Source organism: Hordeum vulgare, chromosome 6H (genome assembly GCF_904849725.1).
Source record: "Hordeum vulgare subsp. vulgare chromosome 6H, MorexV3_pseudomolecules_assembly, whole genome shotgun sequence".
NCBI lineage: Eukaryota > Viridiplantae > Streptophyta > Magnoliopsida > Poales > Poaceae > Hordeum > Hordeum vulgare.
In genome coordinates, this window is record NC_058523.1 from 12,503,305 (window position 1) to 12,575,054 (window position 71,750).

The following is a 71,750-nucleotide window of genomic DNA, read 5'->3' on the forward strand; positions in this document are numbered from 1 at the left end:
TCAACAAAATGGTGTGGCGGAAAGGAAGAACCGGACACTGATGGATGATGCAAGAACAATGATGGCGGAATTCAAATCTCCATATAACTTTTGGGCCGAAGCCATCAACACAGCATGTCATGCGTCCAATCGGCTCTATATCCGCAAAGGCTTGAACAAGACCCCATATGAGATTCTCACCGGAAACAACCCCAATCTCAAGTACTTCCGGGTATTCGGGTGTAAGTGTTTCATTCTAAAGAAAGGTGTACGTTTATCTAAATTTGATTCTAGAGCACATGAGGGCATCTTTGTTTGTTATGCTACAAACTCTCATGCTTACCGTGTCCTCAACAAGTCCATCGGACTCATTGAGGAGACGTGTAACGTGGAGTTTGATGAAAATAATGGCTCCCAAGTGGAGCAAAGTGGTCTTTGTGATGTAGGTGATGAAATTCCTCCCCAAGCCATAAGAAGAATGGGGATTGGTCAAATACTCCCCATTGAGGAACCCCTTGTGGCCGAAGGAGAAGGACAATGCTCTACTCAAGTGGAGGCATCATCCTCACAAGTCCCACACGCTTCCGATGAACAAGGAGAAGACCCTCAACAAGTTGAACAAACTCAAGATCAAGACCAATTGCCTAAAGATGGTGACGTGTCCCATGAAGTACAAGCACTCACCCAAGGTTCCGAACCGGCTCAAGATCAAGATCAAGATCAAGTGCAACCACATGATCCAGACCAAATAGAAGCACAAGATCAAGATCAAGAGCAACCACAAGAACAAGGACAAACTAGTGAACCTGCTCAAGTCGAAGATCAAGTTGATCAAGATGCTGTCTCTCAATTCCCTTCTGCGGCGCCTAAACGGGGTACTGGTGCCAAGGGAGGATCAAAACGCAAGGGCAAGCAAATCCATCAAGTCGATGTTCCCCAGTTATCCAATGAAGAACTCTTGGAGCGTCGTGCAGCCAAGATTGCGAACAAGCTGAGAGTCAAGTCACATCTTATGAAGAATGTACTTGGTAGTTTGAAAAGGGGAGTATCCACTCGTCAACAAATTTGGAATTATTGTGAGCATCACGCGTTTGTTTCGTATTGTGAACCTCAACAGGTACAGGAAGCGCTCGATGATGAGGATTGGCTTATGTCCATGCATGAGGAACTCAACAACTTCGAGCGCAATCAAGTCTGGGATTTAGTGCCAAGGCCAAAGGAGGAACATAATGTCATCGGGACCAAATGGATCTTCAAAAACAAGCAAGATGCCAATGGGATTGTGATTCGAAACAAGGCAAGATTGGTGGCTCAAGGCTACTCCCAAGTCGAGGGTATCGACTACGGCGAAACCTTTGCCCCTATTGCTCGTCTAGAATCTATTCGCATGATGCTTGCATTTGCTTCTCATCATAATTTCAAATTACAACAAATGGATGTGAAAAGTGCCTTTCTTAATGGTCCTTTAAATGAGTTGGTCTATTTCAAACAACCCCCGGGGTTCGAACATCCCAAGCTCCCCAATCATGTGTACAAACTTAATAAGGCACTCTATGGCCTTAAACAAGCCCCGTGTGCGTGGTATGGGTATCTTACTGAGTTGTTACAAGATCGTGGGTTTGAAATTGGGAAGATTGATCCCACTCTTTTTACTAAGAGGGTCAAAGGGGATTTGTTCATATGCCAACTATATGTTGATGACATCATTTTTGGTTCTCCTAACGAATCTTTCAATGAAGAATTTGCTGCACTGATGACCGAGAAATTTGAGATGTCTATGATGTGTGAGTTGAAGTTCTTCCTCGGGTTCGAGATCAAACAAGGATTAGAAGGGACTTTCATCAAACAAGCCAAGTACACTCAAGACATGCTCAAGAGGTTTGAGCTAGAGGATGTCAAGCCGGTCAAGTTTCCCATGCCAACATGATGCAAGCTTGATAGTGATCCCAATGGTAAAGCAGTGGATCAAAAGGTATATCGCTCCATGATTGGATCCCTCCTTTACCTTTGTGCATCTAGACCATATATCATGTTGACTGTAGGGATTTGTGCACGGTTTCAATCCGCACCAAAGGAAAGCCATTACATGGCTGTCAAACAAATCTTTCGATATTTGGCTCATACCCCAAACTTTGGTCTGTGGTATCCCAAAGGAGAAAACTTTAACCTAGTGGGCTATTCTGACTCAGATTGGGCAGGAGACTGTGTGGAGAGGAAGTCAACCTCTCGAGGATGCCAATTCCTTGGTCGTTCACTGGTAAGTTGGTCTTCAAAGAAGTAGAATTGTGTCTCACTATCCTCCACCGAAGCTGAGTATGTAGCAGCTGCAAGTTGTTGTGCCCAATTGCTATGGATGAGGCAAACTCTAAAGGACTACGGTGTCTCTTGTGACAAAGTGCCTCTCCTATGTGACAATCAAAGTGCTATCAAGATTTCTCTCAATCCGGTTCAACACAGCAAGACCAAGCACATTGATATTCGCCATCACTTCATTCGTGAACATATCAAGCTAGGTGATATTGAGATTCACTTCATCAACACTGAAGAGCAACTTGCAGATATTTTCACTAAGCCCCTAGATGAAGCAAGGTTCCGGGAGTTAAGGCATGAGCTAAATATCATTGGTTCAAGTAATGTGGATTCAAACTAGGCACTTTGCACCTCACTCTACATTATATCTTGCTCTAGATGTAGGCATGGACATAGGGGGAGTGTTGTTCTCTCAATGAACTTTCCCTCCCCCCATTATGCATAAATCGATCAAGTCTTTCACTTTGGCCACCACCAAATGGCACTTGTGCTTCAAAGACGAGATATGGTCATGAACCCAAGGATAATTCTTCGCGGTGTCATACCATTTGTCTCAAACATAGGTGGCCTCGGCCAACATTGTCATCAATCCACCAAAAAGGGGGAGATTGTTAGGGCATATTTATCCTAAGTGGTTTTAGTGATTGATGACAATTGTTGTGCGGACTAATCTTGTGTCCTGAGCATTTCAGAATATTCTCTTTTAGGCACAAGATGACTCGACGCCCCTCGGAGGTTCTCAAAATGGATTTTCTTCAACATTTCTCTTCCAAGTTTGAGTCATAGGAAAGTCTTCTTACCAAGAGGGGGTCCGCGTCGGAAAGGTTTGGGTGGAATCCTCACGCACACACCTCATGCACCCACCCATATTTTAGCTTCAATGGAGCACCATTATGTTTTCCTTGCCTATGCAAAAAAGGGGTAAGCGGTAGTATCGTTGTACCAGCGGTAGTACCGCTCCAGGAGTGGTACTACTGTCCCAGGTGCGGTAGTAAACTTTTACTACCGCTCCAGGAGCGGTACTACCGCCCGAAGAACGGTAGTAGTTTTTTACTACCGCTCCAAGGGCGGTACTACCGCCCTCAGTGCGGTAGTATTATTTTACTACCGCACCGACGGGCTTTTTCTCGCATACTTTCCCACGGAGGTGGTGGCACGGTAGTACCCCAGTACTACTGTGGTTGGTGAGGAGCTGAGCAGTAGTACCGCTCCCACCAGCAGTAGTACCGCTCTGGGAAGCGGTAGTACCGCTCCAGGAGCGGTAGTACCGCTCGTGCATCTATGTGGTAGGTGGGTAACGGTTGGATCTGCCCCCCCCCCTACTATATAAAGGCATCTTCTTCTTCCTAGAGCCTACCTTTAACCTCTCTAAGATCCATTGTTGCTCCACAAGCTCATTTTAGCCCGATCTCTCTCCCTAGCCAATCAACCTTGTTGATTTTCTAGGGATTGCTTGAGAAGGCCTTGATCCACACTTCCACCAAAGGATATTTGATTCCCCCTACTAATCCCTTGCGGATCTTGTTACTCTTGGGTGTTTGAGCACCCTAGACGGTTGAGGTCACCTCGGAGCCACATTCCATTGTGGTGAAGCTCCGTGGTCTTGTTGGGAGCCTCCAAGCTTTGTGTGGAGATTGCCCCAACCTTGTTTGTAAAGGTTCGGTCGCCGCCTTCAAGAGCACCTATAGTGGAATCACGGTACCTTGCATTGTGCGAGGGCGTGAGGAGAATACGGTGGCCCTAGTGGCTTATTGGGGAGCATTGTGCCTCCACGCCGCTCCAACGGAGACGTACTTCCTGTCAAAGGGAAGGAACTTCGGTAACACATCCCCGTCTTCATCGGTTCCACTTGTGGTTATCTCTTACCTTTACTTTGTATTTTTTGGTGTTGTAGAGTATCTCCTATGTGCTTCTTTACTCGTTGCTAAGTAGCATCATATAGATTGTCCTCCTAGTGTCATTTTAGTGAACCTTTATGATTGCTACTCCGTATTTATTTAGAAAAGCTAAAAATTGGTAGTTGCATATTCACCCCCCGCCCCTCTAGTCAACCATATCGATGCTTTCAGCTACTAACTACGGACCCGTAGGTCTGAAGTGAACTACTCATGAGTCATTGGAGGGGCGATGATGTTGATGTAGAATCCCTCCAACTCCAAAGTCCCCTCCGACAGGGCACCGGGAAGGGTCTCCAGATGAGATCTCGCGGAAACGGAAGCTTGTGGCGGCGGAAAAGTGTTTTCATGGATTCCCCTATTTTTCTGTATTTTAGGGAATATATAGGCGAAGGAGCTAGGTCAGGGGGGCGCCAAGGAGGCCACAAGCCTGGTAGCCCCCCCCCCTTGGTGGCGGCTACAGGGCTTGTGGGCCCCCTGTGGCTCTCTTGCCTTGGCCCTCAAGTTCCGTGATCTTCTTCCGTTCTGGAAAAAATTATTTTGGGGATTTTATTCCGTTTGGACTCTGTTCCAAAATCAGATCTGAAAAGTGTCAAAAACACAGAAAAAACAGGAACTGGCACTTGGCACTGAATTAATAAGTTAGTCCCAAAAAATATATAAAAGGTACATAAAACATCCAAAGATGACAAGATAACAGCATGAAACCATCAAAAATTATAGATACGTTTGAGACGTATCAGCGTCGTTGCGGGACCCAGGGCCCAGGCCCGGTCCCGTCACCAGTAATCACCATCATTACGTCAGGCGGGGCCTGGCACGTGGCGCTCTCTGGGCGACCTACGACGAAGCCGAGGCGTCGCTTCAAAGCCAGCACGTTTCGGAGCCGGCGCTCCCCATCACGAATGGCGGCAGAAATACCAAGGCAAATCATCAAGCCGGTGAGGCTGCCCGCCCGCAGGCGGCAGGCCTATCCAGCTTCGGGGACTACTGTCGGGGGGATAACCTACTCCTTCATTTCCTGCCCAAAGGATATGAACAAACACAGTTTCCCAAGGCCCAAGTCTTCTGGCCGGCTAGGCCGCGCCTACCGGCTGAAGGACGAGGCAGCCATCTCTCTGCCGTCCAGGCAACCCCTGCCGGCTAGAGTCAAGACGGTTACCTCTTCCTGATCGGCTTGGTCAGTCCATCCGGCTAGGAACGAGGCGGCCGTGCCCAATCCGGCTAACCAAGCAGGCTAGCCAGACGAGGATCACAAGTCACATCAGATCGTAGGTCATGATGAGACCTTACGATTAAAGGTAGCTACGCGTCATCAAAGGTACTGGATCGGAGCGTCCGGCAGGTACGAGCGTCGGCGGCCATGCCGCTGACCTACCCATCAGCTAGCATAGTGTCGGACCATCACACTCACACTCCATTACTGCACTCGGCGTGGGGAACAGTGGAGGCGGTCGTACTACCTGCCCATGACGAATCTCGCTCGACGACGCTCGACGTACAGCGCGTGCTCGGTGTCAACCTTACGCGAGAGATCCATTGGCCAGCCGGCGGGTCCCACAGCCAATCGAGGCCATGCATCCAGCGGGCCCCTCATGAGACAAGACAAGACTCTTGTGGGCCCCTGGTCAGCCGGCGAGGCTGCCAGCCGGATCCCACTCTTGTACCCTTTATCCATATTGTAGGCCGGTGGGTTCGCCTATAAAACCCCCCGGTCGCCCTCCATGCAGGGGGATCAGATCATTCCACGGACGAACAACACTTCATACCCACCAACCGCATAGAGAGAGGCAGAGACGAGTCGGCTGCTCCCCTCTTCCTCCTCCCAACACAACTCCAGGAGCGACATTGTAATCCATTCATACACATCAAACACTCCGGCAGGACTAGGGGTCTTATCTCTACGGAGAGCCCTGAACCTGGGTACATCGTGTGTTCCATGCTTGTACCAACCTCGTTCCCAGCACCCTCCTTTGTCCCTTTGGTTCTCACCGACTTTAGCCTACCTATGGCATATGTTGTGAGTATTCACTGACATTTTTGACGCCTGGATAACCGTGCATAGGGTTGATGGAGCATAAAAAATCAACCTGGGAACCAACACAGTGTGAGCCCACGAGACTGGCCCGAAACGACAAAAACAACAAGTTTTGTGTGACATCTTTATTGTCGTGCACTGGTTTCATGGATCATCAAAAATCAAACCGGGACCGAAAAACAATGTGCTATAGCCCACGAAACTGGCCCGATACGACAAAAACAATGAGTTTTTCGGACGTCTTGATAGTCGTGCATAGGGTTCATGGAGCATAAAAAATCGACCCCGGACCCCAAAATAGTGCGATATAGCCCACGAAACTAGCTCGAAACGACAAAAACAACGAGTTTCTGCGACGTCTCAATGGTCGTTTATGGGGTTGATGGAGCATCAAAGATTGACCCGACACCCTAAAACAGTGCGCTATAGCCCACGAAACTCACCCGAAACGACAAAACAATGAGTTTTTGCGACGTCTTTATAGCCGTCTACACAGTTCATGGAGCATCAAAAATCGTTCCGGGACCCCAAAACAGTGTGCTATAGCCCATGAAACTGGCCCGAAACGAAAAAAACACTGACTTTTTGGGACATGTCTATAGTCGTGCACACGGTTGATGAAGCGTAAAAAATAAACCCGAGACCCCAAAACAGTGTGCTATAGTCCACGAAACTGGCGTGAAATGACAAAAACAACGAGTTTTTGTGACGTCTCGGTGGTCGTGCACAGTGTTCATGGAGCATCAAAAATCGACCCGGGACCCCAGAAGAATGCGCTATAGCCCACGAAACTCGCCCAAAATGACAAAAACAACGAGTTTTTGCGACGTCTCTATAACCGTGCACACGGTTGATGGAGCATCAAAAATCAACCCGGTAACCCAAAACAGCGCGCTATAGCCCACGAAACTTGCCGAAACGACAAAAACAATAAGTTTTTGCGATGTCTTTATAGTCATGCACTGGTTTCTTGGAGCATCAAAAATCGACCTTGGACCCCAGAATAGTGCGTTAGAGCCCACGAAACTGGTCTGAAATGACAAAAACAACGAGTTTTTGCGACATCTTGATAGTCGTGCACAGGTTCATGGAGCATCAAAAATGGACGTGAGACCCAAAATAGTGTGCTATTTTTTATTCCTTTTGAAAAATATAGTGCTATTTTGAAAATTTACAAAAATGTGGTCATGTCGGCCTAGCCAAGACCAATAAGTCCCAGTCGGCCTTGGCTAGGCCGATAGGCCTGTCGTCCTGGCATTTGGCAACCTATCGGCCTTGGCTAGGCCAATAAGTTCCTGTAGGCCTTGGCTAGCCCAATGAGTCCCTGACGGCCTTGGCTAGGCCAATAGGGACTAATTGGTGTTGGCTAGGCCAATAGGTGCATGAATTTTTTTTCATGGAATTTTTCCCGCCTCCATTTCCCGCCTAACTTTCGTGCCATTTCATTTGCCTCCCTGTTTCCGGCCAATTTATCCGCGATGAACCAACTGAGCATAGAAATAGATATGAATATGTCTCATACATAAAATAGACATATGTCTCATACATAATTAAATAGCCATGTATGTAGTGATAGATACAAAAGCAAGAGCTCTGCGTCACTCGCGACCTCTGCCTTGGCGCTCTGGTGGTGTGGGAGGCGTACTCCATCCAAACCTGGGGGGGTAATGTTACGAAGAGGAATCTCGGACCTGCCCTGGTCATTCTGTGTATCCTGTGTGGGCCATGGTGGAGGAGTCGAGAACATGTCCAACCACATGTTTTGCTCCGTAGGTGACTCTTCTTGTTCACTCGCGCACCCGGATCCGAACGCCAACGCCTCATGATATGCATAGGATCCTGCAGGAGGGACCATACCAGTTTGATGTGGCTAAAACATGAAACTCACGGTGGGACTGTGATCTTGCGGAGTTGGCTGAAACACGAAGCTCGATGAGGGAGCATGGTGATGTGGTTGATGCCACTCCAAACTGCCAGCCTGGTCAGGAGGTGGTGGATGGGGCATCGGTTGCTGTTCTAGACGTGGACGCGGTTGATGTCGATGCACGGAGGGACGCGTCTATTGCTGCTGGTGGTGTTGCTGTTGAACAACGTCTGAAGTGCGGGTGCACATGATAGATCTATAGACATCTCGTATCTTCTGCTCCAAGCGCTTGACCCATAGCTGAATCTGAGACCTCGGTACCAGAAGAGGTCCGGTGGACAATTGTCGATCAAAGTTCATCACCTCAGTATGAAGACTGTATGCCAACTCACCCTGAAATTTTCATGAGGATTAATAAGTACGGAAGAAAATTATGTAACAAGAAGGTGTATTAGGTAAAGATAATAAATATTACCGCATACTGCCTGGAGCCAGAAGTATCATAGGTTGGGTACGTATCAGATGTATGAGGGTCCGGTATCTCATCTGTATTGGAGTGTTGAACAATGCGTAATCGTGTCCCTCTCATGTACAGATCCAAATAGGCATTGTATTCAGCGAGATCAAATGCGACATGTTCATGCCATAGACGTTCAGTGGCAGTATCCCATTCTATAACGTACTGTTGAAGCCTGGTTAGCCACTGAGCCTGTATCCTGTTGGTTCCCTTCCTTGTCATCCTGTAATTGATGGTGGTGTTTAACCATAGAGCATAGTGAAAGAAAATGTAATATACGGTAAGTATATAATACATGTGGACTACTCCTTGCAGCAGGTTCTCTATACGGGGTGGATCCCTCAGCTGCCGAAGACCGAACTGTCTCATAACCCGTTGATGCGCCATCTCCTCAACGAAGACATCGAAGATAATCTTTGATTTCGTCATCCAGTAACCCCGATCTCTCGTGCATAGCTCAGAAATACCACCGGGATATGTCAAAGTTCTGGCTGCTTGCGTGTACGGTTGCCAAATAACTCCAGTGTACGTATCAAACTGCTCATTTAGTGTAGTGTAGGCTCGCCTAGTCTGTTCGCTAGCATAGCGTCTCTGCGCAAGACACAAGTGACTTTCAACCATAGTGTACACGAAGAAGGTGCATAACATTATACCACGAGACATACCTTGCGACGCGTCCAACACAGACCGAAAGTAGGCATGTCGATGTTTTGATCATCAAACATGTTGATCGCATCAAAACCATGGTCGACATCTATGTTTGGTCGTCCTATAGAGAACCTCTCCTAGGACCAAAGTTGTAGAAACAAAGGGCAACCAAGAATGGCCGACTTGGCCGTGGAAAGCTGGCAACCATTGCACATACGTCGGTATGTAGCTGCTAAAACCACAGAACCCCAACTCCTCGGTGTGATCTGTTATGGTGTCTTGGCGCTCGCGATTTCCAGTGCAATGGGGATGTAGCGCGCACTCAAAGTGGTGACATGGTTCTCTGTGAACATCACCTTCCTGAGAAGCCACATAAGGTACGCCTCCAGGCTACGAGTAATCTGTATTTCACTCAAAGGTACTTCTGGACACCGTGGAAAATTCTCGATCTGTAATCACGTAAGGAGAAAGTATTAGTTAATAACTTGAATCATGTGCATTGAAAGATATGTGTCTTAGGAACTAACCCTGAAAGGTTGTAACCAGTCATACTTAGGTCCGTGTGGCTCTGAAGCGAGACCCGGAGCCCGATGATATATATTCAAGAAACGTGTTGCCAAAGATTGTTGCCAATCTGGCGGGTCCTCCAACGATCCAATGGCATTTCCCACCAACGGTAGTCCGAGCAACATTGAGACATCTTCCAGAGTAGGAGCCATCTCACCCCAGCGGAAGTGGAACGTGTGGGTTTCAGGCCTCCATCGGTTCACTAAGCAAGTGAGCAAAGAAGAGTCAATGCTGAGGTGCCTCGATGTCTCAGTGGCCTCAACTAGACGTGCGAAAGGTAACAGCCCGGCCCATTTGAGTCCGCATATCCACCAACATGAAAATTATGTTACTTACAATGTATCTTTAATACAAATGCTTCAAGTTTACATTGTATCTTTAATAAAAATAAAACATTTACCTTTCAACCCAACGTGGATGTATACTCCAGTCCACCTTAGAAGTGCGAGTGACAAGTGGTACGAGCTTCTACTCACTTAATAGCGCCGCACGATGCTTACTATCAACGTCCGGATTAAGAAGAAACATCCCCTCCATTGCTATACTAATGAAATATAGTAAATATACAATACAAAACATAGTGCTAGTACAAACTTAGAACATAGTGCAACACATAGTACAAACTTAAACATAGTGCAACACTTAGTACAAACTTAAAACATGGTCCAACACTTAGTACAAACTTAAATCATAGTGCTTCACAAAAAACAAGATAGTGTCATCATTACATAAATCTTAAACTCTTCCTCCCCCTCTTGCCCTCCCTCTTCCTCCTCTTCTTTCCCGGCTTCCTCGTCCACGCCTAGTGACCCTTGCAGTGACGAAGGTGGGACAATCAAGATCCCTATGCCCAAATTCATTACATAGAATGCATTGCATGGTGCGCCTGCCGAATTCAGATTCATCCATGTCATTCTGTATGCGCTGACACTATCGTCTCCCTCTACTTGGACGCATATTCCCAGGGTGAGGAATGTATCGCCTTTCAGCCAGGTCAACAATGTTGAAGTTACCCATTGATCGGAAACCCGTCAACTCACCTGTCCAGGTAATGAGGAACGCCTCTTTCAAAAAATACGGAGACACAAACGAGATTGCGTCAAGGCCTATCAGCCCGCAAGCAGCAAGTACATGCGAGCAAGGTAGGTGAAGCAACTTTGGTTTGTTGCATGTGCACTCGCATGTTGGCCTCAATTCATTTCCAATTTTCACCTCATGCGTTCTAATCTCATTTGCACATCCGAATTTGTTGTAGCTAAGCGGACCTCGAACCTTCGCTCTAGATTTCCATTGGCGACAACACTATGTGACCGGGCTTTCTTCACCTTTTCATCCATGTACTTCATAACCCTTTCACAGTAACGTGTGTTCGGATTGTTTGTGATATGCAGCGCAGCACTTTGACGTCTTTCTCTGAAATAAGTCACTGTCCCATAGAAAATGCCCTCGACGATCGCTGTAGGAGGCAAAGCTTTGTTTCCTCTGAGGATGCAATTATATGTTTCAGTCAGATTGGTAGTCATGACACTGTACCTTGCTCCATGTGTGTCATGCAACAGAGACCACCTCTCCAACGACTCATGCTCTATCCACTGATCAAAGGTTTTAATCGTCCGCGCAAGCCTTCTCCTTGTACCAGGAGGGTCAAATCATGCCAAGTCACAAAGCCCAACCGGCTCTTCCTCCACGGTAGAAGATCCTGTTGCTAGTTGTGCAGCTACTGCTTCAACATCTGCCCTGACAGCAGCATCTCTTGCAGCTCTCCTGTCCCTAACATGTTTCTGTGTCCAAACATTTAGTCTGTTACGTATCAGCTCATACTTCCATTGTTGGTTCTGCTTGCAGAGTTTCTTGAATAGATTCATGAGGTTCTTATTTCTGAACTACGAGAAGAAATTTTTCCCTAGATGGTGCATGCACCAACGACTCTGAATGTCCTGCCATGGAGTTTGTTCATCGGGACCAGGGTTTGACAATGTCTTGATCACGTTGAGTATACCTGCATGTCTGTCATGAAGGATGCACACATTCTGCTTATCATGCACAACTGCTATTTTCAACTGCCTGAAGAACCATGTCCAACTCTCGATGTTCTCGCTCTCCACAAAAGCAAATGCAAGTGCGACGACTTGATTTTGGCCATCTTGACCTATGGTTGTGAGGATCTGACCCTTGTACTTGCCAGTGAGAAAAGTGCCATCTACACATATCACCGGTCGACGATGTCTGAAAGCTTCGATGCATACACCGAAAGAGAAAAACAACCGATGCAACACCCTAACAGTTGGGAACTCTGGCAGGTACAAGTCTTGGATGTCAATATAGGTGCCAGGATTCCAGTTCTGCAGTGTCTGGAGGAGCCGAACAATAGAGTCATATGCATCGAAATACGAACCGAATCTAGTCTCAAGTGCCTTCTGCTTAGCCCTCCAAGCCTTGCCATATGATATGTTGTACTTGAACCTCACGAAGACTTTTCTCTAGATAGCCTTCACTTCCATCGCCTTGCTCTCCACTATCTCGTTGTAAAGCAAGCGAGCAATCACCGTGGAAGTAAGGTTAGGATGCTCTTGAGGGATGCATGGAATAACACAAGTATGACTAGCTATGTCACTTATGACCCAGCTTGTGCCATACTTAGGGAGATAGCCATGCACCCTTGCAGGACAACCCTGATTTCTACATACCATTGTCAAGTTCTTCGGACTTGAAACTTCAGCTACAAAAACCCTTTGAGTGGACATTACCCAATCAATGATGGCATCCTTCAGAGCTTGTTTGTTTGGGTAGAGGGCACCTGTCGCAATGTTGTTCTGGTGATACTGCCAGGCGGAATCATGACCGCCGTTCACCAACATTGCAGATGAGAAGTCATGATTCCATGATGCGGGAACAGGCACTACATGTGCGTTCTCTTCTTCAGCTCACTCGGCGGAATCATCGGAAATATCACCTTCTATATCTTCTTCATGCATCTGGTTTTGCATGTTCCCATCTATCTCGTCAGCATCCGCCTCGCCGCTGACATAATCATCTGCTTCTCCTCCTTCTGCCTGACTACTCTGGTCTGCTTCATAAACATCATCTGCAACATGGGACGCATGAATTGACTGTGAATCATGCATCCCTTCACTGCTCTGACCATACTCGTAGCTATATTCGGCTTGAGGTTCACTCACCGGCTTTAGCACGGGGAGCAGTAAGGCCGCAGGATTACATCCCCTACGCTCGCAAGCTTTTAACCAGTGAACCCACTGGTCGTCTCGCTCTATATGCTTCAAATACCAGAAAATATTTGCACTGGAGTGGGTCCATAATGCATGAACACCGATGGTGTGTGTTTTAATATTGAACCCTAAACAACTGGCCAGCCATTCTGTCAACTGACTAACAGACCATGTTTCAGGGGAAGTCACTCGCACCTCAACGTACTGAAATTCACTAAGATCAGCTCCCATCTCATTTGTTTGAACAATACCAGGACCATAATGCAAACATAACTTCACTAAATCAGACATCTCTGCTGACCTAACAAATTATTCAACAAGGACAAATTTTAGACGAAGGACAAACCTAAATATATTTCCCAGAATGTACCGGAGATCCTAAAAATATTTAAACTACTTAATTGAGAGGCCTAAATATATTCGAATCTAACAAGAGAAACTAAAAATATTTAAACTATTATATCGACTGACCTAAATATATCCGATTGTACCGGACTACCTAAAAATATTTAAACTACTTAATTCACTAACCTAAATATATCCAAATCTACCGTAGCACCTAAAAATATTTAAACTACTTGATTCACTAACCTAAATATATCCAAATCTACCGGAGCACCTAAAATATTTAAACTACTTAATTCACTAACCTAAAAATATTTAAAGTACTTAATTCACTAAATTACTTAATATTTTACCCTTGAAGCGTGCGTAGAAACGACGAACGACGTTCGACGAATACCGAGAAAAATGATAAACGCAGCAACCACCACCACCACCTCCAACTGCACCACAACAACCACCTTCACCCACACCTCCACCACCACCACCACTACCACCACCTCCACCTGAACATACACCACCACCACCAAAAAAGATTGAACAACACCACCACGAACTACCCCATCGCGAGTGAGACGGATGGTTTGGCTGCTCTAACCCTATACAATAGAACTACGTTGAGAAATGTGGAAAAACGGCTAGGATTAAGTGTAGAGATGAGAGATTTTTTTGGTGGGGAGTGAAGTAAAGAGGATAAGGATATAAGGAGGAGGAAGAATAGGAGGAGGAGGAAGAATGAGAGGGGTGCGAGCAGCCATTGGCTGGCTGGCCAGCCACCTATTGGCCACGCCAAAGCCGACAGGCCTATCGGCCAGGGCGAGGCCGATTGGCCATCCTCCAGGCCGAGAGGGTGAGGGGCGACGTGGTCGGGCCAATAGTCGGCCTCCACGTGGCCGATTGGGCACTACTCGGCCACGCCAAAGCCGACAAGTTCCAATCGGCCCCGCCTGGGCCGACAGGATCCAATCTGCCACACCTGGGCCGACGCCACTATATTTTTGAAAATTTTCAAAAGAGCGCTATATTTTTAAAAAATAAAAAAAAACAATATTTTAAAAAAAATAGCGCAAGAAACTGGCCCGAAACCACAAAACGACGAGTTTTTGCATTGTCTCGATAGTCGTGCTTAGGGTTCATGGAGCATCAAAAATCGACCCGGGACAACAAAAACAACGAGTTTTTCGGACGTCTCAATAGCCGTTCACAGGGTTTATGTAGCATAAAAAATCGACCCGGGACCCCAAAATAGTGCGCTATAACGCACGAAACTGGCTCTAAACGACAAAAACAAGGAGTTTTTGCGACGTCTCGATGGTCGTGCCCAAGGTTCATGGAGCATCAAAAATTGACCCGGCACCCTAAAGCAGTGCGCTATAGATATAATGGTGAAAACATAAACGGTTCAGATCTGAAATCATGGCACTCGGGTCCTAGTGACAAGCATTAAGCATGGCAAAGTCATAGCAACATCGATATCCGAACATAGTGGATACTAGGGATCAAGCCCTAACGAAACTAACTTGATTACATGATGAATCTCATCCAACTCCACACTGATCAGCAAGCCTACGAAGGAATTAGTCACTCCCGATGGGGAGTATCATGGAATTGGCGATGAAGGAGGATTGGTGATGACGAAGTCCAAAGATTCCCCTCTCCGGAGCCCCAAACAGACTCCAGATTTGGCCTTCCGATGAAGAACAAGAGGTGACGGCGGCTCCATATTGTGAAACGCGATGAAACTTCCTCTCCTATTTTTTCTCCAAAAATAGGAATTTATAGTGCTGGAGATAGGGTCAGTCAAGCCCCGTGGGCCCCACTACCCACCAAGCCGGGCCAGGAGGGGTGGTGCGCCCCGGTGCCTAGTGGGCGCGTGATGCCTCCCCTCCAGTGGGTCTTGGTTCCAATATTTTTCTTTTATTCCATCAAAAATCTCCAGAAAGTTTTGTCCAATTCTGAAAAACTTTTATTTCTGCACAGAAACAACACCATGGTATTTCTGCTGAAAACAACGTCAGTCCAGGTTAGTTTCATTCAAATCATGCAAATTAGAGTCCAAAACAAGAGCAAAAGCGTTAGGAAAACATAGATATGATGGAGACGTATCATCCACCCGGGCGCTCCCTACCAGCTCAAACTCGGTCAACCATGCCCTGAGCAATGATGGACCTTGCGTTGAGTGGGGGAACATGGTGGTCATCCTCTGTGTAACCCCTATCCCAATTGGGCTTTCACATGTGGTCGTCGTCGTACGGCCACTTGCTGTCATACGACCGTTATTCGAGTGAACCACCCCTCGGAGGGGGCGTCCGACTGCATACCCGATCGTTGTGCCTCTGATCTCCGTATCGACCTCTCGAAGGAGGAGGAGTTCTTCCGTGCCTCCCTGGTGCAAGTGGGCTATGAGCCGACTACACTGTGTCCACCCGGACGGACCTGTTGTGATACGCTGGTGTGAATGCCACACCATGGACGGTCTTCAACAGAGTCTGTATATGCTGAATGCCTTCCCTAGCCACGGAGTCAAATGGCTCAATAGAATCAGCGATCCGAGTGGCCGCGGCCTAGTTATGCAATGGTGTGCGCATCACTTGGATGTTACGCAGGTGCTCGTTCAGAAACAACTTCCTGCAGTTGCGACTATAGTTGGGTTGCTCCCTTGCCGCGCGGTCGTAGAGTGACCATTGGAGTCGCTCGAGCCGCTCGCGCTCGACCTGTGTGGCCTCGCGTGCGGCCTCGAGGTAGTCCCGGTGATGGGGGTGAGCAGGACTTCATCATTCCTATGCCTCATCTCTTCCCGCTGCTCTCGGCTGAGGGGTTGGGTACGTAGGTGTCGTTGTTGACGTTGTCGTGGGCTCCTCCATCTCGCTCATGTGAACTGCCCACAGAGTACCCAGGAGGTCCTCCTCTAGCCGTGTCGGCCATCAAAATCTCTACAGCGTTTCCGCTGCTCTCGCACTCGGACTCGTCGAAAGACTCATCGTCCGAGGAAGGAAAAAGGCTGAGGGTGGGTTCGTCGGAGTCAAGCATGGCCACCTGTCCAGCTGTGGCCTGGAACGCCATTGTGTGTTTGATCCAACATTACAGTCGTGAGCGCCCGGAGCGCTTGTGACATGCCGCAACTGGACGAGGGGGTGCCGAGCAATAAGGCCCCGACGGCTGTGGGAGTAAGACCACGTGCATCGCCGCACTAAAATGCACTGTACCGAGAACGGGTAGTGCATTTGTGTCGAGCGGCGCGTCTTGCAGCCACGCCAAATCGTCGGTGATGAAGCTGAGGGAACCTAAGAGGACCTTGTTGTTGAGTGTCATCATGATGACCAAATAACTTGAACCTTCACCTGCGCTGGAATTCGCTAGACGCACACCCCATGATGGGCGCCAACTATCGAGGGAACAAGCCTGACAATACTAATAGGGGTACGAATGAGGGGGCCGAGCCTAGCAACGACGCAAGTGTAACATTCGGATGTATGAGTTCAGGCCCCACTCGAAAGTGGTAAAGACCTTACGTCTCGAGCCCAGGGGCTTAGTGTTGCTTATGGGGGGAGTTAATATACGGGGTGCTTAACCCTTGTCCAGGAGCTTGGGTGCATCTTATATAGAATGTACCACAATTGGTCGAGCGCCATTACTAGGGCATTAAATGATAATAACTACATGCATTACTGAAAACTGATGTATTAACTAGGGGCGTTACAAGTAACGTTTGTCTTGACAGCACTTCATGTGAGATGTAAAGTCCCTAGCCGTTGCAGTCCTTTCGTCGTCCACGCCTGACCCTGGTCCGAGTGATGGTGCTCGTCCAACTGACTAGAGGTTAGACGAGTGACTCCATACGTTCGAGTGAAACCTGAGTTGCACCGGTAGCTCTAGGACTTTAATGACTATGTGGGGCCCTAGGTGGGCCCTGGATGGCAGGCCCATGACCCTACACTTATTAGGTAACCCATCAAAACGAGCCAGCCTTCAACATGGACAGCGATCGCGACCGAGGTCTCATCTAGTTCAAGTCATCGTGAGCGAGCATCTCCCTCTGTCTATTCGTGAACCAAGCCTTCCTCTCCGGTGACATGTTGTTCTTGTCGACGCTCATGAAGGCGAGTGTGACCTCTTTTCTTTGCTCTCGGCATTGGTGGCATCGATCTCAATCTTCTTGAGTTGAGCGGCCTCTTTAAAGTCAAGCTTCCTCCTCTTCACAACCCCTTCCATCTCAAACTTCTTCGTTTGAAGATCTAGGTAGATCTTCATTTGCTCCTCGTTCCCTTTGCTCCTCCTCTCTTCCCTCACTTCCTTTTGTCTCATCATGTTCTCCAATGTACCTTAGAAGGCTAAAGATGTCATATCACGGTGATGCAGAGGACGAACGGCCGACGAGCTTGTGCTGGTTGCGGCCATGGCAGCGATCGACAAGATAACCGACGAGGGTCGGCACAACCCTAACATGAGCAGGGTGTGCGCCTTGGCAATGATGGCCTTCTTGTCGTCGACGTCGGCCTGGTGCTGCATGGAACACAGCGCGGCCGCCTCGGCCGTGATGTCCACGGCGGCCTTATTCTCCTTGTCCTTTGTACGCCGGTTCCTCTTCTTCGCTAATTCAGCGTCGAGCTTGGCGAGTTCCGCCGACGTGAGCTCCGACCGCAACTTCTTGCTAGCATTCTTCTTTGCCGTGGGGCGTGCGGCCGTGGCCGACCCACCCGGATTCATCGGGTCATCGACCATGGTGGAGGAGGGAGAGTGGAGAGGGGCGCGAGACAGTTTTGGGCAAAATGACGGGAAAGTGGGGCGGTCGTTACCCCGACAGTCAGACTAGGGGGAGGACAAGGGCGTGTGTCTCGCCCGTCTGCACGTGTTCGTTCGGCCGCAAAAGCGGCTCAAAGTTGGGTCGGGAACGGGTCTAAAGCGTACCAAAAACAAACAATGATCCATTTGCTCCCGCGAGTTGGACAGCCTGTTCTGTCCGTTTACCCCCAAACGGACGCGGTCACGCGTTGAAGTTGGCCTAAAGGCAACTCCAACGCATGACCCCATCCGGACATCCATTTTGTCCAGATTTCGTCTTTTGGGGAAGGAAAACGGACAGATTTGTTCACTTGCGGTCGTGCTGCTATCGGTGCGCCCAACCGGCCTGCCCCAATGAAAGGTGTCCGCCGTGTGCAGACTTGAATTTTCTCCAAAAAACCCAAATGAACGTTGCAAATAATATAAAACCATAAATAAAAAAACAGTAAAACATCCACATGTCCATAGTAGCCAAGTTTAAGACATTTCTTAATTAAACATAAAACATAAAACATAAAAAGATAAGAATCGTAGTCGGTGAGGCCGTCGTCGTCTTCAGGAGAGTCGTCCTACTCGTCGTCGGTATGGAGGCAGCTGCCAAAGGTGGGCTGGCGGCCCCTGCCAGACCGGAGGCACTGGCGATGCGTGCACCACCTCCTCCCGTGGCTCCTGCTCCTGCTCGGGTGACCGTGGCTGCTCCTGCTCGGGTGACCGTGGCTGCGTAACTGATCATTGCCCAATGCCCGGCACGTCAGCCATCCCCGGTGTTGTGGTCGACCAGCCCCATTGCTGGCCCACCAGTTGCGCGTTCCACGTGGCAAGGGGCGGTTCGTCCACAACCTCCTCCTTCACTACGGTAGCCTGCTCCAGCTCCGGGATGGCCACGTCGCCAGCCGCAGAAAAGGCCAACGTCGTCTCCAGGCCCACCCATTGGCGCTCGTCGTGCGTGTTCATGAAGTCCTCCATGACACGCATCATGAGCTCGACCTGCTCCTCCTCGGTCATCGGAGGCAGTGGTGGCGGGGACGGGGACGGAGATGGCATCGGTGTGAGGTCGCGCACACACCTACGCCCATGCGTTTGTGGTGGGCTAGCAACACGACGCCCGTGTGGGCTAGGTGGACGACCGGCAAAAAAAGACTGTCGCCGCACGTCGTGCTCGTCGAGGACCTGCCAGTCCACAACTTCCACTTTCAAAGCCCCTCCTACCTTCTCCACCCCCGACAGGATCTAGCAAACCCTAGCCCACCGCCATCGACATGACCTGGCCTTGGACCGGCAAGGGGAAGCACGCCCATGAGGCTGGCTCCTCCTCTGGTAGGCACCGCTCCAGCCACTAGCTCTAGGAGCCCACCAACACCTGCTCCACTGGCATTTCCCATAGCTTCGCCGGTCGCCCCGCAGCACGTGCGCCCATACATCAACGCGGATATCTGCCACAGGTACTGGGAGACGGCGATGCCACTCATGCCCTCCTCCCCAACTACTCGCACCTGTTCGCGGATTGGGTGACAATCCCTTCCGTGTCGGTCAGTGGCCGCGCCCGCCATGAGGAGATCAAGTGACGCTGCGCGCGCCTGCCTCTGGATCTACTCCACGATCCAAGGTACGGCATGAACTCACCGTTGTGGGACATGTGGCTCCGTGACGAGCACGACCTGCGGCGACAGTCATTTTTTGTCGATCATCCACCTAGCCCATGCCGGCAACATGTTGCTAGCTAGCCCACCCCAAATGCATGGTCGTAGGCATGTGCACAGCGTCACGCCAACGCCATCTCCGTCCTCGCCGCCACCACCTCTGATGACCGAGGAGGAGGAGGCCGAGTTCATGAGGCGTGTCATGGAGGACTCCATGAATACACACGACGAGCGGCAATGGGTGGGCCTGGAGACGGCTTTCGCCCTCTCTACAGCCGGTGACGTGGTCATCCCGGAGCTGGAGCTGGCTGCCGTGGTGAAGGAGGAGGTGGTGGACGAGTCGCCACTCGCCGCGTGGAACCCACAACTACTAAGCTAGCAGTGGGGCTGGTCGGCTACGGCATCAGAGATGGCCGACGCGCTCGGTGTTGGGCCGTGGTCAGCGACGCTGTCTAGGTCACCCAAACCGTAGCAGGAGCCACGAGAGAAGGCGGTGCATGCGCCGCCAGTCCCTCTAGTCTGTCAGGGGGGCTGGCCCCCTTTGGGAGGCGCCTCCGTATGTCAACCTCACCAGCGACAACGACTAGTAGGACGGCGCTCGTGAAGACGATGGCGGCCTCACCGATGACGGGTGGCCTTCTCGTTTTTATGTTTTATGTTTTATGTTTAATTAAGAAATATATTAAACTTGGCTAGGGTGGACGTGTGGACGTTTAAATGTTTTTATTTCTGTTTTATATTATTTGCAATGGACCTTATTTTTCTTTTTGGAATAAAATCCAAGTCCACATCATGCTAGCACTTTGGGATGCGGCAGCCGATTGGGCGCACCGATGACAGCATGACAGCAAACGGACGGACGTGTCCATTTTCCTGTCTCAAATGGACAAAATTCGAACAAACGGTGTTGTACGGAGGAGTTATCGCATCATCACCGGACCAGACCAAGTCGTCCTTGCAGCATTGTCGTCGCAGCATCACCGAAGCAACCCAAGCCGCCATCGCAGCATTATCGTCGTAGTAGTTGAGTCGTCGTCGCGACACGGGCTTGCAGCATGAAGGCCATGGCATGGCAGGACGGTAGCACCATCGCAACAGTTGAGCCGCCGTCACAACACCAGCTTGCAACATGAAGGCCATGGCAGCACCGACTCGCAACATGATAGCCATGGCAGGACGACGGCGGTGTCGCAGCACCGACGAAGCGGAGTAGAATCATCTCGTAGAAACAGCTATGTCACGCTATCAGCTTCCCTTGCAGCAGCGTCAGCGGTCCTTGCAACAGAAACTCCGCCCCTCCCTTTGCAGCATCTCTTCCAACCGCGACCGACCGCTCACGCAGCAAACGCGACGGCGACCGTCCGCTTCTCAAGTGAGATGTTAAAGGAGAGAGGGGGAGACAAGAGAACGATTTGGATAGAGAATGAGTAAAGGAGGTGCTTCGGCTCGAGATATGGAAAGGGATAAGCGATTGTTAGCCCCACTGGATCTCTGTCCCTCGCGCGACGCGGCTACCGATTGGGTTGCCTGCATCCAGCTAAACATAAGTAGTTTTCATTGTACTCCATCTCTAAACAAATATAAGAGTGTTTAGATCACTATTTTAGTGATCTAAATGCTTTTATATTTCTTTACGTAGGGAGTATAAACCATGTCGGTCCATATAAACTGCACAACAAGGTTACCAAGAGGAAACCCTCTTAGCAGGCTTACAAGCATTAAGAGCAACTCCAACCGGGCGACCCATTTCGTCTGTCGCCGTCCGTTTGGGTCCGTGCGGACAAAAAGTTGGTCCAAGCGTCGACCCAAACGGACGAGCGTCCGCTTTTTATCCACGTGTCGACCCATTCCCAACCCAATTTTGAGCCTGACTTGCATCGACGCAGACACGAAGCGAACACGCGCCTACTTCCCTACCTGGCCCGCAAGTCGGCGGCAAAGCGGCCACTTTTTCCCTTCATTTTCCTCAAACCCTCCTGCTCGCTTCCGCGCCCGCTCCCACCACCATGGACGATGACCTCCAGGCCATCGCCACCATCGCCACACTCACCTCCTTCGGCACCGTCGACGCAGGCAGAGGCAAGCCCCGTGCCCCCCGCAAGGTCGTCGCGCCGCCCAAGAACAAGAAGAAGGAGTTGACGCCCGAGGAGAGGGTCGTGGAGTCGGCCAAGAGGAAGGGTCAGAGGCACGCGCAGGATGCAAGGGGCGAGGCAGCCACCGCCGCCGCGCAGCAGGAAGACACCAATGCCCAGGTGAAGGTGGCAACGAGGGAGTCCTTGTTGTACCTAGGGGTAAACCCTAGCCACCACGGGCTTGTCAACGCCGTCGTTGCCGCGGCCGCGGCCAGCACGGGCTCGTCAGCATGTCAACATATCCTCGGATGATGCTGCCAGAGTCGCCACGCGCATCTTCCAGCAGCCGATTCCCGGTTTCCACGTCTACCCCGAAGGCAGCCGATTCTTCGGGGAATGCTCGCGAGAGATGAGCATTGTGGCCCCTTCCACGCCCGCGTCGGTGACCATCGACCTCAACGCCACATCAATGGCAAGCGGATCATCGTCCGGAGGCATGAGTAAACATCAGCGCGAGATGCCAGCCAACATGCTCACCGGCGCCCGCAATCTGTTCGATGAAATGCCCATGGTCATCGACGATGACACGGCCAACCGTTTCCTCGAGAACATGATCTTCGAAGACGGTGCGCTGGCGGCTACCTACAATCCCGATGAGACCCAAAGCCAGGACGGCCGAGCGCCATTCACGCAAGCCACCAATGATCCACATGATGCCTTCATGCAAGATCAGGTCAGCCTAGACTACTTCCCGCTCGACCATGAGTTCCCGGGGGACTACAGCCTTGAGGAGGATGATTATGACATGGATATCGACGGGGAGCCTTTGTTCAAGGATGAGCTCGCCAACCAAACTACTGTCGGGGCGAAGCCGAAGAGCAAGAGCAAGCGGACCAAGGAATACACGCCGGACAAGGACAAGATTCTTTGTGAGTGTTGGAGGGACATTGGGCAAGACCCGAAGGTCGGCGCCGAACAGAAGTGGTCAGCCTTATGGACTCGTTTTCATCGTGAGTTCCATGAGCGCAAGAAGTTTCCCCCGTACCAAATGCAAAGCAAGCGCAGATGGGTTTCACTTTCGAAGTGTTGGAGGATGATTCAACAAGAATGCAACAAGTTTTGTGCCACCTATGAGAGCATCAAGGCACGCCCCGTGAGCGGCCTCGGCATGCAAGACATGGTATGCATGCCCTCTCATTCCCTTTTGGTGCCATGCATTTTTCCCGTGGATTGCATGTCCATTTGCCCACATATGCTTGTTTGGTTTAAATTGTAGGTGTTCCAAGCTTTGGAGGCATTCAAGGTTCAACACGACGGCAAGGCCTTCCATCTCTCCCATTGTTGGACTATCATCAATGGGGAGGAGAAGTTCAAGGCGCAATATGCCGCCCTCTTGGCGCCGGGGGGGGGGGGGGGGGAAGAAGTTGTGGAGGACCATGGTGACGGTGAGAAGGCCCGGTCGCAGGAGGATACCAACTCAAAGAAGGAGGACAAGCGGGACGCGGCGTCGATCGCCTTGCTTGAAAAGGTGGAGAGCATGATAAGCAAGAAGGACTTGAAGGAGGAGAAGCGTCGGCAAGAAAAGGAAGAGCAAATGAACGCCTTCGTGGAAATCCAAAGGTGGAGGCTCGAGATGGACGCGGAGAGGCAAGCCAAGATGCTTGAGTTGGAGGAGGCGAAGCAAGCCAAGATGTTCGAGATCGAGGCCACGAATGCCAAGACCAAGACGGAAAAAGTAGCCCTTGCAAGCATGAAGATGTGTACGGACCGCTGGCAAATGTGTCAGCATGAACTGCATGGTGGTTTTCTACAGACTCGGAACGTATGCCGGCCGTTGGCATGATGCCGGCGTAAACTCTTGGGCGTTGGCATGATCTATGGCCGAGGCCTTTTTAATCTAAATGTACGGACATAAAATGAATTGGCCATGTTAGACGCACGATCGACCCAAATAGAAAAATGGACAGACGCGGAGCGGGCGGCCGACCCAAACGGACAAAAAAAGGAACAAAATCGTCGTCCGTTTGGGTCGGCCGGTTGAAGTTGCTCTAACACACGCGCATATATATACACCTCAGAGTAGCAATCAAGCTGATGACACAGCCAAGGTCGTTTATGTTAGGAACTAGCGCCAAAACTACTGTAGGATGCATGAGGCGCACCCTCAAAATCACTCATTGCTGTCAAGGAGCCATCATATATTCCGTATGGGAAGTGACTGAGGTGATGTACTGCTGCAGCGGATGTCCCTCTTCCAAACAGGTGCTGCCAGTGCTGCTACAGGCATCCATCTCCATGCTGAATCAATGGCAACAAGCGCATGGAGACGTAGATATCCATATCGCCTACAATCGGAATCAGGACACCACTGCCCACCCTCTGACTTCTCAGTTCTCACCCCGAATTGTCAGTAACAAACTTGTTTAGTGAGTAGACGGCAAAGCTATATGCAGTAAAACCAGTAAGATGCTGCAAGCATACAGTAAATCATCAGAGCTATATGCACCACAACACCACAAGTTAGACGACAAAGCTTCCCTGAGTAAGGTAGAGAGTAAGTATAGGCCAACCAGTAAAGAGTTATTAAGCAGAGTTGCTACTCAAGGCAGAATAACCTAACAAGAACCAAACAGCAAACTGTGATGGGACATACCTTCTCTTCCCTCATGTGCTCTTTCTTTTTATAGATATAGGCAGGAACATTTGTAAGCATCCAATGCCCCAACCAGCATTTCAATAATGTTTGTTAATAGAATGCTGGTAAGGTCCTTTTTTACCAGAATTGTTTCAACGTGCCAGTTTTGCATAGGTTATCAGGACACTCTGAATTTTACAGAGGACCCATATAGTCTCAAATGGACATATCTCGAAGCTAATATCAAATAAGCTGGCTTTAAAAACTTCAAAATGTATCAAGGAATTCTTTGGAAGTGACTATTTCGTAACTTGTAATTGTACTGATTTACTACAAATCAAAATGTCAGTGCCCTCACAAACAATTCTTTTCAGATCAACCAAGTCAGCTTGTTTTTTGCAAATCAAACTGTGAAATTTTGTGTGCAACCAGAAGTAACTAACCCAGTTACTACTTGCCACAACTGCAAAATTATATGTATTGCACAATGAAACAGAGGACTCATGACAGTGTTCGTGTAACAAGGTGGCATGGTTCAATGTTAGCTCCTTCACGTAATACTTAAAGACGAAAGCCAGTACCTGTATTCCAGGGTATCATGAAATAGCGATTTAGAATCATACCATGTTGAAGTAGCAGTAGTTTCCTACAATTTTTCACAGAAAAAGATAAATAAGGCCAAAAGGATAACATTCCTCAACTTATCTCATTGAAAACGGTTTAACTAAGGATAAGGTTGCTCTCAGTGAAGCAGAGCAAAACATAGATGATCACACAAGGTTTTGGTTACCTCAAACCATTTGGGCCAGTTTTCCTATATATGGCCTAAACTGAGAAGGAACTACTATCGACAATGGTTCAATATTTGCAAAGCAACTGAAGTGAATGAAAATTATAATTATACTAGAAAGGCCTCAGTTTCAAGCAAGTATTTGGAGCTACACCCTCTGTACAAGTATTTAGGTACAGAGGGAGTACATGATCTAGCATTACGACTATAGTAGGAACCTGAACTGTGATTTAACATTTAGAAGTTTGAACCCAAATTTAAGTCCTTCTGGATAGCTAGCCAAAGTCAAGTCAATTATCAGAACAGCTTGCTATAACTGGTGACTAGGAGGATATAATCACCCAAGAAAATGTGTTCTAGAACTAAAAGCTTTGTAATATTTGCATTCTACAAATGTCAATGCCAGCAGCATTTGTGGTCGCAACTCATACACTATTTGTTTATCAAAGGAGATCTACGTACCGTCCTATGATGCAATTCAGACAGTAGATAACTAACCATAGACAGTTTTCCAACATAAATACCAATGACCAGTATTAGTATGTTTTTCCAACATAAATATCATGAGGAAAACATCATTCATTTGCGTCAATCCACAGGTGGACAGTTGTCAGACCCAACCCAGCTGCATGCTGCGTCTTTGAGCACACCACGCTGTTTCATCATCTGTCTAACTTGGTGCACACCGTCCCATTTTCCGGCGGCCGCAAGGGTGTTGGAGAAGGCCATGTAGGCGCCCGGTCTCCCGGCCCGGCTCAACTCGAATACCTCCCTTGACGCGACATTGGCAATGTCCACGTCGCCGTGCAGGGTGGCCGCCCCGAGGAGGGCCGCCCACACGTCAGAGTTTGGCCTCGCCGGTATCCCCCTGACAAAATCGTAAGCCTGGCGCACGCTGCCGAACCTGCCCAGCAGGTCCACCATGCAAGCGTAGTGTTCCATCCGTGGTTTGAGCGAGCAGTCGCGCTCCATGCTCTGGAACAGCTCCTGGCCTCGGGACAGCAGTCCGGCGCGCGCGCACGCCGACAGGGCGCTCAGGAATGTGGCATGATTTGGCCTGATGCCCCGCTGCTGCCCCCGCATCTCCTCCAACAGCAAGAGAGCCTCGTCCGTAAGGCCGTTCTTCCCGTACCCGTCGATCATCGAGGTCCATGTGACGACGTTCCTCTCCGCCATCCCGTCGAACACCCTCCGCCCATCCTCAACCCGGCCGCACTTGGAGTACATGTCGAGCAGCGCGCTCCCCGCCTTGATGTCGGAGAGGACGTTGCTCTTGATGACCTGGCAGTGCACCTGCTCCCCGAGCTCCGGCGACGACAAGAGGGAGCACGCGCCAAGCACGCTCACGCATGTCGACACCGTCGGCCGGAACCCCGCCCGCTGCATGGCCTTGAACACCTCCAGCGAGCCCCCCGCGGTCTCCTCCTTCTGGCTGTACCCCTCCACCATCGCATTGTACGCCACGACGTCCTTCTCCTCCATCCCGTCAAATATGGCCTCGGCGTCCCCGTACAGCCCTTCATTCATGCAGCCGACGATGAGCGCCGTGGAGCACACCACGCCGGGCGTCGGCACCATGCCGTGCACCCGCCGGGCGTAACCCAGCGACGCGTTCTTCACGTAGGCGTCCACCAACGCCGCGAAGAGGATCTCGTCGAGCGCCGCGAGCGACCTCACGACGCGCGCGTGGACCTCCCTCGCGGCGCGGGGCAGCGCCAGCGCCGCCGACAGCTTGAGCGCCATGGAGAGCGCGAACACGTCGAGCCGCCCCGTGGAGCCCGCGAGCCGCCGCACGATCCCCAGCGCCTCCCCGGGGAGGCCGAGGCGGAAGTAGCCGGCGACGAGGTAGTTGTGGGCGGCGTTGGTCGGGCGGGGCATCCCGTCGAACACCGCGCGGGCGTTGCGGTGGGAGCCGCACCGCAGGTGTAGGATGAGGAGCTTGACGGAGAGGCCCGCGGTGGGGCGGAGGCCGGAGGTGAGGAGCTGCGCGTGGAGGCTCTGCGACTCGCGGCGCGGCGGGGGCGCGTTGATGAGGCCCTGGACCGCCGCGGCCAGGGCGGCGGCCGTGCGCAGGTGGCGGGGCACGCGCGGGGTCGCCGAGCAAGACGGGCGGCAGTGGGGGTTTGTTTCTTGCATGCTGCCGCCGGCCGCCCGGCAGCTCGCCGTCGGCTTCGGCAGCCGGCCAACAAATCCGACGGCGGATGGGGAGTTCGGGAGAGAATGAGAGAAGCAGGCGAGTGCAGAATGTTTCCTTTTCGACAGAGGTGTCTCATACAGGTTTCAGTTAAGTTTTTTTCTTTTTAATTGAATTGTTTGGATTGCTGAAAGCAGGTTACGTCTGGGGTTATGTCATGTTCAATTTACTACTCCCTCCGTTCCTAAATATAAGACATTTTAGATATTGCACTACGAACTACATACGGATGTACATAGACATATTTTAGAATATACTCCCTCCGTTTTTAAATATAAGTCTTTTTAAAAAAATTACTAGAGAACTACATACGGATGTATATAGACATACTTTAGAGTGTAGATTAATTCATTTTGTTACGTATGTAGTCATTTAATGAAATCTCTTAAAAGGCTTATATTTAGGAACGAAGGGAGTAGATTCACTCATTTTGCTCCGTATGTAGTCTTCTAATGTAATTTCTAAAAGGTCTTATATTTTGAAACGTAGGGAGTATATTTCACGCAAAAGCGAGGCATGCGTGCTCATGCTCAACTCGACACTATCAACGACTGCAATCTTTTTGTCAGTTGTTGTATATCTCATCCTTTGTTACGGAGAATACCATGCCGACGACGATCAACTTCGTCGCCTATCATTCTATCTTGTCCTATTGTGCGGAGAATACCGGTACAACGAGAATTCGTTGGGTGGCGTCCCGGCCCTAATGTGAGAGCTTGATCCTAAGCGCCATGAGGCGGGAGAGACAAGGGAGTGACAAAGACATCATTGAATTCCTACAAATAATGGTATCGATTCTGAAGGAACGGATTTAGTCATGATGAAATCCTCATAATTAACTTGATTCACGACCAACATTGCCCACACATCATTGCCAGCAATTGCATTTCAAGTTGCTCCAGGGAATTTGCTTGTAGAGTAGTGTCTTCATAGTTTGAGTATTCCTCGTATGGAAGTAGTCAACGCTACCTTGAGTCCACCACGACAGTTCCTTCACAATTTGTTGTGACTACATTCTTTGGCCATTTGGCCATTCTTGGTCGGACAATTTGTTCTGCTTTGTCTTCCCTGCTATTATGCTTAAGGCAGTATGTTTATTTGGTAGACATTGCTACTTACTTCCTCTATTTCTAAATATAAGTCATGTTAGATATTCCACTAGAAGACTACATACAAAACAAAATAAATAAATTTCTAAAAAGACTTATATTTAAAAACAAAGGAAGCATATACTTCCTCCGTTTTTAAATATATGTCTTTATAGAGGTTCCACCAATTGACTATATACTTATGCATATGAACATACTATGCAAAGTGTAGATTCATTTATTTTACTTCATATGTAAACCCTAGTAAAATCTCTTAAAAGACTTGTATTTAAAAACGGAGGAAGGGGTAATTCAACATTGATTGCTCATATGTTCCCCGTGAACAACTTGGCATCGAAGATGCTCAAGTGCGCTAAGTGCATGCAAAGTTTAGTTATTAAATGGAAGTCAAGGACCTCTTAGCAAAGAAGACAAAACCAGGTCTAAATTGTGCTCCTTCTAAAAAAATTCTTTTACAGTCAACTGTTTTTCGAAAGCTCCTCGTGCCATTTCACCACAAAGTTTCCACACACCTAGTGAACAGCATCTCTGACGCCAAAAATATTCATATTTTTTGAATTTTCTACTCCCTCCGTCCCAAAATTATTGTCTTAAATTTGTCTAGATATAAATGTATCTAGTCACGTTTTAGTATTTAGATACATCTTTTTCTAGACAAATGTAAGACAAGAATTTTGGGACGGAGGGAGTATAATTTTACTTCAGTTTACTGTTAATGCCCAGGGCGCAAATGCACGTGGGCACCAAATTGATACTTCCGGTTTCTCAACATGTCAAATTTCAGTGTCTCAGCACTCGCTTCCTCTTCCTCCTTACACTCCCTGATTGTTGCAAGAATGAGTTTGTTGAAACAGTAGCATTGTAAAGTAGCCGTAAGGATTAAGCACTGCATGCAAATCGTTTGAATTACTGAACCACTGTTGAAATGCCAACAACAATATAATAATAAAACATAGCAGAAAGAATATAGATAATCTGTATATATATATTCTACTGCAAAACTGGAAGTGTATATCAGAGAATCTGTTTAAACATGCTGCTTGAGATGCTCTAACGTCCAAGTTTATCATTGTTCTATGCTTGCTGTGTTTGTTTCCTTCTTTTGATATGTTTTAACGAATTTACGTGAATGGCATTTTCAGATTGTTTGTTAACAATAACATTTGGCAGCCTATGCTATGAAGAGGAGCAACAACTGGATAGATCAACTTTGTTTTTCGCAACTAAACAAAAATTATGCATGACATTGCCAAGAGTTTAGCTCACACTATCATAACTGCTGTGGCACTGACACCAAAAGGATCAATGTGATGCAACAATTGCTAATAAATTGGACACACCAACAATAGCTTAGCTCACTCTAAACATGCGACTGAATAAACCAAGTCCATGCTAGATGTACCACAAGGCATCCACTTGGGTATGTTCGGCAGTATAAACTGAAAGAATAATGGAAAAATCTAAGGAGAAGCGCTGCATAAAAGCTCTCCTATGCGTCGGTTCATGCACATGCAAGAATCTTCTACCTCAGGATTAAATCATCGCATTAAATGTTTTTTAAAATTTTAAAAATAATTTATCTTATGGATTAATAATTTGATTGAAGATCACCGTTAGGTTCGTCTCAACGAGACCTTCAAAATAAGATCGCAAGTTGACATGTTTCATGGAATTTTTTTTCAGCGTTCCTAGTTATCACATTTATGTCATAATTGTTGTAATCTTACGGCTATACAGTTGTCACAAAAATTATACATAGTCACCAAAACAATAATTTTATATTTTTTAACTATTGCAGTATTTTGTGAAGCTAAAAAATGGTTATTAAAACACTAACAATAAGAAAGTAAATACATGAACCAGCCAAGTACAATAAATCAAGTTTTTTAATGTGGTATATCGACATTCATAAACCTGATAACCAAATTGATTTAATGTGAGAACTATGTGACAAATAATGTAACAAGTGATAATAATCTAACAAGTACCGACGAGAACAAAAGTTATTGAAACATGTCAACATAGGGTCTAGTTTTGAAGATCTCGTTGCGATAAAGTCACTGATGAAAACGGGTCATTAATTGAGATAACAGTTTGGGAGATAAATCTTTTTCAAAATGCAAAATCAAAAGAATATGTAATGATGTCATGTTACATGCATGCAAAAATGAATGGAAGGGAGCCACCGCATGGAAAGACTAATATGCGGCGCCGTTCCCTAGTGAAGTCCAAGAAAATAGCTCAAGCGGTTCAAATTTGAACAATAACACACAGCCTGAACAGATCATATAACCTTGCTGTTCAAAAAAATATACACTGCACATCGTGATTCACCAACAGCTAACAAATGATTACAGGCACAACCAAACATGCACTGCATATGCAGATAGTACAAACCTTACCGGTCAAAAATATATAAACTGCACAAGATGATTCACCAACAGGAAACCATCTTCCAGCTAGCTTACAAGCATCACACAGGATCTACCCTTCAAACTAGGATGCAAGAGGTGCCCCAGCAACAGCCAGTTGAGCAGTTATCACAGTATAAACACGAAAAAGAAACTACAACTGATTTGTCCAGCAGAACACCCGAAGCAGGCAGTTGTAGCGCCCCGCTTGCATCCCTACCCAGGTAAAAATCCTGGGAAGAGATCAGACGACTAGAGTATGCATTCATGTATACACATGTACACATCATTACGGCACTGTCAAATTAACTCATTGCTGTGAAAAAACCATATATCTCATATGGGCACTGACTGAGATGATGAACTGCTGCAGGCGGCTGTCCCTCTTGCAAACAGGTGTTGTTACTGCTGCTACGGGCATCCATGTCCATGCTGAATCAATGGCAACAGGGTGCATGGAACTGTCCATCACTGGCTTGGTCAGAAACCATATTGCCTACAATCAGGACACCACTACCCAAACTCTGATTTCTCACCCAAAATTGTCAGTAACAAACTGCAAGCATAAAACCAGTAAATTGCAAACATACAGTAAACCGTCAGAGCTATAGGCCACCACTAAACCACAAGTTAGACGACAAAGCTCCCCAGAGCAAGGTCAAGAGTATAGGCCAACCAATTTTATGCTACTACAGAAAGGAGTTGATGCCAGAAAATGACAAAAAAAAGTAGCATTAATTTTCGGTAATTATACCACTAGTCAGTTATTAATAAGCAGAATAAGACATAATAGCAGCAATTGAGAACATGACAAAGGGACGGTGGTAAGTACTGACAAATCTTGGGAGGTAAAAGCATAAGCCTAATGGATCTCCCCATCTTCTCCAAGTTCACCGTCTTCAAGCTCCTCATGCGCACCGTTTTTGCGGGAACTATCTCGATCCCTTTTGTGTCTTCTATGGCGGTTTTCACTATCTGAGTCTGAAGCATGGGTGTGCTGCATAAAATGACAACCAATTTCAACATCAGCTAGTCATCAACCCCTCTCAAGACACAAGTGTATACGCAAATAGTTGATACATCAAAAAAATCATCTTGTAATCCTTAGGAAGCAAACAAATTGCATAGGTTAGAAACTTAGAATTGCCCCAAGTCCAAAGTTGGAGTTGATCTTAGATGACCATTGGGCAGGAGCTATGCATGAAGGTGGCAAGTCTTACACTTGCTTGTCCCTGATCAAGAAATGAATTGGACCCTCCCCTTGGCCCTTGTGACAAATGTCAATTGTCATATAAGATTACATGCCTTTGTTAACTAGTTACCAGATAATTATCACAATCATCAATATATCATCAATAGCCATGTGGTATTGGTGTCTGAAGCATTTGTATGCTGCATGAATGGCAACCATGCTAATTCTTGATATATGACTTATGCAAAGATTATACTTTAAATAAATACAAATATCATATACTGACAATATCTCAAGTTCACCATTTTATTACCAATTTGAAACTAATGCATATCAATGTGCAACAATACATACGCACATGTCTCACCAAACTTTCCACATCACGATACAAAGGCAGCAATGTTCTTAATTCATTAACACATACTGTAAATTTGGGAGCACTAAATTTGGCACGAAGAAGACTTGAATTGACTAGGTGTTGGAGGCAATCTGTCAACCATTATTCTAAGTACCTTGATTTGGACAAAAGGATAACAAATGTTATACCTTCCTAGATTTCTTGCGATCACTGCTATGCCTTCGAGATTTCCTCGAGTCATCCTTCTCATCCTTTTCAGAATCTGTGGTGTCATGGTGGCGCCTTTTATGCTTCTTTTCTTTATCCTTCTCTCGTTTCTTGTCTTTTGAGCCATGAATTTCCACATCATCATCAACATCCATTTCATCTCTCCTTGACCGGTCCTTTCCTTTCTCCTTTTCTCTTTCCTTCTCTCGGTCTCTTTCTTTTTCTTTGCGATCTTTCTCCTTCTTCTCCTTCTCCTTCTCCTTCTTCTTTTCTCTCTCTTCACGGTCTTTCTCTTTCTTTGCCTGCATAGAAGAAAACATGCATGAAGCATATGTATAGGTAAACAATACATGCAGTTATGTTGCACTCATGTTTACATTTGGGCAACTATAATAAGTTAATATATGGGCTATTTGGATGGTCGACAGGACTTGCCCTGCCAATATTTTGGCATTGACGGGTAACATAGGCCCATGTTTGGATTGAGGCCCAATTTGCAGAACCACACTAATTTTTTGGCTGGAAAAACGCGGGAACAGATTTGTTAGACAAATTATTGGCGAGCCATACATTCAGGTAACACTTCTAGTTGGTAGCAAGCATGGCTATCGTGCATGTGCACTTCACATACACTTTTTCCACCACACACAAAACCACAAAACAAGTGGGTGTGAGGAGAGTGCGGAAAAAGACAGAACGTTCAGAGAACATGTAGTAGATAAATATCATTTCTAAAAGATGCCCACAAAACAAAAACAGCATAATAACAAGAACCAAACAGCAAACTATAATAGGACTAAATGGTAAACGGTTCAACACAAAACAGTAACATTACCTTCTCTTCCTCCCTCATGCGCTCTTTCTCTTTAAGCCTTTCTTTGAGGCGGACAATATATTCTTCAAAAAGCTCTTTAGCATATGTCTCACCACCCAGATCCCTACGCGACATATACAACAGACAAATCAATCCCTATCCCAAGAGAAAAACATAACAAATATAAAATACATACTGCCCACAATTTAATTTAAGAGAGGAACATTTGTAAGCATCCAGTTTCAAAACCAGCATTTTGCTTAAAATTTGTTAATACATACTGGTACGATCCCTTCTTACCAGAATTGTTTCAACGCACCAATTTTGCATAGGTCATCAGGACACTTCAAGTTTATTTAGACAGGGGCAAAATAATCTCAAATGGACAGATCTCCAAGCTAATATCAAATAATCTGGCTTAAAAAACTTCAAAATGTATAGAGAAACTCTTTGGAAGTGACTATATCTAACTTGTAATTGTACAGACTTACTACAAATCAAAATGTCAGTAGCTTCACAAACAATTATTTTCAGATCAACCAACTCATATTATTTTTTGCAAACCAAACTCTAAAACTTTATGTGCAGCCAGACCTAGCCCAGTAACAACTTCCACAACTACAAAATTATATGTATTCAACCATGAAACAGAGAGGAGTCATGAGTAATACTTAAAGATGATAGTTGGTACCTGTATTCCTGTGTATCATCAAATAGTGATTTAGAATCATCCCATGTTGAAGCAGCAGTAATTTCCTACAAATTTTCACAGCAAACATAAATTAGACAAAAAGGATAACATTCCTCAACTTATCACGCTGAAAACATGATTTAAACAAGGATTGGGTTGCTTCCAGCGAAGCAAGAACAATACATAGATTGATGTATATGATCACACAAGGATCTAGTTACCTTGAACATTCCGGCCAGTTTCCCTATATATACTGCCTAAACTGAGAAGGAACTACTATCGACAATGATTTGATATTTGCAGAGCAACTGCAGTGAGCCAAAATTATAATTATACTAAAAACAAAGAAAGTTTTTGGAACAACAGGGTCTACCATTAGGGCTATAGTAGGATCCTGAACCGTTATCTGAAAGTTAGAAGTTAGAAACCAAATTTAGGTCCTGGATAGCTAGCATAAAGTCCAAGTCAATTATCAAAAACATCTTGCTACAGCTGGTGTATAACTAGGGGGGTAGAAGCACCCAAGTAAATATGTATTGGAACTAAACGCTTTGTTATATTTGCACTCTACAAATGTCACTGCCAGCAGCATTTGTGGCCGTAATTCATACACTATTTGGGTATCAAAGTACCGCCGTATCATGCAATTCAGACAGTAGATAACTAACAATAGACAGTTTTCTAACGTAGATACCAGTAACAAGTGTTATTAAGTGTTACCGATAATTGTGCTCTGTTTGCTTAGTAATTTCCTTTACGATGCCGGTTGGTGAAACAAAAACAAAGATGCACTGAAGGTTCTGCTGGTACTCATAGTGAACAAAAGCTTTATGCTACCTTGATTGAGTACAGTAGATCTAGAAAATTATCACCCAGTCGCTGACGCTTCTTGGCCTCCTTTAGATCCTTTTCCTTGAGCCTTTCAATTAGGTCCTCATAAATAAGCTGTGTCACATCCACAAAAGAGAAGCAATATTGTTAGTCATAAGCTCATAGCTAAAAATCAATGGTACAATCACTTGTAAAGCAAAAATACCACTGAGATCATCTTAAAAATATTTTTGAACACTGATAAAAGAGTAAAACCACACCTTGATATTTATCTTCGACACTCCTTTACATTTTTCATGCTCTGTAACAGCAGCTTGGAAGTCCTCTAATGTCCATGAAGACATCATAGGAATCTAGAAATTAGAAGGTTGTCAACCATACATTTAGTGTTACATACAAAACTGTACCATATAATGCACCACACTTTTTCTTTGCAATAAAAATTATATTAAATGAAAAGGTACCTTTCCAGATTTCACTTCATCTTTAATTAAAGCCCTATCATCTTGATACTGAAGAAAAGATTAGAAACCATCAGTCCGCACAGGCAAAAATGGAACACAGAGGGAATGTAATACAATTAAATATAACGGAGCACACATCAGATTTTATTCAAAAAATGAACATCAAATAAACCAACAAGTAAAATTATACAGAATTTTAACCTCGAATTTGAATAATATGACCTAACATTCAATTGGGCATATTTCATGATACAAGCTTGCAGCTGTGGAGAGCGAACAATGCACATGAAAGAGCAGGATATACAAGAATCCATTATTATTATAATTCAGCTGATATCTAACTATTTGAATTTGAACAAAAAAAGCGATTATCAGATGAAGCAGCAGGCAAAGCTGTACCATTCCTGATTGAATCATTATCAGAAAACAAATAGACATGATTGGCATTATCTGATGGATAATCTGCCTCGTTGCCACCATAAAAGAAGATTCTGTCCCAAAACCGCCCAACTTAGAGAAGTACACTTTCAAAGAAAACTGACGCCATGAAAAATAAGAACTCCATTCCAAATTGTTCCAACTTACTTGAAAAGAAGTAAAAGAGCAAGTTCAATTTTCCAAAAGAGGACTATCTACTTTACCATTTTACTAGGATAAGCGTTAGGGCATCCCAGAGATGATGGAAACAGGATTATCATTTTTTGTTCCAACTTACTTAAAAAGAAGCAAAAGAGCAAGTTCAATTTTCCAAAAGAGGACTATCTACTTTACCATCTTTACTGGGATAAGCGTTAGGGCATCCCAGAGATGATGGCAACAGGATTATCATTTTTTTCATCAGTGTATAGATGATGGCTAAAGCGTGCTGAAAATGTCAAAAGAGGCCAGGGTAGACCGAACTTGACATGGGAGGAGCCCGTAAAGAGAGATATGAAGGATTGGAATATCACCAAAGAACTAGCCATGGACAGGGGTGCGTGGAAGCTTACTATCCATGTGCCAGAACCATGAGTTGCTCGCGAGATCTTATGGGTTTCACCTCTAGCCTACCCCAATTTGTTTGGGACTAAAGGCTTTGTTGTTGCTGTTGTATAGATGATGGCAGTAGGAATATCAATTTTCCAATGGTAGTTACCTTTACTAACATATGAACGGGTTTGTCTATCCCAGCATGCTAAAAAAGACCTAAATATAGCAATTTGACTAACAGGAAGATAATAGACTTCACCCAAAAGACTAACTTAACCACAGCCTAAGAAGTCTTTAATAAACATGGAGCATGAATGCAGAAGTTTTTATCCGTAAGTTAAACTTGGATGAGCGTAGCAGCAAGCTGAAGAACAGAGCTGGCTGAGTGGGTGACAGTGGCTTAACGTGATTAGGTTTACTTGTTCTTTCTCAATGGCAAAGCAGACGTATTTAGCTAGTTTAACTAAATGATAAACACCGTGCCTTCAAAATGATTGTTAACATTTCAGTGTTTCCTCAAAACAGAACATTTCAGGGCAGAATTTATCAAGTTTGTCATTCTTCAATACAAAATAGGGACCACCTATCAAAGTACTAAAACTGATAAACTGTAGTAGGACGTTTACAGATTGGTAAATTGGTAAATGATTACAATAATATCATCAGAATTTTGAGAAATTAACCTGTTTATCAAGCTCCTCCATGACATCATCAAAGAGTTCTTTTGGCATCGAGCCAGACAAGTTTGAAGCAACTGCCAGGTAAGCACGTGAATCCTTCACCTGAAAATTGATAAATTTAAGGAATCAGGTTAAACTCGTTTAACATTTGATTTAGGAAAAAGTGTATTCTTCATCCCTCGACTATTGGCAACATCCACACACTCCCCAACTCTAAGAACAGACAAAGTTTGTCTTTCAACTATTGTCAAATCTAAATTATGTACACTTTTCATCCCTGGGCCAATGCCACACTTGTTTTGAACAACACAGCACCTACCTATACGAGGCTTTTCAGACACAAGAAGTGATTTAGCATCTGGTGAGCAAGTCATTAAAAATCCAAAATTCATCAAAGTAGTCACTGTTTTATTTGAGATGTTGTGTCATATATACATGGATGTCAGAGCTTTTGAATGGATAGCATAGCTGTGACCAGCAGGAGCGTGAGAGCAGAAGAACAAGCACAGGTAGACACCATAGCCAGCAAGAAAGGCAGCAAGAAAGGAGAAGAGAGTCAAGGGACAAGATTACTCTGAATTGATAACTTGAGATCAGCATACAACCAATAGCTCCTTATATGTCGGATATTTTAACATAACGCAGAAGAACGGAAATCCCAACATGACTCTAATCCTAAACTGTTACGAACCTATCAATCTGCAGACTCTTCTATTGTGATCCCAACTACTGCTACAGTTCAGCCTATCCTGCAGCTGGCTGTGCCCTACACCTTACATATGGTATTCCCCACATCACAAAGGCATAGATGTGGGATGTAGATGGACCAAAGCAACTTTGAAATAGTCACAGACTCACAGTGATGAACAGTGGGTTGGCATTGACAGTTGAGCGACAATTCTGTCCAGTTTTAGAGTTGAGAGGTGCCAGTAAAGGAAAAATAATAATTTTAACCCATTACGAAAATAAATATTTCAATAACCTGTGAACAGTAGTCACGCCAGTAAGTTTTTGCATTAAGTGTACAATCAGCAACATGTTCTTCCATCATCTTCCGAAAGTCATCGCGGTTTTTCCGTTCTTGTCTCCTTAATTGCTCCTGTATTTGCAGAGTACCACCACTTACGTCCATGGCAGTAAAGCATTAGAAATATGTTAGTGGTGAAGATAACAACAAACCTTCTGAATTCTCCTCTGCTCTTCCTCTTCTTTCTCAAGATGCCTTATATAGTCCTGTAATAAACAGAAATGTTTCGTTAAACCACAAAATGATAAGAAAGTGATATAGAGTGCAGAAGATACGAACTTGGAAAACATCCAAGCGGTCAATCTTTTCAAGTCGGGTGTAGCGTTCATCATCCTCTAGCCGATCTTGAACTTTTCGCCACTGGGTGTTTGCCTGAGCATATATACAATTACACAATGATGACACTCTGAGCAAGTGAACATACACTAAATCAAAATGATGATAAGGTCAATAAAATTACCTTGATGAAATCACATGATTCAAGAAATTCTCTATATTCTGCTATGCGCCTTTTGTGCTCTTCAGCAGCCTTTGCTTTTTCCTACAATGCAACACAACACTTAACATATAAAAACCTCGTTTTCCATCAGAACTCACGATGCTGTACTTGTTGGAAATTAAGAAGTTGGAAATCTGTCATTCTAAGAAAGTGATTCACATTGTTTCAGTAATGATTCATCATAGGATCTTTAATCCATTCCATTGTTTGGTTCAAGGTAATCAGAAAGTTGATCACCAAGTGAATCACATTTAGTAGAATAACCCATGGAAAATTAAACTAAGAAAACAGCAGAAAACCTGCTGCAAACAGGTCCCCGTTCATACTGATTCCTGAGAGTGGCAGGCTATGTGCATTATTACTTGGCCAAGATTCCAAATATCAATACTTAATTAACTCGTGGTGAAATTTAGAAAAAAAAAATGAATATCCAAACCCACGAGCTAAAGCCTGACACATGGGTATGTGAGGGGCGGATGTTTTCTGGCCAAAGGCGTCTAATTTCCAGGAAACAGGCCAAACTAACAACGGTTTGTTCTTTTAGGGCCACTTCCAGTTTCCTTAAACCTGGGAAGAGGCCATTTCTTCACCATGCCCGTCTTAAGAATACAAAGCAAATTATCAAAACCGCAAACCAATACTCCAGAAACGAACAAAACATCAAGCTGGCTAAACATGTGAAGTTAAAAACATCAATTGCCTAACTGGCTTATCTGTGAGATAAAGCAATTAAAGTAAAATTGAAAAACAAAAGCAAGCAGTTCTACAAGTTATATGTTATAACAACAACCACTCCAATAATTTAGTGTTTTCATCTCATATTACCTTCTTTTGTAGCTCCACAAGATAGTTCTCAAATAAATCTTCACGCTCCTTGGGGCGTTCAACAGCATTGAACCTTTCATCATGCCCAAACATAGTAATTGCTTTGCTGCAGTGAAAAACAGCATGCTAAGTGTATGCAACAGAAACAGAAAGAACCATATTAACAAACAGAAACTTTAATTGTTAGAACTTATGAAAAGTGTGGAACTTTCCGTTATGGTTGTCATATACAAAAAGGAGTTTGAGAATATACCTCCATCTCATTGATGATGTAAGGTCCTTACATTCCTGAAATACGCAACAAAGCGTTTAATAATATTGTGAAAATAATGAGGACAATGAAAGCTTACTAGAGCAATCTTACTTCCAGCATTGTGAGAAAATCATCACGTGCTTTCCTCTGCTTGACACGCCTCTCCTCAACTTCAATCTTTTTCCGCTGGTTTAAGTACTGCAAAAAACAGCAGATATAACCATATGGGGACGGTTTACCACAAATCAGGAAGATGATGATAGCCAAATGATTCCATAAAATTATCTACTATAAGAGAGAAATAATAAACCTCATTGAAAGCTTGCTTTCTCTCTCCAAGAGTTTTCAGAGCACCATATCTTTTGTCAGATATAATAACTCTCATGGCCTGGGGCAAATTATATCACTATTGTCAGGCAATTGATTTATTTCATTAATAGTTCAATTCAGTTTCCGTACCTGATCCCATGACCAATCAGACTGGACATTTGCCGATTCAAGCAGGGACTTGAATGCATTCTTTGCTTCCTATGGTTAGAACAAAAATTAGGCTCACAAAAGTAAATCAATTGCTGGTTTTCAATTTATACATCTGTACTAGTCTTGCTCACCAATTTAGTAGCATAAACAACAGGTTCTTCTTCAATTGTTTTATCCTCCAGCGGAGTAACATTGATCTTCCCTGCAGTTGGCATCGTCTTTTTGGCCTCCTGGTCGCAGTAAAAAAATGTAGCATTAATGGACAGAGACAAAAGATTTGCTCTCACAGTCACATGGCAGCACAAAAATGTAGAGAGAAAAGGCAGTTACACCCACTACAAAAGTATAGTCCAATTTAAACTATCCGAATTCCAATTTATTAGAAGAAGTAAGAACATGCAAATATGCCTGAGATGTGTGAAAATAGCAGGCTTATGTAAAGGTAACCACTCATGATGTTGCCATACTAGTCCTAACTGTAATAGGAACCTCAGATTATTCATGGAACTTATCAAAAGATAGACTTGAGACTACTAAATATTGCATTGAGCCCTAAGTTTTAACAGGCCTAAATAAAAACAAGGAATAAAATAGAAGTTCTTAGTCCATGGCAGTCCATGTACTATCAGAATGTTCTAAACCAATAAGCATACAAAGCAATCCCAGTAACACTAAATATATTGTTGTTGTAAAAGAGAACCATCCATAAACAAATCTAAGCAGCGCACAAATATTGTGAGTTGTGACAGTAAGACAAATAAAAGGTGGAGAAAATATGTAAGAATGCAGACCTTGCATAAAACAGAGGAAAGGAACTAATTCTAAAATAATGATAAGTAGATTAACTCTTGCTAACGACCCATGCTATGTTTGATAAATATAGAGAACATGTGAAAAGCTACCATAATATACCTCCAAATCCTCAGCAGATGCTCCAACTTTTGTGTCAGTAGTACTTGGTAGAGATGAACTTCCATAAGTGTTTCTGCAAAGTTCAACATGTTAACAGAATCTAAGTTGCATTCAAGGATGTGAGGTAGAATAGGAAGGGAAATTGAGAAAACATCTGAAAATACCTGTTTGTCCCAGCATCGCTTGCAAGTTGTGGAACCCCAGTGCTCGTTGTAACAGGGACAACCACAGCAGCACTTGTTCCACCATTTTGCATGGAACCAGAAGAAGGTATATCCCCATTGTACGACGGGGCAGCACCAGGAGGAGGCAAGTTTGCTGTCGCATCATGTGCGCTTGAAGCAACTGTTCCTACTAAAGATGAAGACTGCTTGGCAGGTAAAACAGAAGGCTCAACAGAAACAGAAGTGGATCCAACAGGGGCAACAGTAGTGGATTCAATTTCCCGGACAGGCTGTTGATTTGATGTCTTTTCTGCTAATTCGCGTGCGATCTGAACAGAAAGACAAAAGTAATTGTAAAAATATTCTATGGCTTACTACACAATAATTACAGATGTCACATTAAAAAAAATACCCTTAGCTCGTCAGGAATAGACCATTTGGATTGCTTTGTCACTTTGTTATAATAGTACCTGGAACAACAGAATAGTGAGACTACCGACTACGGAATAAAGAAAAACAATTGAGGCTAACTAAATAATAGAACATCTGTGGCAAGTAATTTCAATGTGAACTTACTTCCGTCCTTCTGCTGTAGTAAATTCTTTCCATTCGGTTGAAGCGTCAGCCCGCTGTAACATTACAAAAAATATGTAATGGAAACAGTAAACAGCCATTTAATATTAGTGGAAAGAAGTAGGGGACACCAAAATGTATTCGTCCTATCAGACACTAACATGTTTCTTTTGTTACTATATATGCACTGCCCTCTGCAGGAGTCAGATGAAGAATGCATTTTGGGTTAATTGTAAATGTTACTTGACAATAATTGCCAAGATATATATGATAAGGCAAAAATGGAAGAAAACATGTTGCACTTATTGTAGGGTGTTCTACCGCCGATCAAAGAAAGGAGGATCATGCAAGTATTGTTCCATTGTATTCATCAATTTTGTAATTTAGATCAGTCATGTGAAAACAAAATAATAAATAAAATGCAGGCATCCAATGCGGAAGTTGTGCATGTTACTGAAGCAGATAAATAACATAGTTTTAAATAGCCCGCTATAGCCTTTTCAGGAAGGTGCCGCTAAATGGTATCATGTACAAATATGCCGCTATAGCTGATTTAAAGGCTCGCCGCTATTTGCCGTAGCCCGCTATTTAGAACATTGATAAATAATCAATTTATAGAAGCAAAGCACAAATCTCGACAGCGTAGCCTAGCATCGTTGGAAGTAACAATATCAACAAACGAGTTATACTACCAGCAAAATACCAAATGACAATCATGACCATTAATATGTTGATAACATGAATAACGGAATGTTGAAATAGCACACTGGAATTAAAGTTAAGACTTCATGAGAACAAAGACAATATTAGGAGGCAAAGGAAATATATAAAACATATATATGAGATATAAGCATACAACACAACTAACCTCCAAAGGTGTCATCAACTCAGCAGGTTTCTCCCAACTTGATTGCTTTGTCCTCTTATTGTAGTAGTACCTATGTAAAGAACGATACCAAGCAAAGAAAATAAGCAGACAGACCAAAAGGTGCAATACAATCAGGACGGACATCACAAAATTATTATTTAAAATAGAAAGATAACTTACTTCTTTCCATCCCCTGAACTGTGTTCTTGCCAATCTGCAGAGCTAGGTTCAGTTGAGCTCACCTGCACATTCCCCAACTGAGTAGTTGCACAAGCAAGGATATCCAATTTTATGTAGCATACAGAATGAATGGATGCGGGAGCAGTCTTTTAGTAGACAAAAACCAAGTGATGGAAATGTAGCAGAGGCCCTGCAGTAACTTACTGGGGGCACTGAAGCTGAGAGAGACTGATGCCCAGGCTGCACCATTGGTGACACAAGAGGTGCGCCCTGACCTGGGACTGTACCCCAGGGTTGAGCTCCAGGAGGAACCGTTGTTGGTTGATACTGAAATGTAGCATTGATAAACTTATTAACAATGAGATATTCTAATTATTGACATGGAGAAGCATTCCATATATATACATCAAAGGGAAACGGTGAGAAACAAGGCATACGGTATATGAAGGAGGCGGCATAGGGGTGCCCATGGTGGGCATATGTCCACCAGGGAATACAGCTTGCTGCTGTGGCTGCATAGGAGCTGATGACATAGGTCTAACTGCCTGGTATGGCATAGGAACAGCTTGTGATGCAGGCGGAACATGACCAGAATGAGGCATATGTGGCCCAGGTTGCTGAAAATGTTGCATCTGCCCTGGCATGCCCATGTTAACTCCTGGCATGGCCTGACCAACAGGCCGATACTGTTGTGGCGCTGGTTGCATGAACTGAGGAGGCTGTTGTGGCGGACCTGGTGGCCACTGGAAATGGAAGACGTAATAGCTATTAATAACCTAACATATGCTTATTATTAAGGTGCAGACCGCAGAGGAAGCAAAAAATATATATATAAGACGTCCTAATTTACCTGCATGGGCATTGGTTGTCCCATATTTTGTGGTGCGGTAGAACCCATCATAGGAGGCCGGGGGGGCTGCTTGGAAGATAATTAAGGGAGTTACCAGACTTGGACACCACGCAACAAAGAGAAACATTCGTGCGGAGGGTAAACCGTATTACGATCTAGGGGGGTGATACTTACCTGAGGCGGACCAGGAGTCTGCATATTACTCGCCATTAAACCGCATCAAACAACACGGATAACAGGAGGAACGTTACCTGCCAAGTGACAAATTGAGATGTTAGAATATATAACCTGCAGATGACACGATTGGCTGTCTGTCAATCGACGATTGCATCACGGTTGCATAGAGGACAGAAGGCAACTTAGGACTCTGGCACCCCTCCCATCTCAGAACTACCGCAGGGGGAAAAAATAAACAGGGCATGCCTTCCTTTCTGGTTAGGCAGGCATGTTTCTGGTGAGCAAAACCTGACCGTTGGATCAGGCTCGACGCACCCAAACCAGTGATACCGCTAACCGACATAGCTTACGCGCCTCCTCACCACCCCACCCTAGCTCATAAATGCCTGGCTACCTACGTCCCGAAGAAAGCAAACGGTATTTTAAACCATCAGGCTCCTCCCCTGCCTCTACTGGAACCAAAATATGGCGCGCACGGGGCTAGGAGAGTTAAAATGCGCTTGAATCGACGCTAGATGGCTTACCAAACCAGTTATACCGCTACAGATGGATCAGGCTCGACTCACCCAAACCAGTTATACCGCTACAGATGAGGCATCTACCAAGCGATCAGCTTGGTAAGCTACCAACGAAAAATACAATCAGAGACGAGGCAACTACCCTAGAACAAGGGACTGCTGCGCTGCCTAACGCACAAAAAAAATCTAGGGTTTACATAAACCTCCGACCAGCATGGAGAACAAGCTGTCCGTGTGCGGTGGCGGCCCGGATCTAGACCGGTCCTCCGGCGCCCAACCAGAATTCACCGGGGCGAAAAAAGGCCTGGATAATCAGCACGGTCCTGGATAATCGGCGGCGAGGGGGGGTGGGGGGCGAAAAAAGGCCGTACCTTGGAGAAACAGCGCCCAGGGACCGCGGGCGGGGCCGAGACGGGAGGGCCGCGGTGAGGTGGGTGGGCGCGAGGGGCGTGAGGCGGCGGTCGGCGGCGAACCACCGGCCGCGACCGGGGCTGTGCGCGTCGGCTCGGATGTAGTATGTATGCGTGCGACTCTGGGTGGCGTCGGGGTGGGCTGTCGGGGCGGCGGGCGGCGGTGCGGGGAACCCTAGCGGGGCGGCGCGGCGGAGCGGGGGAACCCTAGCGGAGGGGGGCGGGGCGGGCGGCGAGAGGAGAGGAGAGGAGAGGGACGACTCGCTGCGGTCCGGCGTGAGGGGGTCGGGTCTCGGTCGGTCGAGGGTCGAGACTCGAGAGTCGAGTCCAGACTCGGGACTGATGTGGAGCTGGGGCTGGGCCACCTTCCAGCCTTTAAATACGAAAATACGGGGCCCCCGGTATTAATGTGCTTCCCTGAATACGCGATCTTTTTCTACCCCGTCGATAAATGTCGCCGCCACGATAAGCTTGTGAGCAAAAAACACAAATCAAACCAAAACAATACATGAACAGTGAACTTTTTTTAATAATTTAAAAGAAGAAAAATCAAGAACTGCACGGATGTTTAAACGATTCAAAAAATGAAGCGGACTCACGCATCAAATTATCTATCACGAAAAGAAAAATGTTTTGACTTTTTTCCTGACCGGATGCACATGGGCCCGGACACCAAAACTATGCACTCATTCATATACAGCTATATTGTTTCAAGGGGAGCGTTCTGCGCCGGCGCGCCGGCCGAAAGTAGCATGCGGGCCGTCCGATCTGCCGGCCGCATGCAGACCGCACCGTCAGATCTGTCCTTGCAGCAAAATTCCTCGATTATGCAAATTTCGATCATGATGCAGCAAATTTCGATCACGGTTGCAGCAAAAATATGGTTGTAGCAAAAAAAAATCTACATGATCGTAGTAAAAAAACGACGTTGATGATGCGTGATAGCAAAGCAAAATGTGGGTTGTAGCAAAAACAATCCTGAGAACTCGGGTTGCAACTCTCGCGGACGTGTATGCAACTTTTTTAGTGAGCGGTTGCAACAAAAAATGATGTCAGTTGTAGCAAAAATTAACACGGTTGTAGCAAAAGTAAAAAAATACCGATTGTAACGAAAAATCCGACGAATTCGAGTTGCAACCAAACGTATATGCAGTTTTTTTTACTGGACAAATGTAGCAAATAGAAAACGCTTGTAACAAATATGAACGCTGGTTGCAGCGAATTTAGACGGGAGAAAAGTTGCATGCCTAATCAATTGCATTCGCAGGTCGCGCGTGACCGGCCGAACGGTTCGATCGTCGCACCGGCCACAAGCGTTTCCCTTGTTTCAAAGAGTATCTAGCCATCCATGACTATAAAAAAGCACACTATCTTAACTATTTGTGTCACCATCCTTGGGAGTCTTATGACCCTCCTAATGGTTTAATATCTGAGTGTACAAGGAGATGAATTAAAACACGACGATCATGTGCATTTCTTTTTTTACCCATGTTGATGCTATTATTAGCAATGTATGTCATTAGTCTTTGTAGGCTGTTGGTGTACTCATTATGTGGACTCATAATATGTGTTGCATGCACTTAAGTCAATGGCTAAATCAATGCTTGATGCTTTGCCTCCAATGGTCCATTTGGTTAATTGAAGTGTTTTCATAACTTACCCCACGTGGGGTATACATCATCGTTGTCCTTAAGTGCATTGTTGATTAATTGATGTCTCTAATCAGCACAACGGTATTGTTCATTCATCGGTAACATAGCTACTTCGATTACGCTAACGAAAATGAGCTTTGAAGCCATTAATACCAGGTAAACACCGTTTGTTTCCTCATATTGGTAACGGCGGAGACATCTAGCTGAACCAAATCTAGATTAATTAATATCTAACGAGCATGGTTGCTCAAAAAGGCGACAAAACAATTGAGGTCAGTTACTACACCACGTCAATGCTCGTACCTAACTCATCTTTTGTCAGGCATGCACTTAAAGCATATCCGTCAAAATAACTTTGCGTGCATCATAAACTTGTCCACAAGTACATAGATGATCGGAGCGCCTATAGCCTAAAGCCAAACTTTGTGTCTTCTCAGCTTCTCTCAACCTGCTACGTTTGAACATGTACTTGTTGATTAATTAATGTATCTAATCAAGAATATGATCTTGCTCATTGATCGATAACAAACCTATTTTGATTATGCTAATGGAATTGAGCTTCCAAGCCATTCATACTAGGTAAGCATCATTTGTGACCTTATTTCACGAGCATAGCAAGTTACTGATCAACTTCTTCAAGATCACCAAGACTGCAAATAAAGTCTTCTTCTTTAGACGAGGAAACAATCTTTGCCTTTAGCGCACGAGGTATTGCATGGCTTGGTCCATAAAGGTCTCTCTTCTCAACTTGTTGAAATTCGTGAGTACTAAGTCTCTCGAGTATATATCGGCATGATCAAGTAGCTTGTAATCTCTTCGTTCTTGAATCACCAGTACCAGTGTATCGAATGAAGAATCTCTTCGTTCTTGAATCATCAGTACCAGTGTATCGAATGAAGAATCTCTTCGTTCTTGAATCATCAATACCAGTGTATCGAATGAAGAATCTAGAGATCGTAGCAGTTTTATCACCACTTCATGGTCAATGACGTCTCTGGCTCCAAGTGCGTGAAGCTCATTGGAGATGTCACTGAGGCGATTGAAGGTTTCTTGGCAGCTTTCATTATCAAGTATCTTGAAGCGGTTGAAGAGATTGCGAAGAACATCAACATGAGAGTCAAGTTGCGTAGATACTCCTTCATTGACTTTGGACAGCCTTTCCGGGATAAGCTTTGCAGAGCCCAAAGCACTCGCTCTGCCATACTGACCTTTGCTCAGATGGCCACGGATGACATTCTTCGTTTGAGAGTCGAGTTGCTTGAATCTCTTCACATCAGAGGCAGTGACAGAGGGAACACCATTTTCCATAATATACCAAAGATCATTGTCAATTGCTCCAAGGTGCATGTGCATCTTGCTCTTCCAGTAGGGGAAGTCCTTTCCATTATAGCATTGTAGTTTCTTTGCCGTCTACCTCACCGAAGCGGACGGCAAAGAGCTTTGTTGTCAACTTTTCATAAGAGCAGTCGACAAATATGTCGAGACGGCAGCCGGCAGGCGTTGCCTCCGTTAGGGGCTAACGGAGGTTTTGTCGTCTGCCTCCCCCTCTTCTTTGCCGTCTGCCTCCACCTCCCCCCCCCCCCCCGCGCGCTCTTTGTCGTCTGCCTCCCCTCTCTTCTTTGACGTTTGCCTCCACCTCCTCCCCCCCCCTCCACTCTTCGCCGTCTGCCTACCCCTCCTTCCCCCTCCTCTGTGCCCTCTTCTTTGTCGTCTGCCCCCCTGGAAGCAGACGGCAAAGATACTATATGGCCAGTTGCTGTTGCCCAGGTTGCACAGCTGGGCGTCACGTGGCACCTTTGCCGTCGGTCAGCTGATGGCAAAGGCCTTTGCCATCTGTTGGCACACGGCAAAGAGCCCATATTGTCACAGTTTTGTTTTTTTTGTTTATTTCACACCACATATACATATACATAGCACATATATAGGTTACAACACATATACATATACATAACACATATAATTCATAGCACATATATAGGTCACAACACATATTCATAGCACAAAGTTTCATCCATATTCATAGCACATATATAGGTCACAACACATATACATATAGTTCCACATATATTGTTCATCCATATATACATATACATATAATTCCACATTGTTCATCAACTCAAATGAAAATTACAACTAAAGCACTCCATCAATGCCAGCTTCCATGCATGTAGTACATCCAATCTGCAAAATGGGAATAAGAAAGTCAGAAAAAGAACAACAACAACATATATATGACAAATCAACTAAATTGAAGAAGAAAGAGAAGAAGCAAGAAGAGAACAAGGAGAAGAAAAACAAGAAAGAGGAGGAGGATGAGGAGGAGGAGGAGGGGAAGGAGAAGGAAAAGGAGGAGGAGAAGAAGAAAAAATAAGAAGAGAAGAAGAAGGAGAAGAAGGAGGAGAAGAAGGAGGAGAGAAGAAGAAGGAGGGCTCCTTCTCCTCCTTCTCCTTCTTCTTCTCTTCTTCTCCTCCTCCTTCTTCTTCTTCTCCTTCTCCTTCTCCTTCTCTTCTTCTTCTCTTCTTCTTCTTCTTCTTCTTCTTCTTCTTCTTCTTCCTTATTTTCATTTCTCTTCTTCTCCTCTTCTTGGAGCTAAATTAGCTAACTATGTCTTTTTGGAGCTAAATGGGCTAATTATCCTATTTTAGAGAAAAACAAGTTAAGTATATAATATTAATGAGCTAACCAAGGTTCTTATGCCATTTTGAGGTTATTATGGCATTTTTGAGCTAAATGGACTAATTATGTCATTGTTGGGGAAATTAAGGCAAGGAGAATATGAAAGAGGAGAAGAAAGAGGAGGAGGAGGAGAAGAAGAAGAAATAAAGAAGGAGGAGAAGGAGGAGGAGGAGGAGAAGGACTAGAAGGTCCTTGGCCTTCTCCTCCTTCTCCCCCTCCCCCTTCTCCTTCTTCTCTTCTTCTTCTCCTCCTCCTTCTTCTCCTTCTCCTTATCTTCTTCTTTTTGTTCTTCCTTTTCATTTCTCGTCTTCTCCTCTTATTGGAGCTAAATTAGCTAACTATGTCTTTTTGGAGCTAAATGGGCTAATTATCCCATTTTAGAGGAAAACAAGCTAAGTATATAATATTAATGAGCTAACCAAGGTTCTTATGCCTTTTTGAGCTTATAATGTCTTTTTGGAGCTAAATGGGCTAATTATGTCATTGTTGGGGAAATTAAGGCAAGGAGAATATGAAAGAGGAGAAGAAAGAGGAGGAGGAGAAGAAGAATAAATCAAGAAGAAGGAGGAGAAGGAGGAGGAGGAGAAGGACTAGAAGCTCCTTGGCCTTCTCCTCCTTCTCCTCCTCCTCCTCCTTCTTCTCTTCTTCTTCTTCTTCTTCTTTCTTTTCATTTTTTCTATTTCTTCTCCTCTTCTCCTCTTCTTCGAGCTAAATTATCTAACTATGTATTTTTGGAGCTAAATGGGCTAATTATCCCATTTTAGAGGAAAACAAGCTAAGTTATAATATTAATGAGCTAACCAAGGTTCTTATGCCTTTTTGAGCTTATAATGTCTTTTTGGAGCTAAACGGGCTAATTATGTCATTGTTGGGGAAATTAAGGCAATGAGAATACGAAAGAGGAGAAGAAAGAGGAGGAGAAGAAGAAGAAGAAATCAAGAAGAATGAGGAGAAGGAGAAGGACTAGAAGGTCCTTGGCCTTCTCCTCCTCCTCCTCCTTCTCCTTCTTCTCTTCTTCTACTTCTTCTTTCTTTTCATTTTTCCTATTTCTTCTCCTCTTCTCCTCTTCTTGGATCTAAATTAGCTAACTATGTCTTTTTGGAGATAAATGGGCTAATTACCCCATCTTAGAGGAAAACAAGCTAAGTATATAATATTAATGAGATAACCAAGGTTCTTATGTCATTTTGAGGTTATTATGGCATTTTGAAGCTAAATGAGCTAATTATGGCATTTTATACTTCTCAAGCATGCTGTGTAGGCTGGTATACACGGAGTGCCAGAAGGAGCACACAGAGCCTGCACGAATGAGGTCAGGAATCTCGAGGAGAGCAAAGATATACATCAATACATCCAGCGGCAGCTCCGGCAGTGTTTCAACCACGGTCTCAGTCTCCATCAGCGACGTCTCCGGCAATATTTCCACCACGGTCTCTGTCTCCATCAGCACGAATGGCGAGTTTATTCTGAATTTCCCTTGTGAACTGGGAGTAGAAGAAAGAGCCAGCAGCGTACGCAAAGTTCTCAAGTCTAGCTGCAGTAAGCTCGTCATCCTGACTAAGCTACACACCCCCATTGGAGAAATTGCAAAATAGGATATTCTGAATGATGAATCGCTTCCGCAGCTATCAACCTCACACCTTCAGTTCAACCTGGCAGGAAACAACGGCAGGCATAACTTATATAACAGGAAGCTCAACCCACCTACCGAGGCCTCAGCTCAGCTCTAATTCGAGTAGGACATGAGTCCGAATCCAAGAACGACGGAAAATTTGGAGTGGAGACTACAGGAGGAAAAAAAGTTTTGGATTTGGAATCGGACTAAGCGGCTCAAACGGATCCCAATCTCGTTCCCGCGACGACAGGAAAGAGAGAAGGAACAAACCAGAGGAAGTGTAGCGTAGCAGCACGATAGCGCACACGGCGGGTGGGAGGTGGCGGCGAGATGGAGCTTGGCGTTGCACAACTGAACTGGGGCTTGGAGTCGGCGGCGAGATGCGCTGCTGGCTGCCTTGGCGAGGGCGGTGATGGGTAGGGCGACACGCCCGTCCGTGTTGGAAATATGCCCTAGAGGCAATAATAAATTAGTTATTATTATATTTCTTAGTTCATGATAATCGTTTATTATCCATGCTATAATTGTATTGATTGGAAACACAATACTTGTGTGGATACATAGACAAAACACTGTCCCTAGTAAGCCTCTAGTTGACTAGCTCGTTGATCAAAGATGGTCAAGGTTTCCTGGCCATAGGCAAGTGTTGTCACTTGATAACGGGATCACATCATTAGGAGAATCATGTGATGGACTAGACCCAAACTAATAGACGTAGCATGTTGATCGTGTCATTTTGTTGCTACTTGTTTTCTGCGTGTCAAGTATTTATTCCTATGACCATGAGATCATATAACTTACTAACACCGGAGGAATACTTTGTGTGTATCAAACGTCGCAACGTAACTGGGTGACTATAAAGATGCTCTACAGGTATCTCCGAAGGTGTTCGTTGAGTTAGTATGGATCAAGACTGGGATTTGTCACTCCGTGTGACGGAGAGGTATCTCGGGGCCCACTCGGTAATACAACATCACACACAAGCCTTGCAAGCATTGTAACTTAATGTAAGTTGCGGGATCTTGTATTACGGAACGAGTAAAGAGACTTGCCGGTAAACGAGATTGAAATCGGTATGCGGATACTAACGATCGAATCTCGGGCAAGTAACATACCGAAGGACAAAGGGAATGACATACGGGATCATACGAATCCTTGGCACTGAGGTTCAAACGATAAGATCTTCGTAGAATATGTAGGATCCAATATGGGCATCCAGGTCCCGCTATTGGATATTGACCGAGGAGTCTCTCGGGTCATGTCTACATAGTTCTCGAACCCGCAGGGTCTGCACACTTAAGGTTCGACGTTGTTTTATGCGTATTTGAGTTATATGGTTGGTTACCGAATGTTGTTCGGAGTCCCGGATGAGATCACGGACGTCACGAGGGTTTCCGGAATGGTCCGGAAACGAAGATTGATATATAGGATGACCTCATTTGGTTACCGGAAGGTTTTCGTGCATTACCGGAAAAGTTTCGGGCTCATCGGTAGTGTACCGGGAGTGCCGGGAGGGGTGCCGGGGACCATCGGGAGGGGTGTCACGCCCCAAGGGGTCTCATGGGCTATGGGAAGAGATAAACCAGCCCCTAGTGGGCTGGAATAAGTTCCCACTAAGGCCCATAAGGTTTGGGAAGGAAAAAACACAAGGTGGAAAGAGTTTCCAAGTGGGAAGGTGGAATCCTACTCCAAGTAGGATTGGAGTAGGACTCCTCCACCTCCAATTTCGGCCAAACCTTTAGGTTTTGAGGCTGCCTCCTCCCCTCCCTCCCACCTATATATACGGAGGTTTTAGGGCTGATTTGAGACGACTTTCTCACGGCTGCCCGACCACATACCTCCATAGTTTTTCCTCTAGATCGCGTTTCCGCGGAGCTCGGGCGGAGCCCTGCTGAGACGAGATCATCACCAACCTCCGGAGCGCCGTCACGCTGCCGGAGAACTCTTCTACCTCTCCGTCTCTCTTGCTGGATCAAGAAGGCCGAGATCATCGTCGAGTTGTACGTGTGCTGAACGCGGAGGTGCCGTCCGTTCGGTACTAGATCGTGGGACTGATCGCGGGATTGTTCGCGGGGCGGATCGAGGGACGTGAGGACGTTCCACTACATCAACCGCGTTCTCTAACGCTTCTGCTGTACGATCTACAAGGGTACGTAGATCACTCATCCCCTCTCGTAGATGGACATCACCATGATAGGTCTTCGTGCGCGTAGGAAAATTTTTGTTTCCCATGCGACGTTCCCCAACAGTGGCATCATGAGCTAGGTTCATGCGTAGATGTCTTCTCGAGTAGAACACAAAAGGTTTTGTGGGCGGTGATGTGTGTTTTGCTGCCCTCCTTAGTCTTTTCTTGATTCCGCGGTATTGTTGGATTGAAGCGGCTTGGACCGAAATTACTCGTACGCTTACGAGAGACTGGTTTCATCGTTACGAGTAACCCCCTTTGCTCAAAGATGACTGGCAAGTGTCGGTTTCTCCAACTTTAGTTGAATCGGATTTGACCGAGGAGGTCCTTGGATGAGGTTAAATAGCAACTCATATATCTCCGTTGTGGTGTTTGCGTAAGTAAGATGCGATCCTACTAGATACCCTTGGTCACCACGTAAAACATGCAACAACAAAATTAGAGGACGTCTAACTTGTTTTTGCAGGGTATGATTGTGATATGATGTGGCCAACGATGTGATGTGATATATTGGATGTATGAGATGATCATGTTGTAATAGAAATATCGACTTGCACGTCGATGGTACGGCAACCGGCAGGAGCCATAGGGTTGTCTTTATACTAACATATGTGCTTGCAGATGCGTTTACTATTTTGCTAGGCTGTAGCTTTAGTAGTGATAGCATAAGTAGCATGACAACCACGATGGCAACACGTTGATGGATGATCATGGTGTGGCGCCGGTGACAAGAAGATCGTGCCGGTGCTTTGGTGATGGAGATCAAGAAGCACGTGATGATGGCCATATCATGTCACTTATGAATTGCATGTGATGTTAATCCTTTTATGCACCTTATTTTGCTTAGAACGACGGTAGCATTATGAGGTGATCTCTCACTAAAATTTCAAGACGAAATTGTGTTCTCCCCGACTGTGCACCGTTGCGACAGTTCTTCGTTTCGAGACACCACGTGATGATCGGGTGTGATAGACTCAACGTTCACATACAACGGGTGCAAAACAGTTGCACACGCGGAACACTCGGGTTAAGCTTGACGAGCCTAGCATGTGCAGACATGGCCTCGGAACACATGAGACCGAAAGGTCGAGCATGAATCGTATAGTTGATATGATTAGCATAGGGATGCTTACCACTGAAACTATTCTCGACTCACGTGATGATCGGACTTGAGATAGCGGATTTGGATCATGTACCACTCAAATGACTAGAGAGATGTACTTTTTGAGTGGGAGTTCTTAAGTAACATGATTAATTGAACTAATTGTCATGAACATAGTCTAATGGTCTTTGCGAATTACGATGTAACTTGCGCTATAGCTCTACTGTTTTTATATGTTCCTAGAGAAAATTTAGTTGAAAATTGATAGTAGCAACCTTTGCAGACTGAGTCTGTAAAACCGAGGATTGTCCTCGTTGCTACGCAGAAGGCTTATGTCCTTAATGCACCACTCGGTGTGCTGCACCTCGAGCGTCGTCTGTGGATGCTATGAACATCCGACATACACATTACTGATGACTACACGATAGTTCAGTGCAAGATACTTGATGGCTTAGAAGCAAGGCGCCGTAAACGTTGTAAAACGTCACAGAACATAAGTGATGTTCCGAAGAGATGCAATTGTGATTTCATGCTTGTGCCCTTGTTAAGAGGTACTAGACCTCCAACAAGATTCTTTGACCACAAAGTAAAGGAGAAAAGCTCAATCGTTGAGCATGTGCTCAGATTGTCTGAGTACGACAATCACTTGAATCAAGTGGGAGCTAATCTTCCAGATGAGATAGTGATGGTTCTCCAAAAGTCACTGCCACCAAGCTTTGAGAGCTTCGTGATGAACTATGACATATCAAGGATAGATACAATGATCCTTGAGCGATTCGCGACGTTTGACACTGCGAAAGTAGAAATCAAGAAGGAGCATCAATAGTTGATGGTTTGGAAAACCACTAAGTTTCAAGAAAGGCGAGGGCTAGAAGGGATACTTCGTGAAACGGCAAAACAGTTGCTGCGCTAATGAAGAGACCCAAGATTAAACCCAAACCCGAGACTAAGTGCTTCTGTAATAAGGGGAACAGTCACTGAGGCGGAGCAACTCTAGATACTTGGTAGATAAGAAGGCTGGCAAAAGTCGAAAGAAGTATATTTGATATACATAATGTTGATGTGTACTTTACTAGTACTCCTAGTAGCATGAGGGTATTGGATACCGGTTCGGTTGCTAAATGATTAGTAACGCGAAATGAAAGCTACGACATAAACGGAGACTAGCTAAAGGCAAGGTGACGATACGTGTTGGAAGTGTTTCCAAGGTTGATATGATCAAACGTCGCACGCTCCCTCTACCATCGGGATTGGTGTTGAACCTAAATAATTGTTATTTGGTGCTTTCGTTAGGCATGAACATGATTGGATCGTGTTTATTGCAATACGATTATTCATTCAAAGAGAATAATGGTTACTCTATTTGCTTGAATAATCACCTTCAATGGTTTATTGAATCTCGATTGTAGTGTTACACATTGGTGCCAAAAGATACGAGTTAAATGATGATAGTACCACTTACTTGTGGCACTGCCGCTTGAGTCATGTTAGTATGAATTGCATGAAGAGGCTCCATGCTGATGGATCTTTACTCACCTGATTTCGAATCACTAGTGACATGCAAATCATACCACATGAGCAAGGCCTTGTTTTCATTGAGATGAAACAAGATAGTAACTTGTTGGAAGTGATACATTTTGATGTATGCAGTCCAGTGAGTGCTGAGGCACGCAGTGGGTATCATTATGTTCTTACTTCACTGACGACTTGAGTAGATACAGGAGTATTTACTTAATGAATCACAAGTCTGAAATATTGAAAAGTTCAATTCTGTTTCAGAGTGAAGTTCGTCGTAACAAGAGGATGAACTGTCTACGATATGATCATAGGAATGAATATCTGAGTTACGAGTTTTTGGTACACAGTTAAGACAATGTGGAAATTGTTTCACAGTTCATGCCACCTGGAACATCATGGTGTGATGATGTGTCTGAACGTCATACCACGCACTATTTAGTATGGTGCATGATGTGATGTATCTTATCGAATTACCACTATCGTTTATGGGTTATGCATTAGAGACAACCACATTCACTTTAAATAGGGCACCGCGTATTTCCGTTGAGATGACACAGTATAGACTGAGGTTTAGATAAATCTAAACTGTCGTTTCTTGAAAGTTTGGGGCTTCGAAACTTATGTGAAAAAGGTTTTAGTCTGATAAGCTCGAACCCAAAGCGGATAAATGCATCTTCATAGGATATCCAAAACAGTTGGGTACATCTCCTATCTCAGATCCGAAAGCAAAGTGTTTGTTTCTAGAAAAGGATCCTTTCTCGAGAAAAGGTTTATCTCGAAAGAATTGAGTGGGAGGGTAGTAGAACTTGATGAGGTTATTGAACCATCACTTCAACCAGTGTGTAGCAGGGCGTAGGAAGTTGTTCCTGTGGCGCCTACACCAATTGAAGTGGAAGCTGATGATGGTGATCATTGAGCTTCGAATCAAGTTAATACAAACCTCGTAGGTCGACAAGGTCGCGTACTGCTGCAGAGTAGTACGGTAACCCTGTCTTGGAGGTCATGTTGTTGAGCAACAGTGAACCTACGAGTTATGGAGAAAGCGATGGTGGGCCCAGATTCCGACAAATGGCTGGAAGCCATGAAATCCGAGAGAGGATCCATGTGTGAAACCAAAGTGTAGACTTTGGTAGAACTACTTGATGGTCATGGGACTATTGGGTAAAATGGATCTTTAAAAGAAGACAGACGATGATGGTGATAAGTCACTATTAAGAAAAGCTCGACTTGTCGCAAAGATGTTTTCGACAAGATCAAACAGTTGACTATGCTGAGACTTTCTCACTCGTAGCGATGCTAAAGGTCTGTCAGAATTATGTTAGTTGTTGATGCATTATTTATGAAATATTGCACGTAGGACGTCAAAACATTGTTTTCTCGACGGTTTCCTTGAGCAAACATTGTATGTGATACAACCAGAAGGTTTTGTCGATCCTAAAGATACTAGCAAGTATGCAAGCTCCAGCGATCCTTCAATGGACTGGTGCAAGCATCTCGGAGTTGGAATATATATACTTTGATGAGATGATCAAAGATTTTGGGTTTGTACAAGGTTTATGAGAAACTTGTATTTCCAAAGAAGTGAGTGGGAGCACTATAGAATTTCTGATAAGTATATGTGGTTGACATATTGTGGAACAGAAGTAATGTAGAATTTCTGTAAAGCATACAAGGTTGTTTGAAAGGAGTTTTTCAAAGGAATACCTAGATTGTGCTACTTGAACGTTGAGCATCAAAGATCTATGGAGATAGATCGAAAGCGCTTAATAGAAGTTTCAACAAGATGCATGCCTTGACAAGTTTTTGAAAGAGTTCAAAATAGACCAGCAAAGAAGGAGTTCTTGGTTGCGTTGTGAGGTGTGAATTTGAGTAAGACTCAAAACCCGACCACGGCAGAATAAAGAGAATAGACGAAGGTCGTCTTCTATGCCTTAGCCGTAGAATCTAAAGTATGCCATGCTGTGTACCGCATCTGAAGTGTGCCTTGACTCAAAGTATGTTGAGAGGTACAGAGAGTGATCCATGATTGAATCACTAGCAGCGGTCGAAATTTATCCTTAGTAACTAATGGACTAAGGAATTTTTCTCGATTATGGAGGTGGTTAAAGAGTTTGTCGTAAAGTGTTACGTCGATGCAAGCTTTGACACTAATCCGAATAACTATGAGTAGTGAAACGGATTCGTATAGTAGAGTAGATATTTGGAGCATTTCCGAATAGCACGTAGTAGCAGCGTCTATAAGGTGACATAAATATTTGTAAAGAACGCATGGATCTGAAAGTTTCAGAACCGTTGACTAAAACCTCTCTCACGAGCAAGACGTGATCAGACCCCATAACTATATGGGTGTTGGATTCGTTGGAATCACATGGTGATGTGAACTAGATTATTGACTCTAGTGCAAGTGGGAGACTGTTGGAAATATGCCCTAGAGGCAATAATAAATTAGTTATTATTATATTTCTTAGTTCATGATAATCGTTTATTATCCATGCTATAATTGTATTGATTGGAAACACAATACTTGTGTGGATACATAGACAAAACACTGTCCCTAGTAAGCCTCTAGTTGACTAGCTCGTTGATCAAAGATGGTCAAGGTTTCCTGGCCATAGGCAAGTGTTGTCACTTGATAACGGGATCACATCATTAGGAGAATCATGTGATGGACTAGACCCAAACTAATAGACGTAGCATGTTGATCGTGTCATTTTGTTGCTACTTGTTTTCTGCGTGTCAAGTATTTATTCCTATGACCATGAGATCATATAACTTACTAACACCGGAGGAATACTTTGTGTGTATCAAACGTCGCAACGTAACTGGGTGACTATAAAGATGCTCTACAGGTATCTCCGAAGGTGTTCGTTGAGTTAGTATGGATCAAGACTGGGATTTGTCACTCCGTGTGACGGAGAGGTATCTCGGGGCCCACTCGGTAATACAACATCACACACAAGCCTTGCAAGCATTGTAACTTAATGTAAGTTGCGGGATCTTGTATTACGGAACGAGTAAAGAGACTTGCCGGTAAACGAGATTGAAATCGGTATGCGGATACTAACGATCGAATCTCGGGCAAGTAACATACCGAAGGACAAAGGGAATGACATACGGGATCATACGAATCCTTGGCACTGAGGTTCAAACGATAAGATCTTCGTAGAATATGTAGGATCCAATATGGGCATCCAGGTCCCGCTATTGGATATTGACCGAGGAGTCTCTCGGGTCATGTCTACATAGTTCTCGAACCCGCAGGGTCTGCACACTTAAGGTTCGACGTTGTTTTATGCGTATTTGAGTTATATGGTTGGTTACCGAATGTTGTTCGGAGTCCCGGATGAGATCACGGACGTCACGAGGGTTTCCGGAATGGTCCGGAAACGAAGATTGATATATAGGATGACCTCATTTGGTTACCGGAAGGTTTTCGTGCATTACCGGAAAAGTTTCGGGCTCATCGGTAGTGTACCGGGAGTGCCGGGAGGGGTGCCGGGGACCATCGGGAGGGGTGTCACGCCCCAAGGGGTCTCATGGGCTATGGGAAGAGATAAACCAGCCCCTAGTGGGCTGGAATAAGTTCCCACTAAGGCCCATAAGGTTTGGGAAGGAAAAAACACAAGGTGGAAAGAGTTTCCAAGTGGGAAGGTGGAATCCTACTCCAAGTAGGATTGGAGTAGGACTCCTCCACCTCCAATTTCGGCCAAACCTTTAGGTTTTGAGGCTGCCTCCTCCCCTCCCTCCCACCTATATATACGGAGGTTTTAGGGCTGATTTGAGACGACTTTCTCACGGCTGCCCGACCACATACCTCCATAGTTTTTCCTCTAGATCGCGTTTCCGCGGAGCTCGGGCGGAGCCCTGCTGAGACGAGATCATCACCAACCTCCGGAGCGCCGTCACGCTGCCGGAGAACTCTTCTACCTCTCCGTCTCTCTTGCTGGATCAAGAAGGCCGAGATCATCGTCGAGTTGTACGTGTGCTGAACGCGGAGGTGCCGTCCGTTCGGTACTAGATCGTGGGACTGATCGCGGGATTGTTCGCGGGGCGGATCGAGGGACGTGAGGACGTTCCACTACATCAACCGCGTTCTCTAACGCTTCTGCTGTACGATCTACAAGGGTACGTAGATCACTCATCCCCTCTCGTAGATGGACATCACCATGATAGGTCTTCGTGCGCGTAGGAAATTTTTTGTTTCCCATGCGACGTTCCCCAACAGTCCGACCATCTGAGGTCGCCGCTGGTGGCTGAGATGGGTGGTAGGGGCGAGGTGGCGGCGACAAATCGAATCCACCCCGAAGGAAATGGGAGAGAATTCTCGGAGAGGAGGGGGATGGGTCAGCTAGGGTTTCGAATCGATTCGATTCAGAGAGGAGGGAGATACCTATTTTTGTGTGTGCAAAACTACTAATGGCGCACCACCAGCTGGTGCACCATTAGTAACCCTCGTTACTAATGGCGCACGAGCTGGTGGTGCGTCATTAGTAGTTTTGCAAAAAAAAAAAATAGTGGCGCACTGGGTGAGTGGTGCGCCATTACTAGTTAAACTAGTAATGTCGCACTCTGCCCCGGTGCGCTATTAGTAATTTTGCAAAAATAAATAAATTATAGTAGTGGCGCACCGAGTGTGTGGTGCGTCATTAGTGTCCATCACACTAATGGCACTCCTGCACATGGTGCGCCACTGCTATATTGTAGTGGCGCACTACTTGTCTGGTGCGTCATTAGTGTCTATATCATCTATAGCCCTTTTCCTAGTAGTGTATGCCAAATATATGTGGACGATATCATCTGTGGTTGTACTAACAAACGTTAGAGTAACGAATTCGCCTACATGATGGGTGAAGAATATCAAATGTTCATGATGGGGGAGTTGAAATTCTTCCTATGGTTTCAAATTCACCAACAACGCAAGGACATCTTCATATCTCAAGAGAAATACCTCACAGATGTCGTGTAGAAATTCGACATGCATGAACGCAAAGGCGTTAAAATTCCCATGCCTACCAACGGCCACCTCTGCGCCGACGAAAATGGTAAAGATTTTGATCAGCAAGTATATCGCTCTATGACTAGCTCTTTATTGTACTCGTGTGCATCTAGACAAGACATTATGTTGAGTGTTTGCACGTGTGTCTGTTTCCAAGCAATACCAAATGAATCACACCATAAGAGTGTGAAACATATTCTTTGATATCTAGCTCACACACCAACGCTTGGATTATGGTACCCAGGAGCTCAAATCTTCACCTCGTTTGATATTTTAACTCTACTATGCTCGTGACCGTGTGGACCGCAAGTCAACATGAGACACCTGCCATTTCCTCGGACGATCCTTAGTCTGTTGGTCCTAAAGAAGTAGAACTACGTGTCACTTTCCACACTTGAAGCTGAGTATATTGTTGCTGGATCTTGTTGTGCTCAACTGCTCTGAATGAAGCAAACCCTCAAGGACCACGACATCAACATGAAGAATATGTTAATCTATTGCGACAATCAGAGTACAATCAAGATTGCATACAACCCAAAGAACACTTGAAGACCAAACACATCTAGATTCGTCATCATTTTCTTCGTGATCATGTACTCAAGGACAAAATCGTCATCGACCATGTGAAGACTAAAGACAACCTAGCGGATATCTTCACTAAGCCCTTGGATGAAAAAAGATTTTGCAAGCTGCAGTGTGAGCTAAATATCTTAGAATCTTCGAATGTTCTCTGAGAAGGACACACATCCTAACAATTATGCAAAATTGACGACTTAGGTATGCAATCCACGAAGTAACATTTTTCTTCAACCAATGAAGAATAACACTCTAAGTGAAGAAATTAATGAAGAATTTGATTTTGAGGACCCTACGATAATTGTACGCGATGCATGAAATCATCATTTCTTAGACGGTGGGTCACGCCACCAACCCAATTTGAAATTCTTCAAGTTGAAATTCTTCAAAGTTGAGATTTTTGCAAATTCTTCAAATCTTCAAAGTCTTCAGATTTTCAAAATTCTTAAGATTGCAAATTCCTCAAAAGTTCAAATTATTCAAACTTTTCAAATCAGTTCTTCATTAACTATATATACTAAGTTATGAACTTTCAAAGTTCTCAACAACATGCACGTATAACTAAGTCCTCATGCGGTGTTTTTCTTCTAAGTGAATATGATCGAACCCGTTTTCCCTAAATGCTAAGCTCAAACCACTCTGTTTTTAAATTCTTCGTATGCGTTGTGTTTGGAACTCGTTCAAAGTCTTCACTGAATTCTTGTCAGCTGAAGAATTTGCGAACAAAGTCCTCAAAAAATTATCTCAAAAAATTTCCAGTCGTTACCGCTTAAACCACACCCACTACCCACGATCTCCACTATCTCCACCGCTTAATGCGTATGTGCCACCTGTCGAGCGGAGAGAAGGGCCAGGGGTATTCTGGTCCGAAAACTTTGGGTCGGACCGTTTCTCACCTAGGCTATAAATACCCTACTCTCACCCCAAGGTCATTTCTTCCTCTCGTTCCCACTTCTTACCGCTCGAAGCGAGACCTAGCACCGATGCTGGAAATCATCGCCGCCCGAGAGGAAAAGTTTCACTGTCTCGACCTTATCATCATCGTACTCACACCGGCCGCGGATCTTGTGTATGAATTTTCTGCAATAGGAACATTTTCTAAAATTCCTGAACATTTTTTAATTTGTGTACAAATTTCTAAACATGCATTTTTTTTTGAATTTGTGAACAAATTTGGAAAACAGGAATACTTTCGTAAATTCCCAAACGTTTTTGAAGTTGTGAATTTTTTGAATGATTTTTGAATTTGCTAACAAATTATGTAAACAAGAACATTATTCTGAGTTTTGTGAATTTTTTTCGAAAACTTGAACATTTTTTAAATTTTGCGAGTTTTTTTTAACTTGTGAAAAAATATATCAAAACACAAACATTTTTTAAGTTGCGAACAATATTTGAAACATGAATATTTTTTTGAATATTTGAACTGTTTTATAAAATGGAACATTTTAGAAAAAACATTTTTTTAAAGGCACACATTTTTTGAATTTCCAAACATTTTTCAACAATAATTGGAACATCTTATGAAAATCACAAACAATATTTATAAATCTGAATTTTGTATGTTTATAATCGGAACGCAAACACTTTTTGAAAAACTAGAAGTTTTGACGAAAATTAACAACAGAAACATTTGTTGACGAATGCTAGCAATTATTTAAATGGTAACATTTTTTTAAACACCCAAACAAAAATGCAAAGCATGAGCAATTTTTGAAATTTGAGAACAATTTAAAAAAAATAAGAACATGTTTTTGAATCTTCCGAACGGAATTTGGAAACATGAACATTATTTGAAATTATCAAACATGTTTTGAAGCGAAAGTATTCATTGAAATCCTCAATTATTTCTGAAAAAGTTGTGAAAAGTTTGAACAAAAACAAAAATAACAGAAAAGAAACAAGAAACAGAAAAGAAAAGAGAACAGAAAAAATATAAAAAAAACATAAGAAAGCTAGAAACCAGTGATAAACTGTTCAGGAACATCCTGGAATTCTTGAAACCGGAAAACTAGGTTCCCAAAACCAATTGCTGCGTATCCAGTGCTCAGGTCGATGAATAGGGGCTCCCACGTTAGGCTGCGTTTGGAACGTTGTTTTTTTTGCTACATTTGTAATATTTTACATTTGTATTATACTAGCCTACAATCAAAATACATGTCAGGATTGTATTTCCATTCCGCTTTCCAGCTTCCGTTTGGATTGTTGTTTTTCTCCCATCCTTGTAACCTGGCTGCCATAGCCTAAATTTTCAAAAGCACAAATTTTTAGGTACGGTGGTAACATTGCAAATTCAGATCATTCGTACTGACTGTACTTCCATAAATTTGAGTTCCCATTCCCCACAAATTAGTGCGAGCCATGGCATAGGCGCACATCCAGCATCACAACTCTGTCGTGCTGTTACCTCCAGCAAATAAAATCACAGATCCACAGCCAAATGGTGTATCATTATTTATTGCAATAGATGGGGGGAGAAAACAAGGACTTGCCAAAAATCAAGGAGCAAACTAAGACCATTCTCACCAACTGGGCAAATACAGAAAAAACAGGTCTTTTTTCGGTTGCATTCATCCTCGAGACAATGCGTAAGTCAAAGGAGGAACCAAGAAACTCCTGCAAGCAAATCTTACTTTGCTTGAGGATGCGATGCGATGAAGTCAACTGCTGATTTGATGGAATCGATCTTCTCTGCCTCATTGTCGGTGATTTCGAAGCTGAATTCTTCCTCAAAGGCCATGACGATCTCGACACTGCACATGCCATTCAAGTTCAGTATACACAGAACCAATGCAAATATAACTTGACAATGAAAGTGCCACTGCAACAATAAAACAATTAAACGGAAAATGCCTGTAGATAAACGGAACATGAAGTGCTCGCATGCAGTCCACCACACAAATTGCCATCTTAAATTCTTGACAGTAAAAAACAAAATTCAGTGCTTATATGTTTCACAGCCCTACAAAAGATACTTGTACGCATAGCACAAAGTGTCTAGTAGTACAGGCCAGTGGCCAACTTTGGCACAATTTTGAGCTAGCTGCCGAGTCTAGGATATAAAAAATATCCGCAAAACATTAAGAGAAGGACAACAAATCACTTGTTCTTCTACTAGGCCACCACTTTGGTGTCTCCTTCGTGCCTAATGTAGCAACGAGGCCAATTGATTCTAACTTTACCCAAAATATGGTTTGCGTAGTACGTTCAGTTTCGGCTAAAGTGATAAGGAATCGAAAGGACTGAGTGTTCAAATGCGCTAAAAATTTAGAAGACAAGAAACATCATCTCCTCCTCCTCTTCTTGAGAATCAATACATGACTCATATCCATCATCATGGTTACTCGTATCCATTATCTAGCGAGAAGAGATTACAAAATAAATACCTCAACTCTCTTTCAAAGTAAATACAACAGTGTATATAATCTATATTATGACAATGGAAATAAAAGGATCACTAGCACATTAGCTCATTGCCAAATGACCGAACCTGAATACTAACAAGGAACTATGAACAAGGAACTATGATTGTTATTAGCACACTAGTATTCAGATTCTTATATTTGTATTTTAATAGCACACTAGTATTCAGAACCTGAAACCTAGACCGATCCTAATAGCACACTACTATTCAGATTGTCACTAATTTATTAGTAGCAGGTTCAATCTATAATATCTCACTAGCCATTCTTGGAGATTTTTTTTATGGTTGTACAACTACTCCATAATCACCGCTGAGCTTTTATGAAAAGAAATGAAACCTTACAAATGCATAATAATTGACTGTCAAACGTGTGCATTCAGGGAATTGGTACCCTACTGGATGGGCTATTCGGCACTGCGACTGGCTCTACTTTTCTGTGTGAGTGCATCTGTTTCAAGTGAGCAGAATATTTGGATGCAACCTTTCGCAGAGGCCACAGGTGCCCAGGTTCTACTACAAGAAGAGGACTACATGCCACATCAGAAATGGCAACAATGATAGCAGCCCCAAGATGAGGCGCAATTCCTGTTGTGGCAGGTGTATGGAATGTGTCCAATTATCTGGTGGGCCATAACCATCGAAGCTAAAATTTTCAAGTTTTGGAGGAGCTCCTTTCAGTGCAACAACCATCAAGGCTTTCTCTGTATCGGATACAGAGAAAAACTTGGATACGATGATAATGTCTGCCCCTGACGAGGCTTTCTCTGTATGAAAAGCTGGAACAACCATCAAGAACAAGCATCTTCAGGCTTCTTGCGGATGATAATGTCGGCAATGATTCCATGTGACGCCCAGCTCGCCCGTGAGTAGGCAGAGCCTGTCAACCTCTGCCATCCCCACATATCATGCTGGTGAGCAGGAAGGAACATACCTTCGATGGAGGAGAGTAGGCCGTGGAGGAGGAGGGAGTCACCGTCGCGGTTGGAGTCACCTTCGCGGTTGGAGTCACCTTCGCGGTTGGAGTAGGCCGTGGAGGAGGGAGTCGCCGTCGCGGTTGGAGTAGGCCGTGGAGGAGGGAGTCGCCGTCGCGGTTGGAGTAGGCCGTGGAGGAGGAGGGAGTTGCCGTCGTCGTGAGCGAGTCTTCGTCGAGGTAAGGAGCGAATCCTCGTTGTCGTCGCGCCTCGCCTCGTCGTCGCTTCGTCGTGCCTCGCGGACACCGGCGCTGGCGGCCCCGGCGGCGCACCCTCCTCGATCCGATCTAGGTTTCCAGCGAGAGGAAAAACGACGGGGTGTGGAGAAAAACGACGGGACGTGATCTGTATTGAATACAGACGTGTTACAGGTGTAAACTCCAATACAAGTGTAAATCTTACGGTCTAAAAACGACCAACCAAGCAGCCCAGCCCATCTGTATCTTTTTTACATGTGTATATTTTACAAATGTATTTAGGCCCAAAACGACCCACCAAGCAGGCCCTTAGTGGGCGTTTCGATCCTCGTTCTGTACCGACCCCACGCGTCAGCCTCACCAACCACCCCAACCCCCCTGCTCGCAGCCGCGCCGGAGAAGAGAGAGAGAGAGAGAGAGAGTGCCGCCGCGATGAGTCACCGCAGGCGACCTCACGCCGCCGGACCGCCGCCCATCTCCGAAGAGGGAGGAGGAGGTACCCCGCCGCAGCCGCCGGGGAAGGCGCCGCGGATCCGTCCGTGGGCGGAGCGGCGGGTGCTGGCGCTCGCGCTGGCGTTCCGCGCGGCGAACGCGCTGCTGGTGCGCACCTACTTCAACCCCGACGAGCACTGGCAGTGCCTCGAGGTCGCCCACCGCATCGCCTTCGGGTAAGCTCGCCGCCGTTCCGCCGCGCTAGCCAGGCTAGCGGGATCGGGATTGGACGACAGCGCGAGAGAATCCTCGCGTCTCTCGCTCATTCTGAAGTTTCGACGCTAGATTGCTGCCGCGTTGGATGATTCTCGCCGGCTGGCTGGCTGCTGCTTGCAGGTACGGCCACCTCACCTGGGAGTGGAAGCGGGGCCTTCGAAGTTACCTCCACCCGCTGATCTTCGCCGCCCTTTACAAGCTTCTGGCGTTTCTCCACCTCGATACCCCGTGGTTCATGGTAATTACCCCGGCATTTTGGAAATGAAACTGGCAGAGCATCGGTGCTGGAAATTTGTTGGAGCAAATTTCAGAATTGGAGGGTAGAAGTGTGATTCTAGTCACGAGTCATGTGGAGTTGGAACTGTCAGTCAACATAGGTGCTACCGTTCTAGTTGTAGGTTAAGTGCGAGCAATTTCCAGGAACATGAGGCCTCAGCTTGAATAGGTTATCTTCGGTTGGACGGAGGCTAATGTCGTCCGGAACATTCAGAATATGTGTATACTGTTTGTATTAATTATAACCAATTGGGTAGCGGATTTGATATTGCTAGGAAACCTCTGCCCAGACCCCCCCCCCTCTTCCTCGTAACTTAATAGGTCTACCACTTTCCGCATATAGGGAGCATGTTCCTATCAATTTATTCACTTTTTTTGTAGGCGATGGCTCCACGGCTTCTACAATCAGTATTTGCGGCGTTCGGAGATCTATACTTGTATAAACTCTCCAAACTTATTTTCAATGAGCACGTTGCCCAGTGGACAGTATCCTTAAACTCATTTGTGTCCATATTATTTGTTTGATGAATAAATTATAGCAGTTACTTTGTGGATGGTGACCTTAACAAACCATCTCCAGTTATTTTCGCAGTTGGTGAACTGGTTCATGTTTTTCTGCATTACACGGACTCTATCAAACAGCTTGGAGACAGTTTTGACTCTGGCTGGACTCTATTATTGGTTTATTGCAATCGAATCTTCCAAGGGAATTTCAGTTATTTCAAAGCAGCAGGCCGCCAGCTACCAAAGCCCCCATTCAAGAAAAGTGGCACTACTCATAGCAGCCTTAGCCTGCGCCATTCGGCCAACAAGTGCCATAACATGGTTGTATGTTGGTCTTTTGGACTTCATTTATATAAAGTCGAAATGCCGATTTTTGTTTCTCGAGGTCATTCCTATAGGGTAAGAAGTCATCATTAAACTCATGTCATACTTGGTAGACTCCTTTATTATGCCTTTCCTGTATTGTTTCTTGGTTTGTTTCACTGGATATGCATAATGCTGAATTGCTGATGACATATTAGGAAGTACCCCCCTCCCCCTCTTTATTTCTTTTAATTTGTTGGCATTCAGTCATTTGGGAGTGGAGCGGTTTGGGTGGGTGGGAAGGTGCAATGTTCGTAGGCTAGCAGCAAGACAGATTGCTTATAGTCATATTTGTAAATATTTAGAATGTTATATTGTCATTAATTATCTTTGTTGGCAACAGTCGCATCTTTCTTCTTTTGGTTCCTTTTTTTTTCTGTCACAACTCACGAAACTTCCATCTGAATTTTCTTGTTGTTTCATATTTATGCAGGGCCATTGTCCTTGCAGCAACAACATTCCTCGATTGGTGGATGTATGGTTCCCGGGTCATAGTGCCACTTAATTTTTTGAAATTCAACCTATTTTCTTCAGGAGGAGATTACTATGGAACACACGTCTTCCACTGGTACTTCACCCAAGGTTTTCCATCTATGATTTGGACGTTCTTACCACTTTCAGTTTATGGAGTCATAAAGTCTCGAGAATGGAGGATTTCAGGTCTAGTTGCCTGGGTATTAGGGGTTTATAGCATACTTGGACACAAAGAGTTCAGGTATTCGCCTCTTCTAGTGTATAATGTTCTTGGAATCAACTAGTATCTTCTTTATTCACACACATATAAATAGATTAAATACCACAGGTTTGTTCTTCCGGTGCTACCTTTAGCTCTGATGTTCTCGGGTTACTTCTTAGCTGCAATGTCGCAATTCAAGGGTAAAAATCTGCATGGGAAACGAGACTTTTCAAGGTTGCAACTGTCTGTTATTTTTCTCATTATAACCAATGTTCCGATGGCCTTATATATGTCCCTGTTCCATCAAGTAAGCCCTTCTCTTTGTTTATATGTGTCAACATTGCCTTGTTTCTGCTGTTCATCATATTACTTTGTAAGGAAAACTTGTTCTATGAAATACTTTGTTTTGCTGTTACCTCTGATTAGTTTTCCTTTCCAAGATCTTGTTTTACCTGTTGATATGTTCTTATATAGCCTTTTGTTGTGGCAGAGAGGAACTGAAGATGTTATGTTTTATCTGTCAAAAGAAGCCCATAATGGAAGAGTTAAGGGTGTCCTCTTTCTCATGCCTTGCCATTCGACGCCTTATTACTCTACCTTACACAGTAACCTACCTATGCGCTTTTTGGACTGTACTCCCAGGTGGTTGTCTTAACTCTTTCTGGTCAAGTAGATTTGACATTTCATGTTAGTAACATTATGCCAAAAGGCAAAGTCAACATACCCTGACTTAATTTTCATGTTCTCAGTGATAATAAAGGGACCCTGGATGAGTCAGATCGTTTCCTCATGAACCCACTTGATTTTGTGGGTGAGGTTTTTGGAAATCTATCTTCCTTCAGTCACATTGTGTTATTTGAATCCGAAGAAAGACACGTCATACAGTTGCTTCTGCACGATTCCTTTCAGGAGGTAATATGCCATTTCACCTCAGTACAATGTGCCTTTTCTTTTTGAGAAGCAAACCTGGCGCTCATTTTTGTTTACACATTAGCAGTCAAATTACACTCATAGCAAGTACAACTTGAAACGAAGGCAGGCAAAGAACTGTACCATATACTTGCTTCAACAAATATGATATTGGCCTCCCTTTTCTTCTACAAGGGCTACAACTTAGCTGGCACAGTTAAAACAAGAAAATTCTATTGTCAAAGAGACGTCACACTTGAATGTTTGCCCTTTTCTTGTGAGGTTCAGGTGGATTTCAATAACACACACCCATAGTCCTATTCCTAAGAATATAATTTTCTGGCTTCCTAGAAAGTATTTCTTATGAAGTGGTAAGGATAAGCATAAAAGCATGTAACCTGAGTTTCCAAAATTCTTAACAGTAAAGACCATCAGGATATCATTTATTGTAATTCTGATAGTTAATTGTGTATCACAAGTACTGTTACATCTCATTCAGTGAAATGGATGAGCCGTACTGCATTGCAGCACTAGTTTCAGTTTTATACTAAATGCCAAATTTTGTCCCTTTGCTAATCTCCTTGAATAGTACTCATTAACATGTGTCATTGTTGCCAGGTTAGGAGGTTTTTCCACTCCCACTTCAAGATTGATAGAGACCTTCAGTCGTCTGTTGTTGTATATTCACGGAGGGATGTGCTATGATTGCTTTGGCTGAGAAAAGCTTGTTATCGTACCTAACAACCTCTGATTGTGTTATCACAGTGTTTTAGTTTGTTATTTCAGAAATTATCTGTAACACTATTGGATAGTGGATACTAGAATTTAGCAGTTTGTTATGTTTTTTTACCCCTCGACATGTGTGCTGATCCTTTTTGTATGGGTCAGATTTTGTATAACAACATGGAACATGCATAAGAAAGTTTCCGTATCCATAACACACTTCTAAGATGAAAAGTTAGAAATGGCACTATTTCCTTGCAGCAATAACCGATAACAAGAGTGACGAGGGTGGCTTGTTCATCACTTACTTTTTATTAGCACAAAGAGGTCATTACCAAATTAACAAAATATTATTGTCATTTATTTGACACAATTTTGCTGTGATTTATTCGTTTCCCCGGACACAATTTTGTCATTTATTTGAAAGGTTCACTACATCATCTTAGTGCAACATATTGCATTGGCTTATGCTTAGTGAAAGTGGAAAATAAAGAAATAAACTTCTGTTATAACCTTTCACCTTTTCTGTTGTTGGAAGGGGTCCAAATCCCTATGCATGGTAAGTGGTAATGTATATCTATCTGGCTAGATGTTTGTTTTATCTGTCTACTTCTGGAATCAGCAGTTCTCAAAACTTCACAACATTTCCTTTATTTTGTTGTGCACCTGTGTAGATAATGCAAACAGAATTCTTTGCTTTAATGCCACATGACAAAGATGTGTAAGTTACTCTTCTTATTGTTAATTGTGGATCTTTTCATCCAGCGTATATAATCTGATAATTGTTGTTTCTGCTGGCTATATCGAAAATTATCTATAGTGTCAACTGTCAAGTACATACATACCTTAAGCTTCTTTCCCATATGTTAAAGGACCTTTTATGAGCTAATTTCCCATGTAATTTTGTAAGCTAGGGTCGTTCTCGATGTCATCCATCAATTGTACTTCCTCCGTCCCAAAATAAGTGACTCAAAAATGACTCAACTTTGCACTAAAGTTAGTATAAATTGAGTCATTTTTGAGTCACTTATTTTGGGACGGACGGAGTACTATACTATCCACTGTTGGTGCAATCAATCTCATATGAAATATTGTTACTGGTAGATGCTCTGTTTTCGGTTCAGTTCTAATTTTAAGTGCCTGCAAGTTCTTGCACCCTCCGTACTGCTTTGAGGTTTGATTCACATTCCTTTTTGTGATTGTAAAATACTAGTTTATCACCAATTTCCATTATGTAAAGTAAAGTTAGGGTTGAAGAGTAAAAGGTGTTGAAGATATATACAGGGGTGCATATCTGAGGCTTTACAGAAGAACTGTTCACTAGATCCCTAGAGGAAGGTGATGGCTAAAAAAAACATTACACGATATAGCAACTCTGTTTTTCTTTTGAAAAAAGACAATTCTTTGTTGTTGACATACTGGGATACTTCAAATCATGGTACATACAAGTTTGCTATTCATGTAAGGAGGTTTGTTACAATTAAAAACAAATGACACATCTTTACAAGATATTTATGGCAGCAAATATTAAATTCAATCTCTGCTACGATCTATGATTTCATAAGCAATTTATCATCTACCACTTTCTAAATCTAGCGTCATCAGACTTCCATGCTGTCCAGTGCTAGAAGGGTCATAGTGTGATGAGTTCTCAAGCAAACATTCAGTTTCCCTGCTAGGATTCTGAATCAGTTGCACCCTCCAGGTGCTTCGTATT

At 44.7% G+C, this 71,750-nt stretch overlaps 4 protein-coding genes across 6 annotated transcripts in view; 1 reads left to right on the forward strand and 3 right to left on the reverse strand.

Annotated features, from left to right (window-relative positions):
- Positions 1-25,796: 25,796 nt before the first annotated feature.
- Positions 25,797-27,570, reverse strand: LOC123401999 (pentatricopeptide repeat-containing protein At1g28690, mitochondrial). The gene has a single exon (XM_045095852.1). It carries the CDS (start codon positions 27,440-27,442, stop codon positions 25,895-25,897), a length of 1,548 nt encoding a protein of 515 aa, XP_044951787.1. The 5' UTR covers positions 27,443-27,570; the 3' UTR covers positions 25,797-25,894.
- Positions 27,571-31,736: 4,166 nt separating this feature from the next.
- LOC123406356 (pre-mRNA-processing protein 40A-like) lies at positions 31,737-45,268 on the reverse strand. Of its 3 annotated transcripts, none has more exons than XM_045099862.1 (29): positions 44,924-45,268; positions 44,032-44,108; positions 43,858-43,923; positions 43,445-43,750; positions 43,212-43,334; positions 43,008-43,069; positions 42,828-42,897; positions 41,963-42,015; positions 41,799-41,856; positions 41,387-41,715; positions 41,223-41,295; positions 40,442-40,540; positions 40,290-40,358; positions 40,141-40,218; positions 39,942-40,028; positions 39,831-39,865; positions 39,578-39,683; positions 38,714-38,794; positions 38,533-38,625; positions 38,406-38,459; positions 38,209-38,325; positions 37,230-37,328; positions 35,578-35,625; positions 35,374-35,466; positions 35,120-35,227; positions 34,283-34,347; positions 33,613-33,715; positions 32,759-33,079; positions 31,737-32,017 (listed from the first exon to the last, which is right to left on the reverse strand). In XM_045099862.1, the coding sequence occupies exons 2-29, from the start codon at positions 44,065-44,067 to the stop codon at positions 31,883-31,885; spliced, it is 2,967 nt and encodes a 988-aa protein (XP_044955797.1). In that variant the 5' UTR covers positions 44,068-44,108; positions 44,924-45,268; the 3' UTR covers positions 31,737-31,882. The 3 variants fall into 3 exon arrangements, with proteins under 3 accessions (XP_044955797.1, XP_044955798.1, XP_044955799.1); XM_045099863.1 differs by having other exon boundaries at positions 31,947-32,017; positions 32,725-33,079; XM_045099864.1 differs by lacking the exons at positions 31,737-32,017; positions 32,759-33,079; positions 33,613-33,715; positions 34,283-34,347 and adding an exon at positions 34,984-35,034.
- Positions 45,269-66,283: 21,015 nt separating this feature from the next.
- On the forward strand, positions 66,284-70,248 carry LOC123406357 (mannosyltransferase APTG1-like). The gene is made up of 9 exons (XM_045099866.1): positions 66,284-66,542; positions 66,703-66,820; positions 67,240-67,344; positions 67,439-67,761; positions 68,159-68,440; positions 68,528-68,708; positions 68,892-69,043; positions 69,151-69,313; positions 69,929-70,248. Exons 1-9 carry the CDS (start codon positions 66,307-66,309, stop codon positions 70,013-70,015), a joined length of 1,647 nt encoding a protein of 548 aa, XP_044955801.1. The 5' UTR covers positions 66,284-66,306; the 3' UTR covers positions 70,016-70,248.
- Positions 70,249-71,489: 1,241 nt separating this feature from the next.
- The window catches only part of LOC123406359 (wall-associated receptor kinase 2-like), a 9,201-nt gene continuing 8,940 nt past the window's right edge, over positions 71,490-71,750 (reverse strand). Inside the window, exon 4 of the mRNA XM_045099869.1 lies at positions 71,490-71,750. This exon is cut by the window's right edge and continues 1,015 nt beyond it. Coding sequence (XP_044955804.1) covers positions 71,606-71,750 — 145 coding nt within the window. The 3' untranslated portion in view covers positions 71,490-71,605.

Bases quoted from the DNA above. Each gene is read 5' to 3' on its own strand.
- LOC123406357 (XM_045099866.1), top strand. From the start codon at position 66,307: ATGAGTCACCGCAGGCGACCTCACGCCGCCGGACCGCCGCCCATCTCC. The intron at 66,821-67,239 runs GTAATTACCCCG...CTTTTTTTGTAG, and splicing joins TCGATACCCCGTGGTTCATG to GCGATGGCTCCACGGCTTCT. The intron at 69,044-69,150 runs GTGGTTGTCTTA...TCATGTTCTCAG, and splicing joins TTTTTGGACTGTACTCCCAG to TGATAATAAAGGGACCCTGG.
- LOC123401999 (XM_045095852.1), bottom strand. From the start codon at position 27,442: ATGCAAGAAACAAACCCCCACTGCCGCCCGTCTTGCTCGGCGACCCCG.
- LOC123406356 (XM_045099862.1), bottom strand. From the start codon at position 44,067: ATGGCGAGTAATATGCAGACTCCTGGTCCGCCTCAG. The intron at 38,326-38,405 runs GTTTGTTGTTAT...CTGCAAATACAG, and splicing joins AGCAGAGGAGAATTCAGAAG to GAGCAATTAAGGAGACAAGA. The intron at 37,329-38,208 runs GTTATTGAAATA...ATCAATTTTCAG, and splicing joins GGCGTGACTACTGTTCACAG to GTGAAGGATTCACGTGCTTA.